Source organism: Puma concolor, chromosome B1 (genome assembly GCF_028749965.1).
Source record: "Puma concolor isolate L17-30 chromosome B1, mPumCon1.1.hap2, whole genome shotgun sequence".
NCBI lineage: Eukaryota > Metazoa > Chordata > Mammalia > Carnivora > Felidae > Puma > Puma concolor.
The window spans coordinates 5838701-5910789 of record NC_141670.1 but is presented as its reverse complement, the minus strand read 5'-3'; positions in this window follow the sequence as shown (position 1 = coordinate 5910789).

Sequence of the window (72089 nt, the reverse complement as noted above, 5' to 3'; positions counted from 1 at the left end):
ATCCTGGAAGCATTAGGAGTTTTTCATCTCCCAAGGGGTGCTGTCCCCATGATTGCTACATCTTTGGTGAAGTCTTCCCTGGTCTCTGTAATCCGTCACCTTTTCCTTTATGACATCAATTTATTTATCGAATGAATGTTTACTGACATAATGCCACATAGGAGGTAGTGGGGAGCAGGCAAATAATCGGGGTGCCCGGGAGGGACCCTAGAGTGAGTCCCTGGGGGTGGAGGGACCCAAACGACATAGCCCTGGGAGTGAGACTAGAGATTCCATGGGGGCTAAAATGCCTTTATTAGGCCTTCTTTGACGCTGCCTCAAAGTAAAGTGTTGTGTAAACTAAACCAAGTTTACAAAACTTTGGTGCCCCTCCCAGTGGAACAGATGCTTGTTTTAATTCATCGATCTTTTTGGCCTTGGCTCTGAGCCCTTCTTCCCTTGTCCCGTTGCCAGAGGATCTTAGATCAATGGTCCTGGTTTTCAAATGCAGCCACTGCCAGGATTTTACTTGTTTAATGACACTTTTTGTTTCTAGGGCAAAATTTACACTTGCCCTAATGATCTGACTTCTCACTTGCTCAAGTTCTGGTCCCTGAGGCCTCACTGCTGGGTGTCAGGAGAGCCCTAAACACAGCCCTGAACTAGGAGCTTTTGAGGCCCCCGACTATTGTCACCACACGCAGGTACTTCTGCACAGCTGTGCTAGTTCCCCCACTTACAACAGCCAAACACCCTTCAATGCGATCAAGAGAAAGATCACTTTGTTGCCAAAGCACAATGAGGAGTTATTACCTTGTTGACGCATCCCTTCCTGAGGACGGTAAGCCAGCTGCAGCACTGTGGTTCTTGCGTGCATCAAGGAGTGAAGCTCCTGTCCCCGGGCAAGGAGGGCTCAGACACAACGGCTGTAACACTGTGCAGGAGGACCCACGCCATGTTCTGCTTTTCCGCACTCTTTCTGCGCACCGGGGAGCCCATGCCCCTCGGCGCAGTGCCTGTCCTTGGATGGTGACACGTGGCTTTGCCTGGGCTGGCCACCAGTTCCTCTCTCCAGTCGTGTCTGAACCATGGCTTCATCAAATAATTGTTTGAAGCAGGAAGAAAACTCATATGAATTGGCTAGTCTGTCCTGGGTAGTTTATGTGCAAGCCCTGTCGGTGTTCCACAAAATCCTCCAAAGTGGGTAGCGTTTGGTCCATTTTTACAAGTGAGGAAACTGGATGCCACATGCGTTACCTAACTTGTTGGGGGTCGGGAAATGTCTTCTCCTCGATTGGCCGGAGTCACCAATTTATCAGCCCATTTGTTTTTGTCATGGGATAAATATTTGCTGAGGGTTCAGTAGGTGGCCTCCCAGTCTATGGGGGAGACCAATAGAAAGTCACCGCTCACAATTATAGGGAGTTTCAGGGAGGGAGCCCATGAGACGTAAAACTGGAATTGGCCTTGGGAGAGGGAGGTGGGGGGCGGGAGGGTGGGGACCCTACAGGCGGTAATGCTTGATCTTGACTGTAAAGGACAAGCTGTGGATTCCCAGGTGGGGTGTGGAGGGAGGGTGTTGGAAGTGGTGGGTGTCTCATGCTGCGTGTGCACACTGACCGGACGATGCAGCATGGTTTGCTTCAAGGATCAAGATGCAGAGAACTTAGGTGCTCAGAGCTGGGACCTTGAACAAGTCGCCAAGCAGTAACGTATCCTCTTATCCCACCGCGTCCCATTATAACTTAGTGTAATGCCTTCGGGGCCGTAAATGTCCTATGCTAGTGTGGGAAAGAAGAGAGCGATGGAGTCACCTGGGCCACATCAGAGGGAGCCCTGCAGAGAGGTTGCCTTTGCGCTGGCTCTGGAAGATGCAAGGGATTAGGCAGGCAGAACACAGAGGAGGGCAGTGCAGGAGAGCGGATGACAGCAGACAGCATGAGCTAAAAAAAAAAAAACCCAGACCCAAACCCAAAAAACCATGGTTTCTGTGTGTGGCAGTGGGCAGAAAGAGCTGGGACTTTTGTTTGACTTCATATTGCAATGCTTTCTGAGGTTATGAGCGGTTTTAAAAGCAGACTTTGATATTTAAAGCCATCTCAAAATGCCAAAGGAATCCTACTGTAATGGTAAAAATTTCTGGCCTCCTCCCGCCCCCCAAACAGGCAGGAGAAGTAGATGAGGGGTTTTTTGGTGCGCTTTCAATGACGCTGCATGAGCGGCTGCCCACTAGGCTCCGGTAGATAGCTCAGCCTGCTGGTTTCTGCAATAAACAAAGGGCAGAAATGTATTCGTGTTAATGTTAGCGTCGTGGGGGTGCGAAGCACAAGGCAATAATATGGATGAGCTAAATGGAGAAAAAACTGAAAAGGAATGAGGAATAGACAGTTTCCACGGAGCAACTCGTCTGTACGGAACAGCACTTTAGAAGGAGATTCGAAGCCATTATTTTAAATGTGGCTGCTTCATGTACTTGAGATGCGTTCGCATTTGGATGGCAGCTGCCGTCAGAGCGAGGGGTCTGTGTTCTTTGGTGAAGAACGACTTCAGGTTTTGCTTGTGATTCCATTGTTCTGTAGTGATGTGTTTGTATACACAGCAGGCCATTGTCTGTTAGCGTCAGGCTTTTTCACCAACAGGGAAAATGGCCTTGCTCCAGAGGCACATTCTTCTTAGCAGGTGACCGTCCAAACCATCTACTCTATCAGGAAATACGCGGGCGGTAAAACGAGTCCTTAGGGAGCTACGTGTTCATAGATGGTCCCTGCGCCCTGGGAGGAGAGGGGCCCACGTTCCCTGGCTTTGGAGAGCTGCTTCCGACAGAGGCGTCTCTTGAAATTCCAGAGGAATCAAATGCACAACTAAAGACATCCTTTGCAGAAGATTTGCAGGAACAGAAACACTAATAATTCAGTGAGCTTGAATCAAGCCAAGTGAAGCCAGTGAGGCTGCCTAAAAATTAGTGATTCTGGCCCAATCCAACAATCGATCAATCGATCAATCAAACTTTAGGTCCTCATCCAGGGCCCGCAGAGAATATGGCGCCATGAAGACCTACAGGTATAAATACTGTGAAAATAGTCTCCAAAGAGCAATGGGAACCCTGACTAACAAACTTTTTATTTTCCGATTTGTTAATTTTTTAGTATGATTAGTCACAAAGACGTAACAAATACATCACGTTGAGTTTCAAGTTTAGGGTTTATGTGTAACCAAAGCACATGACGCAAATACACCCGTGCTGAAAAAATTCAAGATTCAGGGCTTTTGCAAATGGGTGCCTCCTTTTCTTATCATTTCTGCATGAATGATCAGCTAGTAAGCATGTACTAGGTTATTGAAAAAAAATACTTGAATATTCCTACAAACCTGTGTGGCACTAGAGAGTGTAAATTCCAATGTAGTTGGAATCTTTGTAGCCCTGGGGAGGGGGCTGTGTAAAATTCCTCAATAATTTCTAGTATTCACCATTTCCTATGTGCCCTGTAGGGAGCCAGATACTGGTGTGTGTGTGTGTGTGTGTGTGTGTGTGTGTGTGTGTGTGGGTGTGTGTGTGTGTACACAGTCTGAGTCTCAGTGATTCCAAGTCAGCTCAATAATTAAACTATAATTATCCTGTCTTTCTCCATGAGCATTGTTACAGATGTCTGTGTCTTATGTTACGCTAGCATCTGGGACCGTCAGCACCTGTCATATTTTCGATTTGACGAGGATAATACAGAGGGTGAAAAGCTCATAAAAAACAACAACAAAGTACAGACAGTTGCAATAAAATGTGTAAAAGGGAAAGAAGAGAATGAGAAAAGCAGGAGTTAGGAGTACTTAGCTGGGGATGGTGCAGTGATGCAAAATATATGGCAAGATGAAGACTTTCACCAATGTCCTAGCTTTTATTTTGTATTTTATGAACAATCGATATATTAAAAATAGCTACTCAATTACACACACACACACACACACACACACACACACACACATATATACAAATACACATAGGCACAGTACAGAAGCAGGGCACACGTAGACTAGCGATGAGAGTAGGTCAAGGATTGTGATGAAGTCAATTCTGTATGCCCAAGGTCCAAAAGACAAATAACACAAGAAAAGGACAGCCTCCTGTGGACTCAGAAGCTTTGAGATTTTCCCCAAAAGCCAAAACAGCAGCAACAACAACAACAAAAATAGACCAAGAGAATGAAAACTTACACTATGGGCCAACAGGTTAATCCAATTTATGGATTATTGGTGTCTATAAAAAGAGAATCAATATGACTTTTCATATACCACACAGGCACAAACCACGGAAGAAATAACTGATAAAACAGCTTGTGAAAATGAAAAATCTGTTCTGCAAAAGGCAGCGTCAAGAGAGTAGAAAAACAAACCACTGAGTGGTAGAAAATTTCTGCAAAAGACCCATCTGATGGAGGACTGTCTCCAAAACATACAAAGAACTCTTAAAACTCAACAGCAAGAAAATGAATAACCAGGTTAAAAATAATGGGACGGGGGCGCCTGGGTGGCTCAGTCAGTTGAGTGTCTCGCTTCGGCTCAGGTCACGATCTCACAGTTTGTGAGTTTGAGCCCCACGTCGGGCTCGCTCCTGTCAGCCTGTCAGCGCAGAGCCTGCTTTGGATCCTCTGTTCCCCTCTGTCTGCCCCTCCCCTGCTTGTGCTCTCCCCCAGATAAGTATTTTTTTAAAAAAAATGGGACAATGACTTGAACACACACGTCATCAAAAAAGACAGATGACAAACATACGAAAAGAGGCTCCACATCATGTGTCTGTCATCAGGGAAATAGATGCAAACTGGAACAGCAGTGAGATCCCACTAGACACATATTCAAATGGCCCAAATCCAAACGCAGGTGATGGCCGAGAGCAACAGGAACTCTCACTCACTGATGTTGAGAATCTAGAATGGCACGGACGCTCTGAAACAATTCAACAGTTTCTTACAAAACCAAACACATTCTTACCGTATACTCCAGTGATCACACTCCTTGGTATTGACCCAAATGAGTTGAAAACGTTGGTCCCTACGAAGACCAGCGTACAGATGTTTATAGCAGCTTTATTTAGAGTTGGCAGAACTTGAAACCGACGAAGATTCAGTAGGGGAAGGCATGAATAAACTATGGCATGCCCAGACGATGGAACATCACTCAGTGCTGAAAAAACGAAAAGCTCTCCAGCCACGAAAAGAGGAAACTCGAATGCGTATTACTAAGTGAAAGAAACCAACCTGAAAAGACTACATACTGTGCAATTCCAACTATAGGACATTCCGGAAAAGGCAAAACCATGGCAACCGTAACACATCCCGTGGTTGGGGGGAAGGAGGGACCAACGGGGGAGCACAGAGGATGTTTAGGGCAGGGAGACTCTGCTATGTGGTACTGCATGGTGAGTGCTTGTCATTACACTTTTGTCCAAACACACAGACCATACAACATGAGGAGTGACCCTAATGTAAACGGGGCTCTGGGTGCTGATAACGTGTAAGTGTAGTTTCGTCAGTCGTAAGACTGTTCCTTCTGGATGTGTTGAGTCGGGGAGGATGTATGTGTGTGGGAGTTGGGCCTATATGGTTCCTCTCTGTACTTTTCACTCAGTTTCGATAGGAACCTAAAACAGCTCCAAGAAATAAAGTTTATTAATTAAAAAACAGAGGAAGAGCCAAGAAAAAGAATATAAGCGCTAAAGACGTAATTGAAGACGAAACCCCTGGGGCGACTGGGTGGTTAAGCGATCGAGGGGTGGTTAAGCCCGCACCCCTGGGGCTCAGTCTGTTAAGCGATCGACTTCAGCTCAGGTCGTGATCTCACGGTCTGTGAGTTCAAGGTCTGTGAGTTCAAGCCCCGTGTTGGGCTCTGTGCTGACAGCTCGGAGGCTGGAGCCTGCTTCGATTCTGCGTCTCCCTCTCTCTCTGCCCCTCCCCTGCTTATGCTCTGTTCTCTGTCTCAAAAACCAAAAAAACAAACAAAAAACCCCCAAAAACCCACACCTCTCGTTGAAAAGAACTGGGTTGCAGTGTGACAATGGAAAACAAATATTTATCTGCGAAAATAAATCGCAGTAACTCGGAATAATAGGCAGCTATGGAGAATATATTTGCATTATTTTCTAGAGAGTTCTGAGAATAGCTTGCAAGGCAAGGCTTCGGTACATCTGAAGTGTTCCATCTCTCCCGCCAGCTTGTTGTGCACTCCAGGAAACCTGGCATGTCTGGGCATCAGGAATTAAACTAGATGCTTTCTAATCACAGTTTGAATTCTAGCATTCCTATTTAAAACTTTTTCCAGTAGAGAAGGCATTGCTGAATACATAAGTACGTCCAAGGGCTCAGCCGTATTGTGTTTTTGGACAGCCAAGGAGAGAAATGTGGCCATAAAATACAGTCTAAGTAAAAACGCTTTCAAAACCGTAGCATCATTATAAAGGCACTGGAAATCAATATTAAAATTATCCATTTTCTCCTGATGTATTAACTTATGCATCTAGTTTTTTTTTCTTTTGGGAAGGAAAAAAAAAACCGAGGAGCAATGATATTTTAATCATCTAAATTGGCTCTTCCCTACAATTAAAATCTGTCGAAAAGAACTCTCAGAAGATTTTTTTTTTATTTCCTGCAAAGAAATGAAAAGCGAAAGCAATGTTGACAAATATCATTGTATATATCTTCAAGTGAATTACGGGTTTGAAGCACAATCATGCCAAGTTGTTTTAAATGCCATCAGTTGAATAAATGCACTCCAACGAAAATTATAATGGTTGTACTTAATGAGGTCCAGCCAAAGATTTTTTTTTTTCCAAATTTTTCGTGGTGAGTTAGGGTTGTTTGCTTTTTCTTTTTTCTCTAAAACCTAAGATGTGGAACATGGTAATGATTTTTCTGAGATTCAGATTTCAGTCAACAGCACGGCACGTGATTGACATCATGAAGTCTCAGACTTTTCAGGAGCAGAGTCAACCATCAATCAGTGCAACACTGATTCCTTTCTGTATTGCATCTGATAAAGCAATAAAAAATGCCTCTTTGTGGGAAATTGTAGTAGGATTTATACCCCTTTTGGATGTCGGAGGTCTAATGTGTAATGCTAATTGATGATGTGTGACTCTCCTGGCTTAGCAGCATACCTATGAACACTCCCAGGCAACATATCCAGCTAATCTGGTATCTTTGCTTCCAGTAATGGTCTTTTATCTGCACATTCAAAAATTCCTGAGGTCCCTGAAGAACTTTTATTTTTTCATTTTATCTTTGGTACTGTGTGTGTAGTGAAGAGCGTCTCAAACTTTTTCATCTCAGGACTCCCCAGCCCTTCTCTTAAGGATAATCATATTTTCCACATTTTATTTATTTATTTTTAACATTCATTTATTTTTGAGAGACAGAGAGGGGCAGAGCATGAGCAGGGGAGGGAGAGAGAGAGAGAGAGAGAGAGAGAGAGATACAGAATCCGAAGCAGGCTCCAGGCTCCGAGCTGCCAGCACAGAGCCGGATGCGGGGCTCGAACTCACGAACTGCGAGACCATGACCTGAGCTGAAGTCGGACACTCAACCGACTGAGCCACCCAGGCGCCTCTATTTTCCACATTTTAAACTAGGACACATATTTAGAGTAGTATTTATTTTTAATTCATTGAATGGTAACAAATGACAAACCCTTTATTTGTTCATATAAATATGCATTTTTGCAAATCTCTTCAAGGTGATATTGCACCAAACCTCGGCAGCTGTTGGTTGTTTAAGTGTGAGTTGCAGTGTAGAAACCACGTCCATGAAGGGTTCATCGTCTTGTGACGGTAACACCCATTGGCTGTTATTGCCCTCTGAGTGGATCTTTTACCCCGGGATGATTGTGTAACATTGTGTGTTGGCCATTTAAAAACTAAATATGGCTTTGCTGAGTCCTACGTGTCTTCACATGTTGACACCTTCAATCACACGGTTTCAAAAAGCACGTTTGTTCGTATCATCACCCACCTTAGCAGCACAGTATCGTAAAGCCAGCAAGTTCCTGGTGGTGGATACGAGTTTCCCAATATTCCAGTTTCCACTTAAAACTCAACTTTTGTCCTTCTTTTCTGCGTTGTTTGAGAGTGTGCCTTCTAAGTGGCAAAGGCCGAATCGCTGTAGCCTGTTGGTCATTCTTTTAAGTGAAAGCGATGTCCCACGAGGAGGCAGCTCACAGCTCAACCACCGGGGAAAGTGAGTGTTTCCCAGACGCGGTTGTTATGCCCCTGTGTGTGACCAGAGTAGTCTACACACGCTTCCCGTTGTGTCGTGCTGAACAGTAAAAAGACGTGTCCTCACAGTTCAGGTTTAGCCACACGATTATCTATGGAATATCTATTGCTGTCCATAGTATAACTGCTTCGTCAGGGATCTTACGTGAAGCTTTTCTCCCTGCAAGTGTATGGAGTTGGGGAATCAGATGACCCACAGCACACAGGATGCCGCTGCCTTGATGGCTGGGAAGGCTCCCCGCGGTTTGACTCCGCAGCGCGGGTATCAATCAACCCAGGAAAAAGGCAAATGATGTTCTAGCATCGGTCCGAAAACAGCTGGACCCGGCAGAGCCCTTGAGGGAGTCTCTGGGTGCCCTCGGGGGGCCTGCCCACGGTGCTTTGAGACCCCCCGGGCTGTGGGATTGAACACACACTCTGCAGCATGACTTCTATATCGGCCTTGGTACCCCTTTCCGGGTCCTCTCCCGCCACGGGTGGATGCTGGCCGGTCCAGGAAGGAGCTCCACGCCACGCCGTCCATCGCGGCTGGAGTTTCCTACACACGGGATGCCTTCGGTCTGCAGGGCCGCTGTGCCAGCTTAGGGGCTGGATGTGCCGCAGCGAGTGCCCCCTGGGGGGACAGGAGTGGGGGCTTGGGTCCCGCCCACTCTCCTCCTACCACACCCTGCAAACTAGAGGAAAGGGTGTCTTTTTCCTTTGCACGTTTACATCACCTACTGATGTCCTGTGGGGTTGTAGTCATGCGCAGGAGGGACATTTGTCATCTGCTCGCCCTGAGAGGCCTTTTTCTTTTTTTTTAATTAATTTTTATTTAGAAATTTTTAATGTTTATTTATTTTGTGAGAGAGAGGGAGGGCGGGAGGGGCAGAGACAGAGGGAGACAGAATGCCAAGCAGGCTCTGCTCTGTCAGCACAGAGCCCGACGCGGGCTCGAACTCACCAACCTGAGACGGTGACCTGAGCCGAAGTCAAGGTGCCCTTTTCTAATGGGCAGCTCACCATCTGGTCTTCAGCGATCACTTTCCCTTTTCCGATTTCAATACTACTTTTGACGACCTGTATAACTTCTACCTGTCCTTCCACAGCCACTTTCTGGCAACTTTTCTTCTGATGCCACGTTATCCCTACCCCACCCCCAGTCTAGCCTAGGTGCCTCAGTATTTCTGCCCGTGACCCCAGACTTTCTCTGTCAGACCAGGGATCGCATTGTATCAGCACTGTTTATTCATCCGTCCTCCTGACTAGATTGTAACTGCTCTGAGGGCAGGCTCATTGTAATACAATGCCAGGAGTACAGCTGACTTTGAATAATGTGTACGGAATAAAAATTATACACGGAATAAAAGGAACAAGATCTCAAGCTGTGTGAGGTCTTACGATAGCATTGAAAAAAAGCAAATGACAAAAATGTCTTCCTACATGAGACAGGATCTTCTGTTGGGTCTAAAATTTGGTGATTCTGGTCACTGCTTGGATTGGCGTCTCGGGGCTCCTGTTTTGTTTTGTTTTGTTTTTTAATATGGACAAATATTTATTAGGAAACTAAAAAATAATCAAAGCCTGGGGATCAGCAGGAGAGGGGTGAGGTGGTGTGGAGTGAGAGGGGTGCGGAAGAAATGTTAATTGCAGAAGAGATTAAATCACGGGAAAAGGAGTTAATAAGGTAAATTTTCCAAAATTTTATAATTTCATGTTGATAAAAGGAACTGTCCCCAATGAAGTTATATTATGCTCTTTTATGTGTCAATTAAAACATCACTCACGTTTATGAAGCAGGAGCTCTCAGACATAAGGGAGAGATTGATAGAAACACAAACGTTGTGATGGCCTTTCATGCAGAAATTATCAGCATTTGAAAGTCATGTCGATTTGTCAAATAGGCAAATGGAAAAGCAGAATTCTTGAATATTGTATATGATTTTAATTCTCAGTCTATACTTCTCAACATTGAACTTTGTGAATTTAAAAGAGCATTAAAGAAATTTTCACTGAAGTGTAACTCGCATAAAGAAAAGCATATGTGTGCTCATCAGTGGAGACCATTTGTATAACCAGCGCTCAGAAATCCCCCTCATGTTGCCTCCCTGCAGGGTCATCCCTCTCCCCCTCCCCCCACTTTTTATTCTGCCACTGTTGTCTAGGGACAGAGCAGAAGTCCCTCCAAAACAGCCACTCAGCTGATTTCACTTGCCTTGCTTTCCTTCACTCATGCTTAATCTAGATACGTGCTCTCACCTCCCCAGTTAAGAAAAGGATTATGTCTTTTAAGTGTCTTGTAATCTATTGGTTTTCCATCATGCCCTCCTTTTTCTTACAGTTTATTTGTTGTAGGACTTGAATCTTTTGGCTGGTAGATTTTCCCACAGCTTGCATCTTGCTGATTTCAGACTCATGGATGATTCATGTACCTCTGTTACATGAATTTCCTGAAACTTGGTGGTAGAATCCAGAAGTTTGATCTGACTTTGTGCCATCTCTGTGGCTAGACTACAGGTGGTATTCATCCGTTTTTTGGGAAGTACATCATGTCTGTTTTTTACTCTTTTTCTTTTTTCAATGTTAGCTCAATGCCTTGATTCATAAATTAACCGAAGCTGCAAAAGAGTTGTGTGCTAATTCTATCCCTTAGCTTTGTTCATTAGCTGGGGGTCTACTTGTAAGGAAATAACACCTTTCATCTGCCCTTTGGACACCAAATGGTATATCTTTATAGGTTACAATTCAGTATAGGAAAGGAAATAGATATTTGAGTAATTCAGCCATTATTCCTGCCATGAAAATTTCCTAAGGAGTCTACTAGAAAACAAGCTTCAGACAAAGAAAATGACTAGACAGATATGGACATAAACACTGGTGGTTAAATACACAGTCACTTGAAGTAAGAAGATTAAATGAGAATCAAAAGGGAGAAATTACAATATATAATGGCTTATTTATCTAGTTTTCACAATGATGAATTGGCTTCTTGTCATCCTTAGGTGATCATTTATTATTTTTAAATATTACCATAAATTCATGGTTTTATATACATTTGATAGGTTTTAATCCATGGCAGTTGTTATGTGTATGGAAACAAATTGTCCCTACTTTGGCCAACGGGAGCCTTCTCTGGGTAACTCCTGAGTCCTTTTGACATGATCCTGATTTATCTCTGTTAGCTCTCGATATTTCCAGACACACCAGGCACGTCTTGTATATTTCCTGCTCCAGATGTGGAATCAGCCATGTCTTTTAAGAAGCCTATGTTTTATTTTGTTTACTTTTGTTTCAATTGGGAAATGGACATTTTAAGGCCATGATCTGGGTATTAGGATACTCCCGGCCACTGGTTGGATCATTGGTTTTAGGCCTTTTAAGAGGACAGAGCTAGAATTCAGTGAAAAGATACAGCACCTCAGAAGTTTCTACTGATATTTACAATCCAAATTTGGGACAACAGTGTTTCTATTTGACCACTTGCCTTATATCTATATCTCCTTTCATTTTCTACATGGAGAAGGTTGGTTTTCAAGGATATAGGGTAGACATCAGAAAACTTTTTATTTAATTTTAAAGACTAGATTGTAAATAAGCTAGCAGACCATGCAGTCTCTGTTAAAACTGCTCAACTCCATCATGGGAAAACAGCCCTATACAAAATGTAAATGAATGGGCAGGGCTGTGTTCCATTGAAACTTTTTTGTAAGAACAGGCAGCTGGCCCATGTGCCATAGTTTGCCAACCTCTGATATAGGAGAAAAATAATTCAAATACTGCATAATGATTTGCTTTTTCCCACTTTACAGATATGTCTCAGATTGTGAATATGAATACAACTATTATGAATCATGATTTCCTAAAAATAAAGATTCTTAAATATACTATCTTCATCCCTCCATTTTTTACATGCTTGTCCCATTTCTCTTTTGTTAGATCACATAGCAATTATACACCTTTAATTCTCATTTAATCTTCTTAAAAAAATTTTTTTTTTTAACGTTTATTTATTTTTTTGGGACAGAGAGAGACAGAGCATGAACGGGGGAGGGGCAGAGAGAGAGGGAGACACAGAATCAGAAACAGGCTCCAGGCTCTGAGCCGTCAGCCCAGAGCCCGACGCGGGGCTCGAACTCACGGACCGCGAGATCGTGACCTGGCTGAAGTCGGACGCCTAACCGACTGCGCCACCCAGGCGCCCCTCATTTAATCTTCTTACTTCACGTGACTGTGTATTTAACCACCAGTGTTTATGTCCACATATGTCTAATATGCTTTGTCTGAAACTTGTTTTCTACTAGATTCCTTAGGACATTTTCATGGTAGACATAATGGCTGAATTACTCAAGTGTATGTTATATGTTGTACTTGAAGGTCAGGTTTGCTGGGTATAAAATTCTGGGCTCGGGGCGCCTGGGTGGCGCAGTCGGTTGAGCGTCCGACTTCAGCCAGGTCACGATCTCGCGTTCTGTGGGTTCGAGCCCCGTGTCGGGCTCTGGGCTGATGGCTCGGAGCCTGGAGCCTGTTTCCGATTCTGTGTCTCCCTCTCTCTCTGCCCCTCCCCCGTTCATGCTCTGTCTCTCTCTGTCCCAAAAATAAATAAACGTTGAAAAAAAAATTAAAAAAAAATAAATAAAAATAAAATTCTGGGCTCATATTTTCTTTCTTGACAATCTGAGCTATTTTCTTCCTCTCTTCAAGCATAATTTTATTTTATTTTCCTAATAAGTTAAGTGCCCTCTTTGCTTAGATACCCAGTGGATTTTCTTCTTCTTCTTTTTTTTATTAGAGTACTTTTTTTAATTACAGTACTTTTTATTAGAGTACTTTTTTATTTTTTTAATAGAGTACGTTTACTAGTAAATGTCTGGGTGTTATTCTGGGTTGGTATTTATAGATACTCTGTACTCTTTCAATGTATGGTTTCAAGTATTTTTTCAAAAAGTGCTTTACAAATTTTTTTTAATTAAACATTTTTTATTTATTCAGAGAGAGTGGGAAAGGGGAAAAGAGAGAGAGGGAGGAGAGAGAGAGAATCCCAAGCAGGTTCCATGCTGTCGGCACAGAGCCCAACACTGCTCTTGAACTCATGAACTGTGAGATCGTGACCTGAGACCGAAGCAAGAGTCAGATGCTTAACTGACTGGGCCACCCAGATGCTCCCAGAAAAGTGCTTTTAAATGGTAGTTTGTGTTGTTATGCTTCATTTCTTTGATTTTCTTCTTTAGGGGCCCCTTTTAAACTTATGTTGGATCTTGACTGCCTGTCTTCAGTGCTTTTCACTTTTTCTTAAAATATCTTTTTAATATTTTTTCATTTTGTGTTAAAATCAAAAGCTTTTTCTGGCCGTCCATTTTTCTGAAGTCTCTGCTTGTTGTCTTGTTTTTTTTTCTTGTGGTCTTGCTAGTTTTATCTTCATTTCTTTTTTTTTTTTCAACATTTATTTATTTTTGGGACAGAGAGAGACAGAGCATGAACGGGGGAGGGGCAGAGAGAGAGGGAGACACAGAATTGGAAACAGGCTCCAGGCTCCGAGCCATCAGCCCAGAGCCTGACGCGGGGCTCGAACTCACAGACCGCGAGATCGTGACCTGGCTGAAGTCGAACGCTTAACCGACTGCGCCACCCAGGCGCCCCAATCTTCATTTCTAAAATGCTTTACTCTTTTCCTCTATTTTTTTTTTCTTGAGTTCTATCATTGTCTCATTTCTGAGTGTTTCTACTTCTGATTCATGTTGTTTCTTTCATGTCTTTTATCTTTCTATTAATTTTTGAATGGTTTTGAAGTAGTATGCCACGGTTTTATTTATTTTTAGTGTGACTTCTGGTGTATTTTCCCTGCAAAGATATTCTGTTCCTTATTCTCTTTTTTTCCTCATTGTCACTTTTATGCCACTTTGATACATTTCTGTTAGCTATGTTTCTATTCTCAGTGTGTGTGTGTGTGTGTGTGTGTGTGTGTGTGTGTGTGTGTGTGTGTGTGTGAAATTCCTTTCTTAACTTTTAGGAAAAAGCTTTGTTCAGATCGTTTTTGTAACTTTGACCAGGTCCTCCTCCTCCTGCCTCTTTTTTCTCCCCTCCTCCTTATAGTGTCGAAAAAAACATGGCAGTGTGTCTTCTGAGATTTCCCAGCTCTCTTCCTCTCCCTTATTTGTCTGACCTTGTGTTTCCTTTGTCTATGTTTTCCCTGTCTTCCTCAATCCGGATTCTATGTTCAGCAGCTTCTCCCCAGTGTGGGGGCAATGTCCGTTTCAGGAGTGTACTGGGGTTACACTTGTCCAGGTTCTTTAGTTCTTGCCATTGGCCCTGTGCTTATCCATCACACCTGGACAGGACCCTTCCTGCTTCCACCAGCCACTCTCCATCTGGAACCTCCTGCTTTCCCGTGAGAACCTGTTGACTATTTGTGTGTGGGGTATGTGTTCCTATTCTCAGGGCTTTACCTTATTGGTTTCCTCTCCCATGCACATGCTGATAACATGCACATTTTGTGGCTAGAGGTGATTTCCCCCCCCCCCCCCCCCAGTTGTCTTTTAGGATTTGTAGAGTGACCTTATCATCTGGTTTGGTTGTAAACATTGATCATAGGGCTGTGGCTTTGATAGCTAATTGTTGTGTCAGTTTTTGTGTGAATTTGGGAATTATCCAAACACCAGGCTGTCATCACCACCTTCATCTTTTAATTAAATTTTTTCTTCTTAAGGAAGTATAAATGATCATTTGCTAAAATTGAAAGCAGGGATTGACCTGGAGCCCTGGGACAAAACTGCCTCTCTAAAAAGTCTCAGGACTAGATCATTTTAATATTAAATTTTGTTTAAAATTCTTAGGGCAGGGCGTCTGGGTGGCTTAATCGGTTGAGCGTCCAACTTGGGCTCAGGTCATGATCTTGCGGTCTGTGAGTTAGAGCCCTGTGTTGGGCTCTGTGCTGACAGCTCAGAGCCTGGAGCCTGCTTCGAGTTCTGCATCTCCCTCCCTCTCAACCCCTGAGAGGGGGCTGAGATTTTTTAAATTTTTTTAATTAAAAAAAATTAAACTTTTTAGGTCATTCAATTCTTTGAAATGTGGACTTACAGAAAAAAAAAAAACTTAGACATTGCCTCATTCATCTTATTTAGAAAACACATATTGTTTATTTTGCTTATAAAGGATATAGTCTTTTTAAAATAGTCAAGCCATACAGAAATTTGTAAAAGAAAAGCAATTATCTCCAGTGTCTGCATTTGCTAGGGCTGCCCTAACTAAGTACTACAAGCTGAGTGGCTTAACCAACACAAATCCATTTCCTCACAATTGCGAAAGCCCAGAGTCCAAGGTCAAGATGTCAGCTGGGTTGGTTACTTCTGAGGCTGTGAGGAGGAGTGTGTTCCGTGCTTCCTCCCTAGCTTTTGTTGGTTTCCTGGCCATCTTTGACATTCCTTGGCTGGAAGAAGCATCACCCCATCCCCGCCTTCATCTTCCCTTGGTATCTTGTATGTATGTCTGTGTCCAAATTTCCCATTTTTAGAGAGTTGTCTTTGTTTTTCTCTTTTATTCACTTGGTCAATGCACAGTCATTGTGTAAGTTCTTATGCTTCCTTCTAAGGCAGGGACTGTCCGTTGTCTACTTGGTATCCATAATCGTTTCCTCCTATGAACAGACCCCTCTTTCTATTGAGGGATGATAATACGCTTGGCCTAGAGACTATATTTTTTCATCTTCCCCTAAATTTATGTGTGGGCCACATCAGACCACTTGGATGAACATTTCCTCCCTTTTCCCTTTCTCTGTCTGGGAGAAGACAGAATGGCTACGCACCGGGGCCCATCTTATGAACAGGAGGCAGTCTTGGAATGGAAACCACACGTCGAGGGTGAAAAGGCAGCAAGTAACCATACTAGCCCTGGACTCTGTCTATCTCCAGCTTTATTTTATTTGAAAGAAAAATAACCCTTTAAATTTGTTAAGCCACTGTGATTTCGGTTTTCTTGTACGTTCAGCCAAACCTAATTCTGACACAGACATATTAAGTAATACTCTTAAACTCGTATTTCTCCATTCATCAATTTCGTAAGTGAAACTGAATATATTGATTTCTCCCATGACAGAGGAACAAATCAGCACATTTTCCTTATCCTTTTCTCGTTTCTAACCCTCATTCATTTATTTGCTACATCCATTTGCTGACGCAGTCTGGATTTTATCCCAATCCGCAATCAGCAGATTATTTCTACATTAGTTATCTTTGATTTCAAGAATTTCAACGGCACGCAGTGACATTTTAACTCTATTTGCCCCAACTGTTGTGACTTAGTCTGTGTTTAATTGAATTTACTGTTCACTGCAATTCCTTTCACAAATGATTTCCTTAATTTGGGATTTAATCTATTATTTGGCTTTAGCATCTATCGGTGTCATTTAGAGTCAGATTTGTGGCAGGTGTTTGAAATCAGAAACCAACAGAGGATCAACTAAGATAGGAGTTATTTCTCTCTCCCAGAAGGAGTCTGGAAGTGGTCAGGCCAGGGCTGAGACTGTGGCTTCATGAGGTCCTCAAGACTACAGGCTGCAGGCACGCTGTCCTTTCTGGAAGAGGGAGGGGAAGAGATGGGACGCCCCGTCCCCTCCCCAACCGTCTCCTGGAGCCCCGCACACAGCACCTCTTCTACTCGTTTATCTAAAACCTGGCCAACATGGCCACAGCTGGAGGGAAGGGAAGTTGGAAAAGTATAAGTTTCAATCTCGACACAGAAGTCCTGCTGAAATAAGGGATCCCATCACAAAGAAAGAGGGGAGAAATGGGTTGGGGCAAAACCAAGCAGACTCTGGTGCAGTCTTCAAATATACATTCCCCCGTGAATAAAAGTTGTAGGTTCTCAGTCTTCGAAAATATGACCATGGTTTTTTTTCTTTTACAAACAAATTACAAAGCACAAACTTGACACAACATACCATGTGTTTAAATTAACACAGCCATCAGTGTAACTTCATTCATTTGTGGAATTCAGTCCTGTTGAAACGCCTGAGGCTGGGATTCTCCTCGAATTGCTGCTGGTTTCTTATTATGTCAGGATGCTTACGGATTCTTCTTTCTCCCTGAATTAGGCAATGGATTGATTGTCTGTTACATTTACCGGGAATATGGGATGCCCGTTTTGTCTACAGCTCCATGCGTTATTGCTGGAAAATTTTTCGTATGCGATTCCCGAATTTTTTTTGGTGACCTTCGTTTTATTTTCTTCTTCGGAAACAATTTTGACCCGATTGTGTCTCCTGGGTAGTTCTGGTGATCATTACCATAGACTGTGTTTTCACATGCCTTCTGTCCTTCTGTCTGTCTCTGGAATATATATTATATGTCTGTCTATGTTGTACATGTATGAAGTTATAGATATGCCCGTAATCTACCATACAGCTATATGGATGAATTTTTATATGCACAGCCATGTAGTGTCACTTAGGAATTAAAATTAAAATGACCCCCAGACGCCAGCACCACCGTCCCCGTCTCCCAGCTGAGAAAGTGGAGGCCCGGAGTAGGTAAGCGGCCTGGGAATGAATGAATACTCGCCTATCGAACCCAATCGGGACGCAAACCTGAATTCTCCCGACTCTTAAACCCCTGCTTTCCCCCGCGGTTGCGGGGTCTTGGGGGCTCCCTCTGGTATTCTAAGTGGAGAAGTGGCAGGAAGTGTGGGGCTGAAGGAGGCACGGAGAATTCCAGGCGCCAGGTGAGCGCACACCTGTCCTGACTCGGGGAAAACCGTGTGGGACTGGCGCCCAGCGTCTCAGCAGGTAGTTGCAGGAAGGGGAGGGTGCGGAGGGCTGCGACGCTGGAGCCTCTCCCCGAGACCGGCAGGTGCGCGGCCGCAGAACTGCCGCCAGGGGGCTCAGTCAGGCCGCGGTTCGGAGCCGCGCTCTCCCGGGCTGGCAGGCAGGATGGTCGGAGGCTTTCAGAGGAGCACAGGGGCCCCCGGAGAGGAAGGCGCTGGAAATCCTAACGGGGCTGCGGGGAGGAGCGGCGTGCACCTGCTCGCCGCCTCCACAGTGACGCCCGCTGGGTCCGGTCTGCCGCGTAAGTGATGGCATCCCGGGAAAGGTCTGCTCTCAAAAGTACAACTCTCTGGAAGAAGAGAACACTTCTTTATGTTTGAGTCGTCCCCACCGTGGATGGTCTTCTTGCATCGAGGACAGCGACCCCGAGTCCAACCCGACCCTTGAGAGGGACGTATGGACGGCCCAGCAGAGGTTGCCTACACCTGGGATCCCACATCCCACCGTCCCCGCAGCTCCGGCACTCTGTTCAACCCGAACTGTGAGCCCAGCACTTCGCGGATTAGCAAATGTGGTCTCACTTATTGAGCATGAAAACTCATTCTTCCAGGCACTTCACACGTTGCCTCCGCGGCTTTCGCCCCAAACGCACGAAGTGGTGTCGTTCCCATTTTACAGACGCGGAGGGAACGCTCGGGGGGGGGGGGGGGGGGGGGGGGGGGATAGCGGACCGAGGGGTGGAACGGGAGCCTTAACCTGCTCTTCGCAGCGCTGATGCTGCGGGTCGGGCAGCACACACCGAGGAGCAGTCCCCTGGCCCGGAGGGGGACGCCAGGGCTGCAGAGGTAGGGACTTGTTCTTCAGGTCACCCGGCTTGGCCCGTGTATCCAGGGTGCTGGCCGAATTTGACCTTGGCCAGAGCTGACAGTAAGCGCTGGGGCTTTGGTTCTGGCTCGGTTCCGGCCGCCTTCTGACGACCGAATGGCTTTCTGTGCAGTGGGACCAACCGCCTGACCGTGGAGCCCTCCCCTTTCCGCTGGGGACGCACTGGAGGTTCACTTTCAGAATCACACTGATGTTTACTGAGAGATCGTTTCACAAAGTACCAAAAAAAAAGGTGCTTCTGGTAAAACAACAACAACAACAACAACAACAACAACAACAACAACAACAACAGCAAAACAAGTCAGGTAGAGCAGAGTCCAGGATTCAGACTTTGCTAAAGACCACAAGGCCAGGGCATAATCCCAGGGAAGAGAGAAGTGGCCACCATGCAGGCGGCTGTGCGTCTGTCGTTTTACGTCAACTAAACCACTGCAGTGGAGTGAGTGACAGGCCCTCTGGGCAGTGAACTCATTGCAGAAGGAGGTTCCAATCGTGGGTTTGTTGGAAGCAGACGGTGGTGCTGGCTCTTGAGTGACCGGTGGCTGAGGAAGCCCGCTTGACTGACAGCGCCCGGTAGGGATGGCGTGCCCCCAGCCCTGTCCCGTAGTGCCTCAGAACAGGGTAAAGAAATTCTGCTCACCCAATAACGGTGTGGGGCAGGCCAGGCTGAGCTTCCCTCTCGCTCCTCAGCACCCCTCACCGCCACCGATGGAAAGGAGTCACGGAGAGTTGAGCCATGAAGTAGGGCCACTGCCGAATGTCACCAGCGAGGACTCGAAGCCAAGAGACCGCCTCTAATGAGATGGCATGTCAGGATCTGGGCTTTTGGCGGACTGCAGCTCAGAGATCACCTCTCTCACCTCTTCCCCGGGGAGGGAGAGCTTCAGGCTCCCTCATTAAGTGGTGTGAATGCCGCAGCTGTGACGTCCTTGAGCCTGTCATCCTCGATGGTTAGCGGTCCACCTGCCCTGTGGCAGCGAGAAAAAAAATTCCGACATAGTCATTAAGCGAAAGGAGAACTTTAAAAACACGACTGCTATTACCGCGCATGAGAAAGATCTCAAATATCTGGTGAGGACTTACCACCCATGTGAGATGGCTCCGCTTCTTGCCTGTCTTTTCAGAAATTCTCTGCAGCTTGGCACGCTTTTACCTCTTACTTTTCTGAAACGCGTGTTGAAATGCACTGTAGGGTGAATTCAGTTCCCCTGTCAGCTAATTAACTCTTAAAATAGACCCACTAGCTTTCATTTTCAGGAAAATAATTACCTGTTGAAGGAACACACCTATTTTTAACTCTATCGCTTATTCGAACTGTGAAAGAAAAGAAAAAAAAAAAAAGAAAGAAAAGAAAAAAAAAGAAGAAAAGAAGAGCCATGTCTGGGACCGTTGTAGACGGGGGTGTGGGAAGGTCAGGCCAATGGCACATGCCCCTGATTTGTTCTCCTGTCCCCTGTTGCCCGTCTGGCCTCGTGCTGCAGAACGCAGGGAGGAGGAAGAGAGGCAATGAATGAACTGAGAGCTTTCTACTGATATGTTAGTAGTTTAGGATAATTCTACCACCTCTGAATGCTCACCCATTTATTTTAATATTTATTTATTTTTGAGAGAGAGACAGAGTGTGAGCAGGAGAGGGGCAGAGAGAAAGAGAGAGAGAGAGAGAGAGAGAGAGAGAGAGAGAGAGAATCTGAAGCACGCTCTAGGCTCTGAACTGTCAGCACAGTGAATGCTCAACTAATTTAAGTCACTCCTGGCTAGCAGTCTCAAACTCAGGGTCAAGTTTTCCAAATAGGACACGACTCAGTCATACAAATGAAGCGAAACATACTTTAACATTCTGGCAATCAATAGATTTTTTTTTTTTCTGGGCAGAAGTGGGCTTTCCCACTAGGAACTGCAACTCTGGAGTAGCTCATGGTGCATGAATTTAGGTGACAATTCTTGTTAACGGAGCACTTATTATGGGCCGATCATGGCGTGAGCAATTTACACTCATGGTTTGATTTAGTTCACAACAAAAATGGGGTCCACACTGTGTTATTAATCTCCATTTCTCAGACAGGAGAGTTATCCGCTCACGTTAACACAACTGCCTAGTAGGGCAGTTGGGGATTTGAATCCCGATGTGTCTGCTGTTGGCGTTCAAGTTTGTAAGCCCGGTCTGCTAAAGCAAACCCAGCCATCGTCCCCTCCCTCGTCAGGTGACTTCCCCGAGTGCAGGCTGGGCATCACACCCTCAGTTCAGTGCTGGGCATCTTAAGAGGGGTCCTTCTGGGCATCCTGACTGTACATGCACATTCGTGCCAGCTGAGATCGGCCGGCCGCCTTTCGTCAAGAATTATGTGAAATGGAATCCCCCTTTTCAGCTGTCTTTGGGGAGTCACCACTCAAAGGTGGTCACAACTCAGACCCTTCAAGAAAAGCCCTTCCTGCCCCCCCCAAACAACAAACACACTGAAGAGCGAGTGTGGGAAGTTACAAGCTTGAAGAAATAGATTGTTTCCAGAAGGCTCCCTCTGAAATACTTGAAAGGCAAGATAGCCCAATGAGCAGCTGCATTCAGAAGATGCTGTGCGTCTGGGAATGTGCCACATGGTCTTTCTTTTAAAATCTGTGTAGTTTTCAGGGCACCCGGGTGGCTCAGTTGGTTAAGCGGTCGACTTTGGCCTAGGTCATGATCTTCTGGTTTGTGAGTTGTAGCCCCACATCCGGCTCTGTGCTGACAGCTCAGAGCCTGGAGCCTGCTTTGGATTCTGTGTCTCCCTCTCTCTGTCTGTCAAAAATAAATAAGCACTAAAAAAATAAAAAAAATAAAATCTGTGTAGTTTCAGAAAGTAGGCTGCACCCCTGGAGGAACCCTGGTACCTGAGACAGCCAGCCAAAGGAACAGGTAGAGAAAGAAATGCCTCCGGAGCATAGATTTCCAAAGCAGCCTTTTGCCACTGGCCTCCCCATTCTGCCTTGTCCAGACGCTGGTTTGCAGAGGGAGATCACAGATACTGTCCTCACGTCGGAGAAGTTTCCTCCTCTCGTGGAACACTTCTCCCACCTGTCAGAGGGGACCCTGCTTTCGTCCAGTGTGGTGCCATCTGTTTACTCTTATGCTTAATTTAATTTAAAAAGTGATTTATAGCCTCATCCTTCTGAGGATTTAAGCCAGAATTCCATTAAAGCAAAGAAAGTTGAATCCAACTCGTTACTGCCCCCACAAATGCCCTCCACTGTGTTCTTTTCCTTATTGAATCACAGTGCCACGGACCCATGTGCCCACATCAAACATGTGACCTCTTCCCTCTCCCACACACCGTGTACCCAATCACGCATTTTCCTCATCTTGGAGGTTCTACCCTTTTGAGACCCTGTGAACCCACCCGCTCTTCTCTTTCCATCTACCTCCATCTGCTTTCTCACCCTTGCTATTTCCCTCAAAATCTCTGGGTACGGTACTGCCTTTGTCAAGGAGATGGCCACTTGTGTGAACCTTGTGAATAACTGGAGAGACCAATTAATTCAAATTCAAATTTTAGATGTATACAGCACGAGCTCTTTGACAATCTCCCAGTAGCTAACACCCCAGCCTAATTTGAGCTCTGACTCCCATTTTTGGGATTCCTGATTTAGGCGGCCCTTAGCAGCGTAAAGGGGATGCTGGGAAAGCTGCGTGCGCAGGTGGTATGAGGGCAGAATCCTAACATATGGGTACGTATGAAGTCCCTGGGGAGAGACGAGAGCATGGCTAATCGAGAGCACCTCTGCTAAATTTACCGCTACCAGTGGTGGACACACGGGACCAAAGGAGGCAAAGAAGGGAGAGAAGAGAAAGAAGGACACGAAGAAGACATCAGAGAACTATACGCCGTCGGGTTGTGGAGGACCCTTTTGATCCAAACGCATGTTTCCTGAGCTATAACTCACCTGCAAAGAATACCAGTAGAATTTTAAAATGAGTGTGGAGTAACTCAGGGCAACTTGATGTGCTTTATGGAGATCTTAACTCCAAAGAAATGCTCTCCCCAAGAAACCCAGTGTCTGGCTGAGCAGAGCATTGCCTGGATGACTCCTTCCACCCCCTTGTTTATTATGCACCTTATTGGGTTGAGCAACTCCATTTGGGACTATCCAGCCTTGCATTAAAGCCACTCTTGATTTAAAGCCAAACAGTTTCATTGAACAAGCTGTTATTCAACAAAGACATACTGGTTCTGTGTCCTGAATCTTTCTAGGAACAGTGGCATCATACTGGGACTCTTCTGAGAAATTGCACTTACCCCGCCTATTTTAGTGAAGGTCATGTCTCTAAGAGAGGTCTTCCACACAGCATCCCCTCCTGTCAGACAATCCATTTGCATTTTAGAGCTATTCCCCCTCTGATCACCAGCATGGACCCGTGACAGAAAGCAGGGGTGAAAGCATTCGGTTGATCACTCTTCGAAACGCAAGTTAGCAAAACCCCGCTCTTGCCTCCTCATTTGACCACAAATCTGGGCTGCAGGATGGAGATTTATGTTCTGGGAAGGAAGCATGGGGGTTTCCTAAGCGCTTGCCAGAATGCTGAAACCAAATGCTTTTCAGTGAAAAGTGCATTGTTGCTTTTGTTTAAGTGCCATTCATGGGCGATAAGCAAATTACCCCGGGATGAATATATTTGGTTCCTGATTCCCACTTTGTAGAGAGACTATTAAAATATAAAACAATAAACACCAGTAACGGATCTGCTGGGAAATTCTGTAGCTCAGTAAAACACATAAAAACACTGTGGGTCTTTCAGTAGGACGGTGTTTGCAGGCTGAGTCACTACCGAACTGGGCAGGCAACGGTCATACCTTGCCATTAGCTGCGCGCACTGAGAGATTTGAATCGGCATGGGTGCCTGGTGTCGGTCTCATGGGGCCATGTGAAATCTCTTCCACATCTGAATTTGTTCTGCAGAGGAAGTGACGATTGGGTGCCTTCACCGGACTCCCGGGACCCTTGAGTAGTGTTGTCATGTCAAGATTTGGGGATGTAATGCCATAGGAGCTTATTACAACAAAGCCAAAAGTTTCTTTCGGGCAAGTCAAGGAGCAGTTCAGGCAAGTTTGGTCTTTGTTGGACGTTGAAGGCCTTTGTTACCCTTGGCACGGTTCCCTGGCCCAGAAGGAGCTGGGAAACAAAGCGGTGTGATTCAGGGAACACTGTGGCTGTGTCGAGTTATGCACATGGTTTCAAAATAGGTTTACATCAGTTAAAATGTGAGCGGATTTAGGTGGCATCTCCAAAGAGATCACACACAAAGAACCTTGGGAAACACAGACAAAAGCATGCTGTGGGTGTCTGATTTATATCTGGTAGTGGGCTTATGGATTAAGATAAAAAAAATCCTCCTAAGTGCTTTTTTATTAGCATTTCTGTTTTTCCTTTATTGTGTTCCCATGGCCTGGACTCTCCGGGGTCAATGATTGCTGAGTCCTAGGCTCCAATGTCAGAGAAGGATGGTGTAGAAGTGGTACCTCTCAGGAGGCTTGCAGAGTTTACAAGTTGGAAGGTAGGAAGGTTTGGAAAAGAAGGGAGAAGACCCAAGACAGAAGACTAAGTATTGATGAGATACACTTTTGGGATGTGGGTGATGTAATATTCTCTCTTCCCCCCACACTTTGTCCTTTCTTTCTTTCTTTCTTTCTTTCTTTCTTTCTTTCTTTCTTTCTTTCTTTCTTTCTTTCTTTCCTTCCTTCCTTCCTTCCTTCCTTCCTTCCTTCCTTCCTTCCCTCCCTCCCTCCCTCCCTCCCTCCCTCCCTCCCTCCTTCCTTCCTTCTTCCTTCTTCCTTCCTTCCTTCCTTCCTTCCTTCCTTCCTTCCTTCCTTCCTTCCAAAGATTTTATTTTTTTCAAGTAATCTCGACACTCCATGTGGGGCTCAAACTTAAAACCCTGAGATCAAGAGTTGCATGCTCTACTGACTGAGCTGGTCAGGCGCCCATAATGTCATTTCTTTTTACTCCATTTCTTAAAGCTGGGGTTCATTCCAGATTATATTTTTTGAAACACATTTCCTGGATTTGATCCTACTTGTGAGCAACATTCCTATTAGCTTTCTATTCTTTTAAAAGCACTTTTTTATTGTGAAATATAAAACATATACAGAGAAGTGCATATATATATATTAAGTAATGTATATATTATAAATCATTGTGAACAGCTATGTAATCACCACCCAAGAAAATAAAGAAAATACTGTCAATACCCAGAATCCTAAGTATTCTTTCCTATATAAACACCTTATTCCCTACCCAAGAGATATTTCAACTTTTATATTTAATTTTTTTAATTATTTATTTTAAGAGAGACAGAGAGAGTACAGACGAGGGAGGGGCAGAGAGAGAGAGAGAATCCAAAGTAGCCTCTACACAGTGAGTGCACAGAGCCTGACTCAGGGCTCAAACTCACAAAACTATCAGATCACGACCTGAGCTGAAGTTGGAAGCTTAACCAACTGAGCCACCCAGGTGCCTTTCAACTTTTATGTTAATCATGACCTTCCCTTCATTATAGTTTTGCTCTCAACTTAGTATCCCTAAACAGTTTAGTTGAATTACATCTCTCACTCTCTCACTCTCTCTCTCTTTTAAGCATTGTGTAAGTGGAATATACAGTTTGAGTTTTATGAGTCAGTCTTGTTTCTTTCAAGTTTCTTTCAACTCTATGCTTTGAGTATTCAGTCATGTTGTTACATGAATTTGTAGTTTGTGCTCAGACTTGTTAGATCACACATTGCTGATCCACACCTCCAGGGTTTCTGATTTAGTAAATTCTGGGATGGGGTGTGAGAGTTTGTATTTCTAATAAGTTCCCCAGTGACACTGACACTGGCATAACACTTTGAGAACCCAGGTGACACTGTTGTAGGCATAACACTTTGAGAACCACAGTACTTTGTTATATGCATATACTATGCTTTATTCATTCTATTGTTCTTAAATATTTTGGTTGTTTTGGTTTTAGACTCTTGAACAATGCAGGTGTGAACATAATTGTATCTTCTACTGGCTTTCTTTTGGCTGCGTTGTTGAAGTCTAGTTTTGTTGGGTATAGAATTCTAGGGTGGCAGGTACTGGTACTCCTTAGAACCTTGAAGATAATATTCCATTGTCTTCTTCTGATTTCCATTGCTCCTGTTAAAAAGGCAGGTGTCCGTCTGAGAGCTGTTGCTCACTTGAAATTTGTCTCGTCACTTTTGAGATTTTTCTTTTGTGTTTATAACATGTCCAAAATTTGTCATTTTTCTCTCTGTAAACGTATTCTTCCTCTTTTGGCCATATGACAGTAAATGACATAGACAATCTGGTTAATCAAACAAGGTCTGTGAAAGACATCTTACATTTCTCCTTTGCTCTCATCTTGCCACCCTGCCTCCTCACACAATTATCCAGACCTATTATTATTATTAACAGTGGCTTCTAGTGTTTAGTGAGAACTTATTTTGTACCAGACACTGCTAGGCACTTGACTTTTATTAGCTTATTGATCTCCCTCCCGAATAGCTCTTGATTCCAACTTGACTGTATTATTCTTACAATCATGGACCTAGTCCATCTCTTATCTTTTTTTTACTGAATCTTTTCATCACACTCTTGCCTTCAGTAGCAGTTTATCTAGGGAGATGTCACTGTGATCTCAGTAAAATGTCAATTTGATTATATCGTTTTGGCTTAAAAGCTTTCAGTTGGCTTTCATGTAGCAAAAAGCTACACAGGAAATAGAGCTCATTAAAACACACAATGCCCTTTACTGGTCCCTGTCTACTTCCCCATTATCATCTCCTTGTTGACTTTATTAACCCTGCTGGTGAAACTGTTTTGCTCATGTGTTTCCTTTTATTCTGGAATTAACAGTCTTCTGAATTTCTACCTCTTTTGAAAACGAAACTTAAATATGAATCCTCAAATCTGTCTTTGTTAGATTAGACTCTTTTCAACAAATTCACTATTTTCCACTGCTGACCCCCAATTCTGTGGGAGGAGTATACTTCCTCATCCAACTGATGTTGAGCTTTGTCCATAGAACGTGGGCAGAAGTGACTGTGTGTGAGTTTGGAGCATAGGCGGGGCATGGGGCTTGGTGGTTTCTACTCACTACTCTGGGAGGCTCAGATCTCTGGCATGAGAAAGACATGTAGCTGCTGGTATCATCAAAAGGAGAGACACGTGGAACAGACCTAAAAGTTCTGAAGCCCAGAATCAGGCTCAGTCAAACCTAAGCACATTGAGCTGAAGCCAGCCCATCTATATGTGTGTGAGAGAAATAAACGATCCTGGTTTTAGGCTACTGCAATGATTGGTATATGCTGACTGCTTGTCCTCTCCTGTGCCCTTTTTCCAACCCAGTGAGTGTGGTGGCCCTCTTTTGTACCCTCCTAGTCCCCCGTGCTCAGTTATATGATATTGTATTATTCCTTACTATGTTAATGATCTATTTTTATGCCACTCATTCTTCTCTAAGTTCCTTGGGGGTAAATAATATATTGTATATATTTTTTTTATGTCAGTGATTATAATTACCTTCTATATAATAGGTGTTTTCAAAATGCTTATTGAAAAATGAAGGAATGAAAACTTATATTTCTAGCAACACTGATGATTAGATAACTTGACCAACCTAGGCTGGACAAAATATAAAATAGGATATATCTATCTTCTCTCAGGAAATAATCCTAGAAGTTAAAAAGAATGGAAAAAATAAAGAACTCAGAGAGTTCTTCAGAAGAGTGAAGTCAAATTTTGTCCTGGGAGCAACTGGAAAACTCACATGACTGAGCTGTTCCTTTTAGGGACAGGGTGACAAGGCCCCTGGAACAGGTGCCAAAGCTTAAGCCCACCCAAGGCAAAGAGTCTGAATAACGGCCACTGGCTAACTAAGACATCACACAGGGCTCCATCGACTGTGCAAGGGTGAGCAAGAACTTTGCATGTTTCAGCAAGAACTGGCTGAAATCTTGCTGTTCAGAAGTGAAAGGTTCTTCCCTGATGAAAGTGTAACTACAGTCTGGGTTTCTATGGCCCCCAATCACTCTATACCAGTGGTCTATTATTCTACATTTTGCCCTTGGATTTGTCTTAGGTTGATGGTCCTCAAGGTGCCTGGCAGAAGCAAATTTAAAATGTCTACAGGGAGCCCATCTCCAACTCTGGCCTCAATGAATTCCCAAGGATAGATTTCCAAGGCCTATGAGCTTACTGTAAAAAAAAAAAGTAAAAGGAAACAAGAAAAAGAAAGCGGTTACCCTCAGTGTGAGCATAGACAACAGATAGCAGAATCCGACCCATGAGACTTCAGATAATGCAATTACTAAAAACAATATAAATGATGGTATTTCATCCATTTAAGGGGACAAAAGACAGGTTTGATGTCAAATGAAGGCAAGAGGGGTAGGTGATGTGGGCAGAAGGATTGGTTGGTGCCTCTGACGATCCAGATGACCACGCGAATGGTGAGTAGTTATTTGAGTTAATTCAGTTGTATTTATTGAGGTTGTACTATATGCCTGACAGTACGATGGGGCAGGATGCAAGTGGGATTGAGAGGTCATATTAGTGCAATGGGCCTCTCACATCGGGTGGCTTTATTCCTTTTGAAAAGATCAGTAGGTCAACTATCTCGAGAAATGCAGGCTGGAAAGGTACCGGAAGCATCGGAGGAACTGAAAGCAATGAAGACTCCAAGAAAAGTTCCCAGTGGATTGTTGGAGACCAAAGTCCCCCTGGAAGGTTAGCCTCTTTGGGTGCCGTGTGGACAGATGCCAGCGCCACCCAGGAGCACGGAGGGGGTTACTCTGTGTCCCGAAGCTGGCGCTGTGTTTCTCGCTGCTTCCTTCCCTGCTTAACTGGAGGTTAGCACGGGTCACATGAGATTTTACATGAGATCTGGAGGGTGAAGTGAAGCCTTGGTCTCAAGTTTTATGTGAGGAAGGTCAGTGAGGTGCATGTGGTGCTGCCGCGTTGCAAGCACGTCGTGGATCTCTGGCCCCTCTAGCTGGGGTGCATCAGTCCTGCAGACCTCCTCCCTTGGTTCCTTAGACTCCTGGCCTGCTGGGTGTTTAGCTTCATGATGAAGGATGCCAGCTTCTCCAGCAGGGCATGAGCATCACCATGCTGGAGGCCTGAAGCAGGTGAGAGACTGAAGCAGGTGGCAGTCCGTTCTTGGGGGCTACAGCTTGTCCTTGACCCCACACTTCATGGCCATCCTTCCTTGCCATCACCTGCCCTGGTGATGTCAGGTTCCAGCACCAGACCAAAAAAGCATCATCCTTGCGTAGCCGGTTTACAGCTCTCATAGCTGCTTGTGTTCCAGACTCTGTAACAAACCCTTTATTACGTATCGCTCCCCATGGTTCTGCTTCTTCAGTCAAACCCTGAATGATAGAAGGAGCAGGAATCAGCCCAGCACCAGACCCCATTGCAGCTGTTCGGTGTTTTGGGCACAGAAGTCATTAGATTTTCTGTGGCTACGTGATGAGCAGGGGCCTCCTTTTTCTGTTGCTGAAGCCGAGGATGTTCTGGTGCAGCCGGGGCAGGTATTGACTGTGGTGTGGTGGAGGGGGGCTGTGCTATGCTCCATGCATTACTCCATACCTGCTTTGTGTCAGAAACCGCAGCAGCTCTTGAGGACCCCACAAGCTTATATCTACTGATATTTAGCATATTCAGATGAAGACAGGTATTTAAAAACATGTACTTATTAATTCATTTACCAAGACCAATAGTAAGCCCATTACATGTTAATGTGAAAACAGACAGCAGTAAGTTGTGCAAAGAGCAGTTTGCTTCCCACTCTTTCCTTTTGCAAATCCCTTTAAGTTTGGCTTACCAGAAATCACCCAGAGTCTCCTATCCACTTCTGGGTTCAAGCGTTTGTACTATCAGATGCCAGGGAGCCTCTGGAAAACTCCACGGCATACCCGTGAGAGATTAAAAGTGGAAGAGACAAAGAGCATCTTAGTATTTCTATGCGAATGGGTTTGTCATGGAAAAGTTTTGGGGATCCTCCCATGTTCCCAGACCACACTTGAGGACCCGCTGGTCTAGGGTGGTGGCTCGTTTTAGGTTGAAATGTGGTGGCCCAAGAGTTCTTCCGGTCAAGGTTTGAAGGCAGAAAGTCATGGTGAGTCAGTGGCTAGCAGCATTGCTCTATGGCTGTTACAGGGGTTGGGACAGAAGGGGGTTGGTGAGAGCTTGAGAACACTGGTTTTGATACCTTTGCTCCCAGAGGCATGGACTATGTTACTTTTTTTTTTTTTTTTAATTTTTTTTTTCCACGTTTTTATTTATTTTTGGGACAGAGAGAGACAGAGCATGAACGGGGGAGGGGCAGAGAGAGAGGGAGACACAGAATCGGAAACAGGCTCCAGGCTCTGAGCCATCAGCCCAGAGCCTGATGCGGGGCTCGAACTCACGGACCGCGAGATCGTGACCTGGCTGAAGTCGGACGCTTAACCGACTGCGCCACCCAGGCGCCCCAACTTTTTCTTAGTACCTGTCAGGTGTCTGTGGAAGAGGGTATGTTGTTCTCTCTAAGGGAGAAGGTGAAGAAATGAAGGCAAGAAACGTTAAGAGATGACTGTGAACTTTGGTAGGACAATTGTAAGATCCTGTAGACGATAGTGGGCACAGACATGAGTTATGTAGGATGATAGGCTGGTCAGTGAAGACCACAGTGTGACAGGACCAGAATGTAAGTACCCACAGACTTGGTTTGTGTGCTGTAAAGTGGTTCCTGCCTCTGTGGGTCATGAGATATGTAGAAGGGAGTAACACCTTCTAGGTCATTCCCGCACAGAGGTTCTGCGTGTCCTCATTCCCGCCCACACACCCGCAGAGCAGACTGGGAAACACATTTGGCCAGAATACTTTCTGTATTCTCAAGAGCCTGTAAGCACTCACAGGAGTGCACACACAGAACTTTCTTTCCTGCTCCTGAATGTCTTCATTGTCCCCTAAGCACAAATCCATCCATTGCCCAGCAGGAGGGGCAGGACTTCCAGGCAATTCTTTTATTATAAAGCATGGTCCTTTGTCCCAGTCGTGACAGGCAATGAGTTTAATTAAATAAGTGCTGAGCCTCTTTCTTCTGTGCGGAGTGCAGAATGGAATCAAGATTCTGTGCTCATTCATCTGCTCCCCCTGGGGGAACTTTCTCTTCCCTGACTCCCTCAGCTCAGATGGACCACGGTGGTGACGAACCTGCCCCAGAGTGAGTGCTGGCCTCACAACTCCAGCAACTGCTGGGTCTGACTTCCCTGAGGGGTCAAACTCTGTAAGTGGTGAGGACAGCAGTCCTGGCATGCCACTCCGACGTCGTTTCTGAAACCGTACGTTCACTGGCATATCCACACTCAAGCAAATGAACCTAACATTGTTTCCATTTTAAGAAAGGTGTCTACCCAAAACATAAGAGACTCATAAAAACGGAGAACAAACTGAGGGTTACTGGAGGGGTTGTGGGAGGGGGGATGGGCTAAATGGCTAAGGGGGCATTAGGGAATCTACTCCTGAATTCATTGTGGCACTATATGCTAATGAATTTGGATATAAACTAAAAAAAAGAAAACTAAAAATTAAAAAATTAAAAAAAGAAAGGTGTCTATCACGTATCAAACACTTCCACAACTCCTGGAATTTGTTTTGTTTCGGAGTGGAAATATAAAGAGGAAGGTATATAGCAAACAGTCATGTGTTCCATAAGGAGGCTGGCCAGTGGACCGGATAACCTCTAGAAAATTCTTTTCTTAATTAACGTGCACATTTTAAACTTTGTGTTGTTGGGGACACAGTGTGAATGGCAATAGTGTCTCTTTTTCTTGATTTATTTATATGCCTTCAATAGCTATGAGAGCTTGCAAATGCAGCCATTCATTTGTCTCTGTGTATGCGGGGTGTGGTATGTATGTGAGAGTGTGTGTGCATGTGTGTCTGGGAAAATTCCTGTGTTTTCCATCTATTTGCAGAGTATTCTGTATTCAAAACGCGGGGGGTTTTCCATACACCAAGCAATTCTGTAACACCAGCTGGGTGTCTGTCTTACAATTTGATTCCATTTTGACATTATCTCTTTGGAGATAGCGTCAGATCCCACAAGACTGCCCCATCCAATTTCAGGGGCCAGTTGAAAGTTCAGATTGCCACCTGTGCTGCTGACCAACTAGCTGTCAGTTGAAGGCTCCTGTGACCCTCTCCCCCCACCTCCCTCAGGTTCCATGTAATTTATTAGGGCAACTCACAGAACTTACGAGAACGGTTTATTTACTAGGTCACCAATTTATTACGATTATCCAACCTGGTAATAGTCTGATGGGGGAGATGCATAGGGCCAGGTGAGTGAGAAGGGGTGTGATCTTCCAGGCCCTCTCCTGGTGCCCCACCTTCTGAGCACCTGCTCCTGTTCACCAACTGGGAAGCTCTCCCAGTTGCTGGAGTCTTCATTTTGTAGGCATGATTGAATTAAATCATTGGCCCTTGTAGACTAAGGCAACTCCAGCCCTTCTCTCCTCCCCGAAGTTAAGAGTAAGGGTGGGGCTAGAAGTTCCAACTCTCTAATCCTGAGGTTGGTTCCCAGCAACCAGTCCTCATCCCATAATTCACCTGGGGGCTTTCACGAAATCACCCCATTAACATAAACTCAGGCACGGTTGAAAGGGGCTTGCCATGAATAATGAGTCTCCTCTCACATTTATGGCTCTTACCACTTAGGAAGTTCCAAGGGTTTTTGGTAGCTCTGTGCCAGGAATGGGGTAAAGACCAACTCTACATTTCTTATCATAAATCACAATCTCACAGTAGGTGTCTATGTGTTCAGGTTTGTACCATGGTCAATCAATATTAGGAGGGGAAAAATCCCTGCTTTCACCAGCCTCTGAAACTGCCCTGTGGATAATAGTCTATTCATGCCAACTCGACCTGAATTATTTTGTACCTTCTCAGCTTACTTTGTGGTCTGACTTGAGTTTTAAGAAAGCACTCTTTCCTATTTGGGGTACATTGCAAGTGTGATAATGTACGTCTTACATTCCTAGTGGAGTTATTTATTTATTTTTTTCCAGGGATCTCCTCTGACTCATTATTAAAAGCCAGGAAGTATGAGTCCAGAAGACACGTTTGAGCAGAAAATGTAACATTATTTAATTTACATGATTTAGGCAATTTACTAAGGCAATGAGAGAGATTATATGAAGAGTCATTTGCTCTCCAGAGACTGAAAAATCTTTCTTTCCTGCCAAAACATTGTTATGAGAATTTTGTCGAATGTCAGAACAAATTTGGACATGAGTTCATGAGCTTTCCTTAACTCTATATATTAACATTCTAGGCTCTTAGTTTCTAGTCAGTAGAATTGTCTTTTGTAGTTTAAAAAGTCAATGCTGTTAAAAATTCTATAGCATTCAGAAACCTCAACTGAAATTAAAAATCACATTTATGGGGCGCCTGGGTGGCTCGGTCGGTTGAGCGTCCGACTTCAGCTCAGGTCATGATCTCACGGTCCGTGGGTTCGAGCCCTGCGTCAGGCTCTGTGCTGATAGCTCAGAGCCTGGAGCCTGTTTCAGATTCTGTGTCTCCCTCTCTCTGTGACCCTCCCCGGTTCATGCTCTGTCTCTCTCTGTCTCAAAAATAAATAAACGTTAAAAAATTTTTTTAAATAAAATAAAAAAAAATCACATTTATATTAACTACTCATTTCAGTAGTCTTTATTACAAATTCTCCAATGTTTACAAAATATTAAAATTAGCTTAGTGAAGAAGCTTCAAAAATAGACTTAGGTTGAAACCAGGGTGGCAGTCTCTCTTAACTTCATATTTTCTACCTAATTTCTGTCTAAGTATATGTTTCAAAGTATGAGGGGTTGAAAGCAAGATTTTTTTTAAAAAGGTTAATCTATTAATATTGCATTTTAGAAGGAAAATGCGGCTTCCCTGTCATCTGCATCTGTTACCATATTTGGTTATAGGCAACACACTCAACTCTGGCTTTTAAAAAAAGATTTATTTAGGAGCACCTGGTGGCTCAGTGGGTTAAGTGTCTGACTTGACCTCAGTTCGTGATCTCATGGTTTGTGAGTTTGAGCCCCACGTCTGACTCTGTGCTGACCGTGCGAAGCCTGCTTCGAATTCTGTGTCTCCCTCCTCTCTCTGCCCCTCCGCAGCTCATGCTCTGTGTCTCTCTCTTTTCCAAAAAATAATTAAACATTAAAAAATAAATAAATAAAAATTTAATCTCTACACCCAGCTTGGGGCTCAAAATCACGACCCCGAGATCAAGAGTCGCACGCTCCTCTGGCTAAGCCAGCCAGGTACCCCTCAACTCTGGCATTTGTTAGGGGAAAAAAAGGGCAGTAATTTTCATAAGAATATTGGGTAGGTTACATGAGTGCCAGGAAGGTTGAAGAATCAGGCTAAAGAACACATGCCCCACATGAAGCCATAGAACTGCTCAGAAGGATGTGTCATTACAGCTCACACTAAGCTTCAAATACTAGCCTTTTTTAACCAGCACCGTGACCCATGCATGAGGCTTGAGTTACCACTGGTGCTTCGGGATCCTGCTGGATCCCTCTTGCTGCAGCCCTACTGTGCCTCCTGAGACAGGCCACCATTCTGCAGCATCTGTTCTTGTGTCCCTTGCTCCTGACTCAAAGTCTGGACCAGATGCATCTGAATGGCATAGCCTAGGTCAACACCTGCGTCCTAGCTGCAAGGGAAGCAGTGGAAGCAAGTGGATGTCATTTTCTGTATCAGGAGACAGGAAGATTTCCTCCTCCTGCCAGGATTCATTAGAAAGAGAATTCTCCAAACCTAGGAGAAGGGCTCAAAATCTGGGTGGCCAAAAAGAATGAAAAGTGGAACATTCTGGGACCCCTGGGTGTCTCAGTCGGTTAAACATCTGACTTCAGCTCAGGGCATGATCTCATGGTTTGTGAGTTCTAGCCCTGCATCAGGCTCTGCGCTGACAGCTCGAGCCTGGAACCTGATTCAGATTCTCTGTCTCCCTCTCTCTCTGCCCCTCCCTCCCTTGCATTCTCTCTCTCTCTCAAAAATAAACATTAAAAAAATTAAAAAAAAAAAGCTGAACATTCTAAGATGACTTCCTTATCATCAGCGGATGAGTAAATCCTGCAAATAATGTGATAAGGTGGAGCGTGCACCTAAAAATAAGAGGATACAGCCACCGAAAGAGCAAATCCTACTGGCAGGTGGGTCACTTAGGGTTGTAGCAAGAGCTGGTCTCCTAACTCTTGCCTCGATTATTGTTCGACAGATGCAACATGTCACCTGCTAGGAAGTTTTCACACTGACCTTAAGTGGTGGAGTGTGCTTATGATAACTTCCTATGTAACTGGAATCCATAAGAGTCTTTATTAGTGGATATATCATGACTCATTTCAGGGCTACAGTGATCATACTGATCTCTGGTCCTTCCTGACTCTCTCATCTTAAGACTTAAGGATACCTTCCTTTTTTGAAAGGAACTATGGCTGTACTGTTTAACTTTTACTTACATTTTTCTTCTCGATTCTTCTTCCAGAAGCAGGGCTTCCTGTTTTATATATCTAGTATTTTCTTGGCCATTTTATATTGAAGGATAAGAAGAGAAAGGAGATGCGTTGGCAGAAATTCTGTAGTCTTGTTTTGCAGGACAATTAAAAGTGATTGTTAAATTTGAAAATAAAGGCAAGTAAAAAGGCAGGAAAATTATGTCATGATTTCACTGCAAAAACAAGACCACTGTTAATATCTTGGAATATTAATTTTCAGTTTCTATGTAAATGCAAACCTTTTTATGGTAACTGTCAAACTGTGCACACAAGTTCCTTCTCAGGTTTGACATAAGTAGGAATTTTCCAGTTATTTCCATCATGTTCACGAATGCTATTTTAATGGCTCTTGTCAAAGAAAAATAACACATGTGACACTTGTTAAAATGGCCGGGCAGACTTTATTCAGGATTATTGTGATAGGTCTAGGGATTACTGAAATGGGGTTTTTGCAGTAATGGGGAGAGATTGGGCTTGACTGTGAGTACAACCAGGAAAAGTGGGAATTTGTTGCCAAGGAGCAGAGTAGGGAGATCGGTGGATGGGATGTTACTGAGAGGTTAGGGTTATTCTGGTTAAACCAGCCTGAATAAACTAGTTTTTCCTGCAGGCAGGCCAGGTGGCCAGACATCAGCTGGGGGATGGAGGGCATTGAGGGATGATCAGATATTGAGGGTATGGAGGTTCTGGCTAAACTGACTGAGCAGGATTCTTGCTAACATTGGGCTCTTGAGGACATGTCCAAGGATGAAGCCAAGTTGACAAAGTGCTAGAAGGAGCCTGACTCGGACAGGTCAGGGAGAGTGAACTGTATACAGTTGACTCATGGGGATGTAGTCAAGTTTATTTAACCATTACTGTTTTTTTTTTTATTTTAATGTTTTATTTATTTTTGAGAGAGAGAGGGAGACAGAGTATGAGTAGGGAAGTGGCAGAGAAGGAGGGAGACACAGAATCCGAAACAGGCTCCAGGCTCTGAACTGTCAGCACAGAGCCCGACATGGGGCTTGAACCCACGAACCGTGACATCATGACCTGAGCCAAAGTCAGATGCTTAACCAACTCAGCCACCCAGGCACCCCAACGATTACTGTTGAACATTCATTTTTTTCCCAGTAGTCCATGATTAAAAGCAATGTTTCTAGACACATATTTGTGCATAGCACATTTCTATTATTTGAACATTTGTTGTTCTTTTAGTCCTGGTGAGGCTGACGTTTCTCAATGTCATTTGTTACTCACTTGTACGATCTGTAGAGTGTAAGGGTCTGGTGGGCGGAACCTGTGTCTTATTCATCTTTTTGCCTGCAGACTTTGGCTCAATGCCCAGCAGCTGTGGGACACTCAATCATATCGGAGTGATGAATGACATATATTTATTGTCTCTTTATGAATTTTCCCCACTTACCTACTAAGGGCTTAGTGCTTTCAATAAATATAGATCTAATTGTAAAGATTAAGATTTTAAGCCCTTCTGTTGGTTGCAATACTTTGAGAAGAATAGGGATCCGAAAAGGAAAGCTTTCTAATAACCACGCACTATCCCATAGGCTGTTTCCATGGAAACTGAAGCCTTGAATGAGCTAGCCGAGCACCTAGAAACAGAGTTGGTAATAAATGTAATTTCCCTCTCTCACTAACCTATTATCTTAAACTTTAAAGTTTCACAACATCACGTTGATAGACATTGTCTTGCAATAGAAGAGGTCTTAAAAATTTAAATTTTTCAGTATGGATGGATAGCACTGTGAAGCCAAAAGGGACCGCTAATGATTGGTGCACAGACCCCTTTAGAACTCACCAACAACCCAGCTTGTAGAGAACTCGAGAGAGAATCTTCTCCCCTCTGGCTTTCCCAGCCAGAAAGAAGCTCTCCTCAGTGGCAATTAGTGGCACGATGAAAAAAATTTACAACCTGTCAACAATCAAGTTCTCCAGTAACTCTGGGATAATTGGGATGTAATGTCTGCAGAGGCAGTTGCTTTCTTTCCTTTTTAACCCTTCCACCTTTAGAGGCATTTATCCACTCAAATGGCAGTCTTGGGTTTTCAGTGACTGCTAACCATCCACTTTTTGTTTGTTTTGCAGATGTTTTAAGAAGACCCTTAAGACTCCACCAAAATCTATACTTAGGTAAACTCTCTCACTCTCCAGGTAAAACCTACAAACAGCCCCTTTGCTGTAGGGGCCTCGATAAAAGTTGAGTCAGCAAAGGATAAGGGGGCTTTGCCCTTTGTTGGACATCGAGGAAACCCATGCAGTTGTCAGGAAGCTTTGGCTCTGGGCTGTCCAGGACCTTTATCCGCAAGCTAGTTGGAGCGTTCAGTCTTGCCTCAGTTTGACATGCCCCTTTTCTGATCCAGTGGGCATGCGCTTTTCAGATGCCATCGGGACATAAAAACCACTTGAGCACAACTGAAGGAGCTGTGGGTACAAACGGTTCAGACCCGGCAGACTATTATTCTGATACGTAAACCAGCCTGGTGGAGCTTGATAGGGCTGCCTTTACGTTTCACACCAAGTTCTGTCCTGTTCTGGATTTAATCCCAAAGTGTCCAGCTGGGACAGTTCATCTACTCAGTCACCTGACAGTCCTGTGAACTAGTCAGTGGTGAGGTTGGCCCAGGAGTCTCCAGAGTGTACTCCTCGTGGGCTGCCAGTGGGGCAAAAGGTAAAGGCGGGAGCTGGCAAAGGCCAAACAGTTATCAGTATTGAGTCCTTCATTCTTTAACCATGGCACTTCAGGTAATGTCCTTCACTAATAGAATTCCTCACTGCTGGACTGTCAGGAAAATGAAATATAATTAATCGCCGCATATAACGCTGGGACAAAGTAAGTGCTCAAAAGATAAAACTTGGCGTGGCTTTCCCTTCTCGATGACTTACGGATCTTTAGGCTACTCCTCTGCTAGACAGAAAAGGCTTTTGTGGTGGGATTTCAGGCCAAAAAACGGGAAGGAAGCAACATTTGGGGAAACAAAATCGAGGCTCCTCAAACCCTATCTGACAGACAGCTGCCCACTCACCTAACCAGAAAGCAGGCTGTGGTAGCAAGCTCCCCGTGCAAATTCAAGGTCCCAGCTGGTCTTGTATTCCTGGATATAAAGAAGACTTGGTACTGACTGTATTATCATAATCACTGAGCTATTTTAGAAGTTTTAAGAAAATCATTTTACAAATCATTTCAGTGTCTCTTACTGGGTGAGCATCATATTTCTCCCCTGACATTGGCTGCTAGGAGCTGTGTTACTGTTCTGTTTATAACTTCTGCATGTAGAATGCCGGCTGGCCCCAATATCAATGCCCTTTACAGTGGAGAAAATTGAGATGTTAAGAAGAATTAGAATCTGGACGTGCCATGGAGGCTTGTAAACACTTGGGTCTTGTGAGAAATAAGCCCCCCAGCCCAATCAAAGGAAGGTCGTGGGGACTCGCGGAGCACAGCGAAGCCAGGCTTTAACCAATGTTCTTGCAAGAATAGGTGACTGATGGACAGGTACACGCGGGAGGGGGTTTCAGCAGACAATTTATCTCCTAGTGTGTAAGTCCCTCCCCTGGTTTCTCATTGGCTGAGTGCTACAGAGGCAAGTTCCTCCCCTGGTTCCTCATTGGCTGAGCACTACCGAGGTTACAGCCTTAGGCAGAAGTCACCCATGACCATGTAAGGCAGAAAGTAGTCCCACCGGAACAAATGTACATTCCTTGAGGTGACACAGAGACTTCAGTTCTTTGGTGCATGCTCATTGCAAAGCCCATGAAAAATAAGCCTGTGAAATAGGAGAAGAAGAACCAGGAAGTGAAGTGTCTAAGGGTTTGGGACTCCATTGTTGGGGGGGTGGTTGGTACATACTTCCAGTAGGTTGTAGATCTATTGTTGACTAGACAGCACAACTTTTATTTGGTATTTCTTTTTTTCAATTTTTTAAAAATTTTTACATTTATTTATTTATTTTTGAGAGACAGAGACAGAACACAAGTGGGGGATGGGCAGAGAGAGGAGACACAGGATCCGAAGCAGGCTCCAGGCTCCAAGCTGTCAGCACAGAGCCAGACGCAGGGCTCGAACTCATAAACCACGAGATGATGACCTGAGCCGAAGTCGGATGCTCAACCGACTGAGCCACCCAGGTGCCCGATATTTCTAAAAATGAATCATCTCTCTTCTCACAGGCTTCTCTTGTTTTTTGGTAAACCTTGGCTTTTCCATGCAAAGTTGTGTCTAGTTGAAGCTGAACATCTAAGATTCCATGTTAGACCAGGTCTTGGGTGAAACCCATTGGGGGAATTTAATGCTCAAATAAAGTTTAAAGAGAACACTAAAAGAACAAAAATTATTTTATTGCTTGTTTTGATTAAAGACATCTCTCTGAGGAGCAGGTAGTTTTTCTTTGCTTCTCTTTCTCTTTTTCTTTTGGCCATTCGTCATCTTGTATGCTTTAATGTTATCATGTTAAATATTTATCATTTAATACAGGAAAGTAATAATAGAAATGATCTCACTTTCCCAAGCCGTGTTCCCTCTCTGGGGTAATTACTTCGATGAGTGCTGGAGGGCACGATCTTCCCAGGGTGAGCTTCGCTGGCTGGAGAGAGGATGTTCAGGACAGCTCTTGCTTTCTGGTTTTGTATTCCCAGAGCTCTTGTGGAAATAGTGGATTGTGGGCAAAGGCAAAATGAAATTTTAAATCACAAATCCTTTCATTAGGAGATGAGTCTGTTTATGGACACAAGGAGGGGAGGGGCTATTTGTCACCTCCAGGAGGAGTTCAATCTAGTGCTTACTGACTTAACCGGGTAAATTTAACTACACGCCATACTTAAAATTTCCAATAAGGTAAAATGTATAGTGTCACTCCTTAGGCTTGTCATTAGCTGGGCAGGAGTATGTAGGAACATCCACGTGCATGGTATGCATATTTAAGGGCATGGGCACAACCAAAAAGTACAACGCCATCCGGCATGTGCTACAACTCTGAAAACATGAGTGTTCTGGGGTTAACCACCCTCCAGACATAGGCGTGCAATAGAGATTTTTAAAATATCTCTATTGTGATATCATTTACGTATACAATCATATAGATTTAATGTGTACAACTTGATGTTTACATTGTACAAAGATCATCACAATGAAGCCGAATAACTTCTCCATTACCTCCGCACAGTTAGTGTGTGCGTGTGTGTGTGTCCGTGTGTGTGTGTTGAGAAAATTTAAGATCTAGCCCCTTAGTGAGTTTCAAGTATACAATCCAGTCTTGCCAGCCATCACCACCATGCTGTAAGTTCTCCAGCACTCATTCCTCTTTCGTTGCTGAAGCCTTGTGCCCTTTGGCCAACATCCCCCCATTTTCCCTCGCCCTGGGCTCTGGCGACCACCAATCTACTCTCTGCTTCTGAGTCTCGCTCTTAGACTCCACGTGTCAGCGCAACCGTGCAGTATTTCTCCTTTTTGTGTCTGGCTTATTTCACTCAGCCCAGTGCTCTCCAGGTTCACCTGTGTCGTTGCAAATGGTAGGATGGCCTTCTTTTCTTTTTTAAGGCTGAATAATATTCCATTGTGTGTGTTTGTGTGTGTGTGTGTGCGTGTGCACACACACGCACACACAAAACTTGGACTGGAATCCAGTTTTCTGTAAATAAGTTTCGGTCCTCCAATTTTGTTTTCTCACCAGAAAATGGAAGTAAGGATGGCAACTCCTCCGTATGACTGCTGGAAAGATCGGCAGACATAATTGCCCGTGTCGTGGAGGAGTGTCCACCCTGTAGGGAACCCCCTGCCGTCTTAGAACTTGCTTTATTTATGAAGACTTGCAGGGTACATCTTACTATCCCTCCATCACTTTTTATTTGAGTTTTTAGTTTTTAATTTATTTTCTTCGTAACATTTTTTTAATGTTTGTTTCTTTTTGAGAGCAAGAGAGACAGAGAGTGGGCAGGGGAGAAGCAGAGAGGGAGGGAGACACAGAATCCGAAGCGGGCTCCAGGCTCTGAGCTGTCAGCACAAAGCCTGACGCGGGGCTCGAACCTGTGAACTGTGACATCATGATCTGAGCTGGTCAGATACTTAACCGGCTGAGCCACCCAGGCACCCACTTATTTTTTTTTTTTTTATTTTTAAATTTTTTTTTAACGTTTATTTATTTTTGAGACAGAGAGAGACAGCACATGAACGGTGGAGGGGCAGAGAGAGAGAGGGAGACACAGAATCAGAAGCAGGCTCCAGGCTCTGAGCCATCAGCTCAGAGCCCGACGTGGGGCTCGAACTCACGGATGGCGAGATCGTGACCTGAGCCGAAGTCGGACGCTTAACCGACTGAGCCACCCAGGCGCCCCTATTTTTAACTAATCTCTACACCCAATGAGGAGCTTGACCTTACGACCCTGAGATCAAGAGTTACATGCTGTACTGACTGAGCCAGCCAGGCGCCCCTCATTTTGATACTGTGATAAATTTACGTGTTTGCCGCAGGCAAGCTGACGCCGTGTTTTGCCTTGAGTAACTACAAGGTTCCATTTTCATCCACCGTTGTGCAGCCTTCCCGGAAGGTGTAGTCGCTGCCTCACTCACCTGGTGAACTCTGTGGTCCTCACTGTGCTTGGGACCAGCCCCCACTCCCGCTGAGACAGACTTGCTCTCTGACTTAGTACACAGGACACCGAGCAAGTGGGCGATCCCTTTCTCCCTCACAGGGGACTCCGAAACTGTGGGCACAGAGCTAAGGGGTTACACGTCTCCAAGGGGGTCTTTACCCCGGCGCCCCGTGGAAATAGCACCACGTACAGTTGATGAGGCATCCTGTGCAATAGTTATGAGCAGGTTATATAGTTCCTGCTCTACGCCTAGGGTCTAGTGTGCAAGAGATCGTGTTGTGAAATGCTTTGATTTCGGGAATCTTGACCCAACTCCCTTGTGCACTTGAATTTGAAAATGTTTTCTAGTTCTGACCTCACAGCCCGCAAACGACCTTTGGAGCCCCAGGGAACAAGCCCAGCTCTTTCATGGCTCTGTCACTGCACCTTCTAGTCCCCCTGTGGAGGCGGCGTGCACCTGTTTTTATACCTGGTAAGCTCCCCCTTCTCCCTCAGGGTCTAGATTAAAAAGCCACTTTATCTGTAAAGTCTTTCCTGATTTTCCCTGCCTGAGTTACTGTCTCCTCTTCCCTTCCGCAGACGGACAGGGCTCGATGGCAGGCACCATGTCCTTTTGACAGAGTGTGTCTGAGGACTTACGCACATCATCCGGGGGACTTGTCGAAGTGCAGCTTCTGATTCAGCAGCTCTGAGAGAGGGGCTGAGATTCCACAGTTTTTAACAAGTGTCCAAGATGCTGCCGACGCGGCTTGTTTGAGAGCCATACCTCAAGGAACGTGGCTTTCTTATCGATGAGCCCCAGCGTTTGGCACGCAGCTTGCCGTCTGTCCGGTTCCGCTGACTGTTGAAGGAGTGGTATCGGATGTCCTTCCCCTGCGACTTTCTCAGTGGGGAAGTGAGTCTCTGAAAAGCACGCACGCGCAAGTGCAGTGCGTGAGATCGTGTTTTGCGGCTTGTTCGAATCAATTATGTTCATCTGTTTGGACTGAGACCCCTCCATATCTTTTTAAAAATAGTAAAAATAGGGGCGCCTGGGTGGCGCAGTCGGTTAAGCGTCCGACTTCAGCCAGGTCACGATCTCGCGGTCCGTGAGTTCGAGCCCCACGTCGGGCTCTGGGCTGATGGCTCGGAGCCTGGAGCCTGTTTCCGATTCTGTGTCTCCCTCTCTCTCTGCCCCTCCCCCGTTCATGCTCTGTCTCTCCCTGTCCCAAAAATAAATAAACGTTGAAAAAAAAAATTTAAAAATAGTAAAAATAGCCACGATTTCCTGGGTGTTTCCATACTATTTGCTAAGCTCTCCTCCAGGCCTCGGTTAACTCATTTCATTTGTAATTACAATGATTAGCTCAGAGCAGCCTGAGGAGAGAATGTACCGGTTAAAATAATGCCCTGGCACCGCCCCCTCCCCAATAAATACAGGACAGCTCCAGCCCCCTAGCGAATTCACTGTGTGTTCCCTTACAACCCTTCGTGGGGTTCCCCTGGGTGATGGCTCTTCTCCAAGCACTGACTTGGGGACCCGGTCTGCTTCCATCTTGGGGCCCTACCTTCTTCAAAATGTGCTTGGCTGCATCACATTGATGAACACACTAGCCTGTGGGGCCGTGGGAGTGCCACGATCGCTCCTTCTCTTCTGCCTTTGGCCATTACTCAAGCCCATGGCCATACTTAACTAAGAAGGAGGCTGGGGCGGATGGGCTAGCTGGCAGCCCAAGAAAAAGAGGAATTTGGGGTGACTACAGTCTGAGTGTGACTTACCTAAATATCTGGATTTGTTTATTCCTTTCCCACTGATGTCCAAGGATTCAGTAGCAAGTCCTGTATGTTGTCAGGCGGACAGGAAACCCAGGGAGCGATGCAGGTGGATGGGGAGGGAAAGCGCGGGATATACTTATGCTGGGAAATGGCCGTGGCCGTGGGGCTGTGCGACTTTCCTGTGGGGTGTGTTGAGTGCCGCAGGAGGAGAGCAGGGATCTGTGGGGACCAGGTCAGGTCTTGGGTCAGAAATCTTAGTGGGGACAACACTTACAGTGAGAGAGCACCGCCTTGTTTTGGGGAGATTTATCCCGGGGTCCCGGGACAGACGGTGAGGGTGGCTGGGGGTGCACATCCCTTCTCTGCTGAACTGCAACTTGGCTCCTCGTGTTCCATGGGATGTTTGCCTCCCGAAGACGCTGGATGAACCTTTCTGAGATCTGAATCCGCTAGCGTCACATCTGGCTGGTCTCTGTGGGCTCCGCCTGCAGCCCACTCATGCCGCTGCCCTGAAGTCACGGTGTGCCGCCTGTGGTTCCTGCGTGCACGGTGCGGCATGGCCTCTGAGCCTTTGCTTTGCGTGCTCCTCTGGCTGCCACGCACCCGTCAGCCCCCTCCGTGGTCTTTCACCCACTGCTGTTGCCACCGGCCTTGCCTCAACACGGTTTGCTGATTCCCGTTGGCCCCGAACAGTAGCAGGTGCAGTGTCTGACCTGGGCGTAGATGCCGCTTTACATCTTACTTCCCGTGGGGTGCATGTCGCTGGCGTCGGACTTCCTCTTCTGTGAACCCACGCTACCGTGGGCGCGGCCTTCCTGGGACCCGATCATGCCGCAGTGGGCTTCTGCTCGCTCAGTGTCTCCCTCCAGTCTACTGTGATCTCGTCCAAAGCAGACCCTGTGTCCTGCCCCCTGTCGAATTCTTACACCTAGAGTACTGTGTGGCATAGAGCAAGTGGCAAAAATTGCCGGGGATTCTTGCGAATCTGCAGTTCGTAAGCACCCAGGTCTTAGCCCTCGTGGCAGCCGTGGGGATGGAGTGTGAGGGCCCCGGAGAGAGGGTGCTGGGTCTCACTGGGGACTTAGACCGAGCTCTGCTTGACAAGGAGCCTGGAGCCACAGGTTTGCAGTGTAGCAGGGACTCAACAGGTTCATCCTGCAGGGTAAGCCAGGTAGGGCTTAGGGAGACTGACAAACCTTGAGCAAGTGTGTCCTGTGAGGGAAGAACTGCTACCCACCGCTGCGATTTGTTATTGAAATCAAGCACCTTTTCCTTAAGTGGAACTTGGCTCCTTTATGAGACTTGGTATTATATTAAATATGAACTCGGTGCGGATCCCGGAGTTAGGAAGCAGGTGCCAAAGGATGGTCACCAAAACATTTACAGGAAAAAAAAAAGACTATAAAATCGAAACATATTTTGTTTCATAGCCAGAAAAAAAAAAGATTTATAATTGATAAAATATCTCTTGCATTTTCCAGTTCCAGGAAGAGTTCTAGCCTGTCCTTTTTACTTCAGAGTAGCAAGAATTTATGGGGCTAAAGCACCGTCTTTCAAGGGCCCTGGTAACTGCTGCTCTCGTTCAGCCGGTGATTTGATTTTAGAAATTCAGAATCCAGCACTAAAATCCCCATAGTATCAGCGGGAGCTCTTGATAAGAAATCTTGCCCAAGAATCCACTAAAGCATGAGCTAAATGCCAGTGAGGGAGTAGAACTGAGAACACAGGAGACACAGGGCTTCACAAGAAGGAGACGCGTGCCCTCCCTGCCTCCCTGCTGTGGAATGTGACACCACGTATCTGTATGTGCGCGTAAACACGTCACACGCATCCCGTCTCCAAGACGCCATGGTCGCATGTGGTGCGGGGCAGGACTCTGGAGCCACACCCCCCAGGGTTGGCATCCTGGCTCTGCTACTTACCAACGTATGACTTGGGTGAGTTATTTGAGCTTTTCTGTGCCTCAGTTTTTTATCCTACAAAATGGGAATGATAGTATACTTCCCTGTGGCAAATATTGGCAACGTGTTCCCCTAAACAGTTAACCCTTTTCCTGAGACAGGCAACAAGACAGCATTTCTGGCTTCCCTTTTAGGTAGCCGTGGCCTTGTGATGTGAGTAATAGCCAAGTACAAACAAACAAACAAACAAACAAAAAACGAAGAATAGAAAGGATCGGCTCCACTAGAGTGGTCACACATGCTAATTGCTTTGCTATTCATGGGATGCCTGGAAGTCACGTTTTGAAGAACGCAGGGCACTTAGACGTTAGGAGCCTGGGTCCCCGACTCAGTGCTTTCAGGAGAGCCCCCCCCCCCCACATCTGGGGGAACCCCTGATAAGGGTTACGGGAGCATGCAGCGACTTCGCTGTGGTGTTTGGGTTGTTTTATCTTCATGGGTTGGTTTGTTACAGGATTAGTTTAAGCAGAACACTCCCTCTTGGGGCTATGCTGTGGATGGAATGAGTTAATCTCTGCTCATTGCTTACAGGAGGGCCTAGCAAATAGGATACCAGCACCTAGGAAATGTTGGGTATTAGTATTTTTATAATATATATTTTTATCATTAGAGACGTAGGGTTTCTTTTTTTTTTTTTACATTTTTTTAATCTTTATTTTTGAGAGAGACAGACAGAGTGTGAGAGGAGGAGGGGCAGAGAGAGAGGGAGACACAGAATCCGAAGCAGACTCCAGGCTCCGGGCTGTCAGCACAGAGCCCCACGCTGGGGCTCGAACCCACAAACTGCAAGATCGAGACCTGAGCCGAAGTCGGACGCTTCACGGACTGAGCCCCCCAGGAGCCCCCGAGATGTAGGGCTTTCTCGTGCCACAGCAGCTGGAGAAACCTAAAACAAGGGCAAAACACAATACAGGAGCTGTGCTGTGCGTGGCCTCGACACTGTCTGTATTCACAGCCTGCTGCTTGGAAATGCCCCAGAAGTGCCCGGTGTCTGAAACACTGGAATGTCCCTCTCCAGGGCTGGCTTATATTTGTATAATTTTATTATTTTTTTTAAGTTTTATTTATTTATTTATTTATTTATTTATTTATTTATTTTTAAATGGTTTTTTTTTTTTCTAATTTATTTTTGAGAACGGGCAGGGGCAGAGAGAGGGGGGACTGGAGGATCTAACAGAAGAATGCAGTTGATGAAACCAAGTGTTCCGCACACCCCCAGTGAACCTCATTGTGTGTGTGCGTGTGTGCGTGTGTGTGTGTGTGTGATATTGCTTCCAGTTCCCACCAGGATCGATGCCTTTCCTTAGGCAGCTCTGAATAAGGAAGCCACAGCCATGAGGATTAGCCCATAAATTGGGTCGGGGCATTGCTACCCTTCCGGCGTGGGGAGGCGAGCCTAACGCGTGTAGTCAAGGCAGAGTCTGGAGCCAGGCGGCCTTGCCTTCCGCCGGTGACCCCGCCTGCTGGCTGTGCGGGCTGGGCACGTCAGCGTCCCCTGAGCCCCCCTCTGCTTCTGAGCTCTGAGAGGGACGAAAGCCACTTCGTCGGGTGGACAGGTGAGAAGACGTTCAAGGAGCACCTGCAGCAGTGGCCGACGCAGCGCAGAGGTCAGAGGTCGTTCGGTCAGTGCGGACACGGGGCCCCTCGCCTTCCCTCGGCCTTCGCTGTCCACATGGCGGCGCCCTCTCCTTCCCTAAGCTCCCCCCTCTCCTGCTCCCACCTCGACCTCAGACACCCTCAGCGGCCACGGATTGCACACGTGAAGGACGTGACTCCACACTCCGTCTTCAAAGTCAATGTGCAAGTCCTGCCGCGCAGCGAAGGCTTAACGTGGCTTTTCCCGACCGCACAGGCGTGGAAGTTCGAACTTCCCCATGCGAAGCGCACAAGAAAAAGATCGCCGTGAGCCGAAGGAAGCTTCCCGTTCCAGGCCCCCTTGGCTTGGTTTCCCAGAACGCCTCCACCGTCCTTTCCGTTTCATTTCGTTTTTGCCCCGCGTGAGCTCGCTCGCTGCCTTGAAGCCCCGGGTCTCAGGCTGCTTTCTCACCGGCAGGGCGCTTGAACCTTGACCAGGCGCGCGTTCAACAGCATCGTGTCGAGGAAGGATTGTTTTCAAGTACAGCTTCGCCTGCCAGCGGATTTTCCTTGTACCTGGAAGACAAACAGGGCAGTGTGGCAGGGGATTAACTGAGCCCCTGGGGTCTGGAGAGGGACTTTCCAGTGTTTCAGACACCTGGGCACTTCTGGGGCATTTCCAAGCAGCAGGCTGTGAATACAGACAATGTCGAGGCCACGCGCAGCACAGCTCCCGGGCCTGTGTTTTGCCCTTGTTTTAGGTTTCTCCAGCTGCTGTGGCAGAAACGTGGGGCTGGCTTATATTTGTACAATTTTTTAAAATTTGTATTTATTTTTAAATGTTTTTTTTTTTTTTAATTTATTTTTGAGAGTGGGGAGGGGCGGGGCGGGGGAGAATAGAGGATCCAAAGCAGGCCCTGCACTGTCAGCAGTGAGCCACCCGAGGCGGGGCTCCAGCTCACAAACCGTGAGATCCTGACCTGAGCTCAAGTCAGATGTTCACCCTACTGAGCCACCCAGGTGGCCCTGGGACCGGTTTATATTTGTAAAAACTGCACTTGCCAAGAAAGTGAAGACAGCATTCCCGAAATGCCTGTGGTGGAGGCAGGTGATAGTTGACGGCCCCTGTCACCTTATAGTTGCCGACTCTCCCGCCTCTTAGTGAGTGGCACGGAATGAGCACTGTCCCTCTGTGTGCCCAGGGTGCACCCCAATGCCAGGCACAGAGGGGGCCCACAGAAGATTATGAACAGATGGCAAGTTAGGGGATAATGCAGGAGCTTGTACTCAACTGAGGCTCAGGGACAAAACAGAGCATCAGGCCAGACAGAAACATCTGATAGTGAGAAGTCACAGCAAGGTGCCTGGGCTGCTCACTCGGTTTAGCGTCCATCTCTTGACTTTGGCTCCGGTCATGATCTTACAGTTCGTGGGTTCGAGCCCCATGTCGGGCTCTGCGCTGACAGCGTGGAGCCCGCTTGGGATTCTGTCTCTCCTTCTCTCTGCCCGTCCCCTCCCCTTGTACTCTCTCAAAATAAATAAGTAAACATTAAAAAAGTAAGATGTCACAAAATAAAACCAATGATGCAAGTTCATTGGCAAAAGTTGTAGTCAAAAACTAATTGCGATTTTTTTTCTCTTTTCCTGATGTTTCTGATGCCTTTTGACATTGTGACCGCTTACGAACCTGCAAGAATTTTCCTTTACTATAGTGTTAGTCTTGTGGTGTGCTTATAAATGACCAAAACTTAGAAATGTTATATTCTTTTAGTTGAACAAATGGTAACTATGTTTTTATAAAACCGTGCAATAGAACTACAATCAATAAGTTGTAATTATTGTCTGATTAAGCTTTTCTTTAAATCAACAAGGCAAGCATGCTCACGTTAGGTGCTCGGTAAATCACCCTTCTGATTACTGAAGTGGAAAAATAATGATTTCATGTCCCCTGTCCTGTTTTGTTTTTTTTTTTTTTCCTTAAGAGATGGGAGCAGAGGATGATGAGTGAGTTATAAATTTAAGATATGCATATGTTCTAAACATTTAGAAAATTTGAGAATTGAGTCTTGTATTATGACAATACATAATGGTAATATCTCGTGTTGAACACATATCCTGTATTTTACTGACATTGTGCACTGGTCCTGTGGGTTAGACACTATTGTCTTCATTTTACACATGAGATCACTAAGGTTTGGTCCCCATTTGCCCAAGACCACACAGAAATCGAGATGCAGAGCCGAAAGGCGTGATACAACCCCATTCGATTCCAAAGGCCGATTTCCTGACTATGATGGATGGAAAGTACAGGATGTAGAGATTGGCCTTCCAATGGCCTTTTTGCGGGGGGAGGGGGAGCTTTTGGAAAATGATTTACCTAATTATCTTTATCTGCAATGGTCATGCCAAGTTATCCTGCTGGACGAGCTTCTACTAATTTTTCCAGTTGGCGGCATTCCCAACTTTTAAGAAATGACTCAAAATCCCCCTCCTCCTCTGTGAGCCTTTCTGATCCCTGGGTGGATCAGACGGGCTGACCGTCTCTGCTCCCAGGCACACAGCCACATACACCGTCCATCTCCCCCGTGGTCCTTGTGGCCACGTGCTGAGTTCTAGCCTGCTTGTGAGTTTCAGGCCTGCACCGCGACAGCCCCCAGCCAGGGGACCCGGAGGGAAGCAGAGTGGCGAGGCGGCCGGCACCTGGGTCCTCACTGCCTGGAACACACACTTCCTTGCCCGCCCCCCCACTCCTGGCTGGATTTTGAGTGGGCAGTGAAAGCCTTCTATCATGTTGAGCTGTCAAGGTTGTTTGTTAAAGCACGTAGCAAATCTTGATGAGGAGGGTTAATTTTATTCTTATTTATTTCTTTATACCCTCTAATCATAATAGATTGCTGGCAGGGAGTACATGCTTAACATATTACGTTTATTTACTTATTTATTTTTAAGTTTATTTATTTTGAGAGAGAGAGAGAGAGAGAGAGAGAGAGAGAGAGAGAGAGAGAAGAGAGAGAGCAAGCTAGCAGAGGAGGCGCAGAGAGAGAAAGAGACAATCCCAAGCAGACTCCACACTGTCAGCATGGAGCCGGACGCAGGGCTCAGACTTATGCACCGTGAGATCGTGACTTGAGCCGAAATCAAGAGTCAGATGCTTGACCAGCTGAGCCACCCAGACTCCATATGTATATTTATTTTTAAAGTAATGTGTGGAGTGTTGAGAATATTTAGCAACTAATGAAAACTAGGAAGAAGAGAAATGAGTACAATTATTCTTCATATGTTGGTATATTTCCTTTTAGCTCTTTCTGTTGTTTTTTGAGGATTTTTTCCCTCCAACATGGTTGATATCTTACTGAATTGATGATTTTGTGTCTCTACTTTTTCTACTTTACCACATAGCATAATCCACATGTTTTCCACCGTGTTAACAATTCTTCATAACAACAGCTGCTCGCCATTCACGTTCTCTGGATGTGCCGTGATTTATTTAACCTTCCCATTATCACTGATGGTTTAGTTATTTCTCTGTATTCACAATTAAAAAAAATAATGCAGTGACGATATCTTCATCTGTAAATGCTCTTTCTGTAAAGAAATCACTGAAAAAAATTTTTATGCTTATTTTTGAGAGAGAGAGAGAGAAGTAGAGGATGAGTGGGGGAGGGGCAGAGAGCGAGGGAGACACAGAATCCGAAGCAGCTCCAGGCTCCGAGCTGTCAGCACAGAGTCCAACGTGGGGCTCGAACCCACGAACCATGAGGTCAGGACCTGAGCCGAAGTCTGATGCTTAACGGACTGAACCACCCAGTTGCCCCAATAAATCACTTTTCAATTAACCAGATTACTCGTTCTTAGAGACATACCTGTTTTTCTTTCAGCTCTGCTACGAACATTCTGGAAAGAGTTCCCTGTCTGAGCAGAGGGTCAAGCAGGGGCTACATGAGCACCTAGCATCCCATGCATGGAATCAAAGGTAGGACCAGCTGACTTCAAAGGTTCCCGACGATTTCCGTGATTGTAGCACAGACCAAATTTTCTGTGAATTAAACTATCTCTTAACATCCCGACGATTTCCGTGATTGTAGCACAGACCAAATTTTCTGTGAATTAAACTATCTCTTAACATCCTAAGTCCTCTCCAGGTAGAGGTAACTATGTTGGCAAAAGCCCAGATGTAGGCAAGTACAAATTTGGTTGGGCCACTTAAGAAAATTACTTTTCAAGTAGGTAAGATGTTAACCTGGCTCTGTGTTCAAAAGATAGAAAAAACAACAGTAAAAATTCTCTTTATAACTCGTGCTCTTAGTGTATTTTCCAAGAGACAAGCAACAATTTAAGTACCTTGTGTATCTTTTCAAATAATTTATTTTGTACATCTACTGAAAAAACACACAGATCCTTTTTCTCTTTACTACTTTACTCTTTACTGCTTTACTCTTTACTTCTCTTTACTATTTTACCATTTTACAAATGGTAGCATGTTGTAAACATTGCTCTGAAACTTGCCGTTTTATGCGCTGGTATATCTTGGTGGATGTTCTGCAGAAGTGCCCTGTTCTGTAGTTTCTCTGTGGTCTATTGTGTGGCCATACCACATTGTAACTAATAATCCTCTATGATGATTTCCGAACAATCTTTGTTTCCAAGGTACAAACAAACTGCGATAGCCATAGGTAATTTTTACAATAGTCATAGGCAAGTTTGCACATATGGGCAGGGTTTGATTGGGATCAACTGGGCTTGGTCCAGTACCTGCAGTCAGCTGATAGGTTGGCTTGGGTCTGGCTAGTCTAGGGTGCATCTAGGATGCCCTCACATCTCTGGTGCTTGGATGGCTGTTGACCAGAGAGACAATGGTCTATGTGCCTGTCCTCCTCTGGCGTGCTGGCTTGGGCTTATTATATGGCGATGGCAAGGTTCAGAGAGAGAAGAATCCTGCAATGCCTCTTGAGGTCTAATCTCAAAACTGCCATGCCACTGCCTTCTGTTAGCCAAAGACCATCACAAAAGCAGCCGAAATCCATCGCTACTGATAATCACGTGAGGGGAGTCACATCACATACCTGCAATATCACTTTAAATAGGTCATCCGTTTACCTGGTGTAATGTTAAGGGCATGGAGAAGCAGAGAGGAGACTGAAGTCTTGCAGGCCTTTTGTCTCAAGCTACCGCAGTGCGGAAGCACACGTAGAGTTTCGATAGCCTTTGCAAAATAGACTTAAAGGTTTACCAGTTGACCCGACTACGGGGACTGTCTGAGGGTCTCTCTTCACCGTAGCTTCACCCACAGAGCATGTTAGCAAGTCTTCGGATTTTTGCCAGTTTGGGAGTTGAGAATATAACCTTGGCTTGGATTTTAGTTTCTACTATTTTCAATGATGCTGATTTGTATTTCTTGCTCTCTGAATTATTTGCTCAGATTCATGTATTTAGTAGCTCTAAGTAGCATAGAGTTTGGGGGCTGAGGGAAGGAAAGAAGTGGGGGATGCAGTGGAAAGGGAAAAAAAAGCCAGAAAGACGGGGGTCACACCGTGGGCACTTGTCATCGCCGTGTTAAGAAATCTGGACTCTGTACTACAAAGTAAAGAAGAAACTGTGAGTTTGAAGTCACAGGAGTGATGCCATCCGAGCTGAGCTGTGTCCTGGGGAAATCCCTCCTTCCAGGGGGTGAAGGAGGTTGGGCAGTGGAAGGTAGCCAAGGGTGACCATGGCCGTGATCCCAGTGATGGGCGTGGCCAGGGGAGAGCTCATGCCACAGGCCATGAGATGCAGTGGAACAGGTGGCTTCGAGGGGAGGACGGGGAGCTCACTCTTGTCCATGCCAAGCTCAGTGGACCAGGTGCCTCTCCCTAGAGGTCTCCGCATGCCATTTCCTGTCAGAGACTGGTGCTCAAGAGCAAGGTCAGCACAAGAACTGAAACCTCGACAGTCATCCGTATAAAGTGGTAACATTACCGGAGAGGTGTCCCGTGACTCAAGAGCCAAGGACAGAGGCTGAGGGAAGACATTTTTTAAGGTGGGGGCGTACGAGAGGAAACACGAACGAAGGCTGCGAAGCAGCCGTCACGACGGCTCAGGCTCCTGGCCGCTGTAAAACTCAACGGTTGGTTGTCTGGACAATAACGATGCATCAGGCAGTCCCACATGTGGTCTGACTTGCACGGAGCTTTGCTGCGGAGCGAGCCGCTCCTTGCTTCCGGATTTTCCCAGTGGCCTGGCTGCAGCCTCTCTCGTTCCCGCCGGCAGCTCCGGTGGCATATGTTGTGGGTCAGCAGTTTCCCCCGCGTGCGCTCAATGTGACGACAGAGCAGCTCGCAGAGTTCAATTGCGGCGAGCACAGCCCCGCGGCCGCTGGGCCGATTGTCCTCCAGCACCGTATTGTGGGCGAATTTGTCTTTCTATTTGCTATTAAGTTGGGCTCACGGGGAACGCTGACAAAATGGGCTCCAAAGTGAATGTGACACCAGCAACGGGTCCGGAGTTTGCATCTACTCAGTACGGTTGGAGGCCCTGCTTGAGCTGATTGAGAACGCTGAGTCAGCCACCCCGTCCTTCCCAACCTCCCAGGGGATGCGATATCCCGTTTTGGTTTGGTCTGTGTTTGATGGGTAACAATAAGAGACCCAGTCGACAGGGATGGGCACGCTGCTCTCTGTCACTGGAGAATTTAGTTGCACCGACGTGCTTAGGTTTGGTAAATGGGTCTAAGGTGGTGAACGAATTGATTAACCATTGGAACTACTGGGTTTTCCACATACGAAACAACTTGAGTAAATCACAACTCAACTTTTAATCCATTGAAAACCGAATGGCTCTTAAGGAAAGGGAAGGGGGGCAGAGTGGAAAACCTGTCAAGCATGCCTGATGGAAAAGTTGAAGCATATTTGAAAATTCCCCATGCAGAGTTGATAGGGCAATTTAAATATGAGAGGGGACGGGTGGAGAAAAAGACATACCTGTGGGTAATTCTTGGGAAACCTGGAAGTAAACGCTGGGTAGCTACTTGGCACACTTTTCTGACCATTTGGACTCGAAAAGCAGAAGGCTGGCACATGGGGTGTTTGCGCTAAACTTAATAAGTTCCACTCAGTATGGTGACAATTTTATAAGGGTGAGTCTGCTGAGAAGCCATAAGATGTTGGGACCTTAAGAGCCCTCTCTACCTGGAAGAGGACAAACAAAACACAACACAACAAAACAAAACAAAAAAAACTCCACAAAAAACAAAAAAACCTAGCTGAGAAAGGCAAGCTTGAACAAGTTCCTAGGGAGTGACTTTCGGCTTTCTGAATCCTAATCCTGAGTCTGGGTAGGATCCAGTCCCCAGTGGTTCTCAAAATGTGGTCTCTGGACCAGCTGCAGGAGCGAGGAGGGACTTGGAGGCTGGAGGGGAGTTAGGTAGGGGGGTGGGCTGGATGGGTGATGGGCATTAAGGAGGGCACTTGGGATGAGCACTGGGTGTGTATGTAAGAGACGAGTCACTGAGTTCTACTCCTGAAACCAACACTACACTGTATGTTAACTGACTTGAATTTAAACAATAAATAAATAAATGAATGAATGAATGAATGAATGAATGAATGAAATACAAATTCTCAGGCTCCACCCCAGTTGCTACTGAATCAGAAACTTTGCCCCAGGGGTCCAGCTCTCTGTGTTTTAACGAGCCCTCCAGGGGATTCTGATGTCAATACAATTTGAGATCTACTGTTGATTGAGAAAATACTTCCTTCTCTTGGAACAAACCTTGGTTTCTTTCTTTCTTTCTTTTTTTAGGCTTTAGGTATATTTCAACATTGCAGAGAGCACATGTGCTCTCAGGCCAAATCTATATTAATTAAACCTGACACGCATCACTGCTAATCTCTGGGTTTCAACAAAGCTGGGTTTTTTCCCCCCCTTCATTGTTCAATAGGCGACGTTTCCAAATGAGAAAACGTATTCTTTGCAGCTAAAATACTGTCAGCCAAGAAATGGTAGCACAAAAGTTTCAAAACGCAGAAGTGCACTGGTTGAGTAGCATGTCAAGTTTTTCTTTCTCTGCCCCCTTACAGATAAGTGGTAGATAGTATTCACTGTAATTGCTACCTACTCTGTTACAAACGCCTAGAAGCGTCAGAGCCTTAGTAAGACTGGAAGGGTATGGCCCGTCTTAAACTCTGCTGTAGGTGAAGGTCATGTTCTGGGGATCTGAAGGAGAGGGCAATTTGGTGACATGTGCCTCTAAAACTCTTATCAGTGCCCAGCTGATGCATATATCCTGTTTCTCAGGAGGATGTTTTTAAAGTACCCTTCTGTAAATGTTTTAAAGTGGAATACATGTTTAGTGAAGACAACTTTATATGCATACTTATTGTGGTTTCTTATACCAACAAGTCACAGAGTATATTGTGGGGATCATTAAAAAAATCTCCTAGGTGGATTGCAGGTGGGTCTAAAATTCAGTTAGCACTAGTAATGAAATATTTCTTTTTCTTCTTTTAGGAATAGAAAATTTAATATGTAATCCATTATTCTAAATCAAGAAATTCTATAGAACTCTGCACCACGTTCTCATGCTTGAAGTTGGTCCAGTTTTCGGATGCTGGGCATTCATATATTGGATGTATGCATCCTTAACCTATGTAAGGACACTTGTCCTTTGTTTAAGGTTTAATAGGATTTCCCCAGTGGACTTTGTTTAGGCAAAATCTAAAGGGCCTAAGCCCTGGGAGGCTATGGGTAGATGTAATCAATAGCCTTAATCTCTGTCCTGGGAAAAGTACTGAAGGAGTCACTGGTGGAAACTTCTGGAAAGGTGCCTACACATTCCTTGCAGAGGCCACACTGGGATGGTGAAGACATTGAAACAAGCAGCTTCAACACAGGCAGAGGCCATTGGAGTTTTCCACCTTTGGGCACAGAGATGAAAGTATTTCTGATGATATATCTGAGTAATGTTTAAGTATAACATTAATAGGGAATAAAAGGCTGTGTGACACCTTCAGATGGTTTTTGCTTCTTGGTGATCTGAAAGGTTTACCTCATTTATTTAAAACATTCAATATGGTCTAGCCAGGGCTGGGAGTTACAAACTCTAAAAGCTAGAGGGAGCCTAGAAACAAGTGATTTTTTTTTTCTCTCTTGACATTTGGAGATGCAGAGGAGAAAGATCTTGCTCAGAATTGCCTGCCTTTCGGCTCATTAACACCAGATCCCACCTTAGATCCCATCTTAGCTTGTCTCTGACATGATGTTTCTATTTTAGTTTCTACCTTACCTCAAAATGATGGAACATATGCAGAGATATATATTCTCTATGAACTCGACTGTCTTTTATGTGGCCAGTCATCCAAGCCTTGCATACTGACCCTACCACTCCTGCATTGTTTCATTCTGTCTCAGTCACTTTGAGTTGTTATAAAAAAAAATGCCACAGACTGAGTGGCTTGAGCAACCAACATCTATTTTTCATAGATCTAGAGGCCAGAAGGCCAAGATCAGGTCAAGGGCTCTCTTTCTGTCTTATAGATGACCACCTTCCTGTTGTGAGTCCCCTCATGGTGGAGAGAGAGATCATTTGTTCTCTTAAGTGTGCTAATCCCATTCATTGGGGTTCCACTCTCATGACCTAATTACCTCCCAGAGTTCCTACCTCCTAACACCATCACACTGGGGATTAGGGCTTCAACACATGGATTCTGGGGGGGCACAATCATTCAGTCCATAGCATATCCACGGTGACATCACTCATATTTGCAGCAGAACCGAGCAGATCTATGCAACTCCAGCATTAGGTTTTATTTGAGATTCCTGCACAGACCACTTTTTTTTTTTTTATTTTAAATGTTTGAATTAGATTGAAGAAGATCCAGGTTATTTATGATAGATGTCAACAGGAGATTCAAGAAGATGCCAATGGCCGATGGAAGGAGGAGATCAGCAGTTATGGTGGGTGGTCACTAAGGTCGATCACCTGCTCTCTCCCCTCAGTCAGCACAAGCTCAAGGGCCGAGGAGCCTTCTTCTAGTCCAAACAAAAGCAAAACAAGGGCCATTAGCCTCCTGCATGGAAAACCTCAGGCTTTTTAGGAACTAGAAGTTGGAACATGCTTCATATAATTTCAATTTAACAAATATTAAGCATTCACTGTATGCCTGGCACTGTGTGAAGCCCCGTGGAACATAGAAATAAATATGGCCATGCCTCCAGCCCCAAGGAGCTTACAGTTTTGGGACCAAAACAGGAACAGACATTATTGAAATACAAAGGAAGAATAAGGTAATTTTCCTCATAGACTTTTTAAAAACATCAAAATATTATAGTGCGAAGAAAGTCAAAGTGCATTTCAGAATCATAGGGACTCCAGTTCAATTTCTGAATTTGCCAGTTACTATCTGTAAGAACTTGGGTGAGGTCATTTAACATTTCAGCTCCTTTTGGCTCCCTGTAAACACTGCCACAGGATTGTTGTAAAGAAAAAATGTCTCATATGTAGAGTCCCTGATATGTTAGCACACCTGAGAATTGGGAGACCGGAGATTTGATGGACACAGGGGTGAGGTCAGAGAGGGGCTTCCTTCATCACTTTGTCCTTGGGGATGAACAGAGTCTGTGAAGAATGATAGAGAAGGAGAGCAGAGAAGCCGTCAAAACATAAATGAGAAACGGTGGCTGGAGCACTGAATGTGGTAGGTGAGGGTATTTTAGAAACATCTGGAAAGCAGATAGAAAAGTTGGAGCTCTAGATTATTCGACAAAGGGAGGCTATGGAGTGGAGGTCAGAGAGATTCCAGAAAATGATGGAAGTTTCGTATGATAAGGGGGATGGGACGGGCACTCCATGGATTCCATCTCCGGGCTCCTTTGGATGGAGAAGGAGTGTTGTAGTAGAAGACACGTCTAGGTCCCATGTGGAGAACGTGCAAGCTTGCGAGAAGGACCCCAAGGGTGACTTCAAGGCACATCCCTTCTCCAGCCGTGGGCACTGATGGTCCTGGACTGTGTCGTTCCCAGGTTGGTGAACAGTGTGATCAGCCGACCCAATGTCCCTGGCCTAGAGGATGTGGTGCAGCGAGTATAACCACTTGTCATTGAACTTAATGCCTGTCATGCTTCCCGCGTACAACCAGATGGGTGCCGGGGGTGGATCGTGTGAGGGAGGAGTCACACGGACGGTGGCGTGGGAGGGAGTAGCGTCAGATTGGAGCACAGGGGTCATACGTTGTAGACGGGGGGGGGGGGGGTGCGCTTGACTGACCGTTCAGTCGAGAGAGAGATGTGAAATGCTGATGAGCTAGCATGGTAGAGGGCTGGAGCACAGGTCACCTGATTTCTCATCTGAGCTTCTCACTCCAAGTGGCCTCTTACTAGTAGAAACGCAGTACACGCACATATGCATTCATGTTCTGTGTCCATTTGATAACTGTATTCGTTTTATAAGATCCCATGAACACGCCTCTTCCTCTGAAGCATTATAAGGACTTTTCTGGATGGAGTAAATCACTTGGTCCTATGTGCCCCTATAGGACTTGGCCCCTAACTTGATGGTGCAGCTTAACTGCATGTTTTTCTTCCTGGCGAGACTGAGAATTTATTTCTTATGGATCCTGAATTCTTAACCTCTCATCTCCCCAGGACCTAGCTTGGGATAGTTGCTTGTTAAAGAGATGTTCGTTAAGTGAGGAATGAGTCCGTGAATAAATGAATGCATATAAGGCACATCATCACGAAACTCTTTATCTAAGGATCGCACAATAATCCTAAGCACGTCTATAGAAACAGTTTTCCTATGTAACATGAAATATATTAGTCTAAACTCTATATCATGGGGTTGAATTTTAACGTTGAATACCCTGTGATATTTATGGAGCTGAGACAGTTGTGACATTTTTATTGTTCCAGCATCATGTTCTATGCAGATTGAAGGGACTTTCTGACTTTGTAATAGTAATGCTAGAAAAGATATATCTGAACAGAGGTGGAATCGAATAGGAATTTTAGAATTAGTGAGATTTTTTGGAAATAACTTTATGGCAGAGCAACCTTCTTTACTATCAAATCAGGCCACCCTTGCCTTAGGGGCCGTAAAACACAAACCAGCAGCAAAGGCCATGCAGATTCAGTCTGGAACATGGGTTAGTTAAGTTAGTTACGGTTTTATGAGGTGACGCAAATGTAAAAGCAGAGAGGAAGCCCTGGGAATGAATGATCATGTTTTTGCCTTTAAAAAGATCATTGGTTCACATTTTGAAATTGGCTGCAGTCAGAAGTCATTTCACAATCAGAGCCAGAAGAAAGACGCTGATGTGCAGGCAGAGGAGAACATTCTGATGGAATTGTCACCATGTCTGCTTGTGGGAACATAACCAAGTGCGAAAGGAATCTGTTCATCTGATTGTCACCTCAGTTGATTTATTCCCGTTGGTCGCACCGCATGCAACTGAAGTTTAACTTAAATTAGGATTCCAGGTTGTTTCTTTAAAAGGCTTGAAAACGATACACTTTGATGCAGCACCGAACGAAAAGTTATTGTGCTTCAAAAGAGCAAAAACTATAGACTTTTGGGATATAACAAGCAAATATTTCTTGGTGGAAGAGTGACTCACTTTAAAAATTTATTGTAAAGTGACAATCAATTGATGTGCAGATCCTTTTCCCCAAAGTCAAGGCATTCACAATTTAATACGACTTTCTCATCTTGGACATATGTGGATAAGTTTTGTCTGTCACCCACCAGGCGATGCAAATTAAGGCATTCAGAAATGTCACATCTTTGAGTCTAGATAATAGGATGCCAGAACCAGGAGACGCTGATGGAACTATCTCAAGGGTAGTGGAGAGCCGTCACTCCGTTAGCAAATGTGTCAGAAATTCCAGCTCACTTTCAAAGGAAGCCATTTAGCATCGAGGGCTATGTAATTCACTCAGGGGGTGGGTGTGCCAGGCTGAATTATGGCCTCCAGGCTGCCCAGGTCTGAACCCCTGAGACCTGGGGCTGTTACTTTATATGGAAAAAGAGTCTTTGTGGATGTGATCAGAGTGAGGATCTCAAGGTGGGGTGACTTCACCAATGCAACCTGTGCTCCACTAAACATTTAGCTTACACGTGGGATGTTGGCCAGAGAGGAAGTGCCAGTGTGACATTTGCTTGGTGTCCTGTATGGCCCAGCTCATCCCTTAGCATGGACCCTCACGTTTCCAACCTTTCTCAGTTGTGGTCTTACCTTTTGGGGTCTGAGTTGAACTTCTCTTGGGTTACTCTAGTGCTGGCTTGAGGGTGTGGAGCACGCCCACTGGCCCAGCAGGGTGCCGGGCTTCCTTGGGAGCAGCCCAGAGGTGTCCTCAGGGCTTATCCAGAGCAGGAACAGGGCGGAGGTCATCAGTAGTGACCTGGATTTTGGTAGTCACATGGTCTCTCTGAACCTCGGTTTGCGTTATAAGCAAGTTTATGCTAAAAGAGAGCAGGGAACTGACTTAGGTACTCTTTGAATGTGCTTTTCTTTGTTTCTTTCTTTTCAAATATATTTTTAAAAATGCTTATTTATTTATTTTTGAGAGAGAGAGAGCACAAGTGGGAGATGGGCAGAGAGAGAGAGGGGGGACACAGAATCTGAAGCAGGCTCCAGGCTGTCAGGTGCAGAGCCCAACATGGGGCTTGAACCCACAAACTGCAATATCATGACCTGAGCCAAAGTTGGACACTCAATCCACCGAGCCACCCAGGTGCTCCTTAATGTGCTTTTCAATTCCAACAGCTAGCATTCCAAGATGAAGTTAGGTCGGGCTTATTTTCCTTAAAGTTTTATAAACAAGTCTTGCTTTTTTTGGACTTTCCACTATGACCAGAACATCCACAGAGTCCAGATTCATTGTTACCAACACATGCCTTTTGATAAAGGACCTTTTCAATTTATAATAGAGACCCAGTAACCCCGATGACCTTGGGGAGACACCAAACAGTCAACCAGCCTCCTACAGGGCTCGATCCTGGAAGCGTCTCTGTTGCTTTCACAATTGTTGAAAGCATCGCTGCTCACGTGTAATTCGATTATTTTATGTTGCCTTAATTTGATTCCCTACCATTTCTTCTTTCAGGAAATACTAGCCTCCTTTCCTGGTTCCCTGTAAATAGTATTATGTTAGGAAATGTTGATTGATGAGTGACCAGGTATGGGAATGAGGTGCGGGTTTTATGGTCAATAGTAATTCACACAGTAAAAGTGTGTCAGAATCCAGCCAGGAAGACAGAAACCACTGTACTTGAAACAAAGGAAATTGAATATAAAGGAACTGTTTATAGATGATGAAAGGCTGAGAAGCCAAATGGGGCCATGAAGTGACTTAGAGATTAGCGACAGCAGGAAGCCTGGGTCAGAGAGACAAAGCAAGGAGGTGTTGGCCCTGTGGCCCCTGGTGGGACTTGGGGTGGAAGCTGGAAACGGGCAGGTCTGTCGCAGGCTCAGTGGTGGCTGAGCCATGGAGCAAATGTTACTGCGGAACAGAACAGAGGACAGGTGCTTCTGCAAACCCAGCCAGACCCTGCTGAGGACTCAGCGAGGGAGACATGGCTTGCGGGGCGCAGAGTGGGGAGAGGACCAGGATCAGGCATGGAACACACACGTCTAGAACCCTCGACCACATGACCAAGTCACCCTGATCTGGAGGTCATGGTTTCTAATCTCAGTGACATGTGACAATTTTGGGAGCGGACAGCAAGGATGACTGTTCCCAACTATTTAGAAGAATTTTTACAGAGGGCAAAACTGGGACTTGAGGGGTCTGGCCCTACTCGAAAACCTAAGAGTGGCTTTTCAGGCCCAGTCACAGGCAGTTCCAGGGGTTTACCTGGCAGGCCTCTGGGTGGCCACCCTCCCAGCCAGGCTGGGTGCACAGTGTGTGCACTGAAGTTTCCAGGGAAGCAGCCAGCGAGGACTCAGGCTCTCGTGCGTGTCTGCACTCAGCCCAGGTGCCCTCATCCCTGGGTCTCTTTATTTGAGGACTTGATCTTCCCCAGGTTCTTGCTGGGTCATGGGGCAGAAGCTCACAGCTGTTTTGTCCACCCTGACCCCTTTCTGGGTACTGTTCTACTCTAGGTGCTGTACTTCCCTGAGCCCTTTGGTCCATGAAAGTGTCAGACCTTTTTGTTTGGGGCTCTGTCATCAGTGAGACAACCGCCATGTCTGCGAGGAGCCACCCGTCCCTCCACCGGTTCACCATTGCACACGGACATAGGTCTGGGGGAGGTGGCACTTTCTGCAGGGTTCGCCTCTTGCTTGTTACACCCTAAGAAGTGATTACAGGCTCGACTTTGCTCGTTTGCTTTCATCGGCTGCCCTGACACCCGGGGGCGCCACACTCTGTCCGGCTCCACTGAGGTCCAGACAAGAGTTCAATGACACATGCACGCGGAAAGTGACAGGGTTTCTGTCTAGAGCCCACACGCTTATGTGGGCACACAGTGTGGTTGAGTTACACGTGTCATGTCAAAGGTTGAACGGAGTCTGTCTGCCTCTCAAGCCCAGAGTCCCAAACTGTGCTTCTGAGCCCATCTCACCATTTCCTGGGTTTTTGTCATGTTCAGAGAAGGAACAGAATATATTTGGAATTCCAGGAGTATTGGGGGTTTACATGGTTGGTCACTAAGCGGGTAGCTCAGTGTCTTGAATAGGAACGTGAGAGTAATGTCACAAGATGCCCGTCGTGCTATTGGTTGTAAGGATTTAATCTACTATTGGGGTGGGAGGGTGATCTCGTATTTCCCCCTCAGCTGTTCCTGAGGTTGTAGGTCTAGGAAGGCTGATTTCATAGAAAGAATCCCGTTTTCTGCTTCAGGTCGTAGCAATCCCTCTTTTTTCCTTATGTTAGAATTAGAATGTCTAAATGTTTTCAATCTGTACGTATGTATGTATGTATTTATTACTTAAGTTTTTTTTTTTAACATTTATTCACCATTGGGAGACAGAGAGAGAGAGTGCAAGCAGGGGAAGGGCCGAGAGAGAGGGAGACATAGAATCTGAAGCAGGCTCCAGGCTCCGAGCTGTCAGCACAGAGCCCGACGTGGGGCTTGAACCCCCGAACCGTGAGATCATGACCTGAGCCGAAGTCAGACACTCAACTCACTGAGCCACCCAGGCACCCCTTCAATCGGTCTTTAAAGAAGTAATTACAGTGGATTTTCTTGGCTCGTTACTTTCACATAGTAGTTGCTCACTAAAAAGAGCTAGAGACGGTCATCGAATGAATGGATCATACGTCCCAGTGTTATAAAGACACTACGTACCTATTGAAGATGGGTGAATCCCCAGAGGACTTGAAATACCTTGTGAATTCAGCTTTCTTGGCTTTTATTGCACTTTCAGTGACTTTGATGTTATGAGACGGCACACAGTCTTGAAAAAAATAGTGAAGCTACATTATGCAAATCTGACTTAAAAGAAGACGATCGTTATCTAATTTATTCACCATTTTAAACACTCCCTGGCTTCTACGATCTAGGAAATAGCATCAGCCTTGAGATGGAGGCAAGACTCAGGCTCTGAAGAGTACTCTTCCTCTACTCCTTCCCCCTTTTCCATTTCCCCCGGATTTCTAGAACGTACATCTCCAGGTTTGGCGGACACGGGGTGGGTAATAAGCATTTGGGTTTCAAAGATCCCTCGTCGGCCTGAAGTGTAAGCACATTGGAAATGCAGCCACAAGGTCACGGGTGGCTCAACAGAAGCCTTCTTTTCTATTCTGCTTAATTTGATTTGTAAATGTAGAAAGCAAGATTTTCTGCAGATAAACTGTGGAGCAAATGAGTGCCTTAGGAAAATTGATAATTGGCTCTGCTTGATAATTGGCTCAGCCAAGCATGACATGGGGTCTTTTGTCATGAGGTTTGGTCAGTTATTTCTTTACCTGTAGAGCTTTTAAGCTATGCAGTCAAGAGATAGTGTGGGGGTCCTTAACTAATTTCCCTGGAACCTGTGTTGCCACCAGAGCCTTAGCAATTGTCTTAGTCATTTGTTCCTGCATTCGTTCATTCTTCATTCATTCATTTGATTCATTTGTATCAAGTACCCGTGAACTACCAGAATCTCCTCTGTGCTGGAGAGCAGTCTCCAGCTATAATTAAACCTGACCGCTCTAGAGGAGTATGTATGCTTCTATAGCCATCGTTTTTCTTTTCAAGAATGGGTCTCTTGGTTATATCCGCTCAACGTAAACATCAACTGGCAGAAGAGACCACCTAAGTGCACGTTTTAAGAGAGATCTTCGTGGCGGTTCCCTCTGGTAACTTGATGGTGGGTGCCTGTTAATGATCAGAGTTAACCAAGCCCTAATCTTGGAGATGACTTTTCAATTCTGCCCTTGTGACAGAGCATCCAAGTAGGGCGGTTTCCCTCAGCCGTGGCAGCTTCTGTGTTATTTCTTGGGAGTGGCTGTTGCAGGGACGGCTACCTGGGCCTCATCTTTGAAAAGAAACTGATTCGTTAGGTTAAAGTTGAGTCACCTGAATGAGCATGACGAATCCTTGAGTACTTCCTTCTGGGACTCCATCCGAGGAAGCAGAGCAAGGTCCACTCTGAAAGGGGGATCACACATTACTTCTGCCTTCCTGGAGGCTCTGCAGTCTTAGGAGATACCTCTTTTCTTCTCTTTTTTTTCCTTTAAGTTTATTTATTTATTTTGAGAGAGACAGAGACAACACCAGAGTGGGAGGGGCAGAGAGAGAGGGAGAGAGAGAATCGCAAGCAGGCTCTGGACCATCAGTGTGGAGCCCGACATGGGGCTTGAACTCAGGAACCAAGAGATCAAGACCTGAGCTGAAACCAAGTGTCAGACACTTAACTGACTGAGCCACCCAGGTGCCCAGGAGATACTTCTTTTCTTTTTTTTTTTTTTTTTTTAAATTCTTTTTTTTCAACGTTTATTTATTTTTGGGACAGAGAGAGACAGAGCATGAACGGGGGAGGGGCAGAGAGAGAGGGAGACACAGAATCGGAAACAGGCTCCAGGCTCTGAGCCATCAGCCCAGAGCCTGACGCGGGGCTGGAACTCACGGACCGCGAGATCGTGACCTGGCTGAAGTCGGACGCTTAACCGACTGCGCCACCCAGGCGCCCCGAGATACTTCTTTTCAATGACCATTAAAAAAACCTAACAAACACAGGGGCACCTGGGTGGCTCGGTTGATTAAGCGTCCAACGTCAGCTCTGGTCATGATATCACAGTACGTGAGTTCAAGCCCTGAGTTGGGCTCTGTGCTAACAGCTCAGAGCCTGGAGCATATTTTGGATCGATTCTGTGTGTTTCTCTGTCTCTGTCCTTCTCCCACTTGTGTGTTCTCTCTCTCTCAATCTCTCTCTCTCTCTCTCAAAAATCAATACGTAAACATTAATAAGTAAACCTTAAAAAATTAACAAATACAAAAAGCTCAAATAAATACACTTTGCTCCAAGCCCCTGTACCTTTTTTGGATGCTATCGGCCTTTCCCACTCTGTCTCTGCAGATTCTCCGAATAACTCTCTAAGGATTGCATGGGACAATCCTTTTGAAGAACCTTTGTCCAGGGAGTTTCACCAGAATAAAAAAGAGACAGGCATCTGTGACGTGGGGCATGTGGCTGAGGTGAAACAGGGAACATCTTACGTTGGTATTTTGGATTCCAACTCAATTCGTCACCTACTTAGAGTGCCAGTTGCTGATTTAAAGGAGAAAAGGTTGTGTTCTCATGGAGCTCACAGTCTCATAGACTGATGGGTGACCAAAATACACAATGCAGAAAGCACTTGGATCAATAGCGCTCTGGGAGGGGGAGCGGTGATAACTAACTGTGTCTGGAAGTGGGAGGGATGTCGGACGACTGCGTGTCAGAGCTGGGGTTTGAAAGATGTGCGTTTTCGGGAGGGAAGGAGCAGGTCCTGCCAAATGTCCTCTTCTTTCTTGACCTCTTCTCCTCTTGCTCTTTGCATGGCTGACTTCTCCTCATCTGTCAGGTCTCCACGGGCATCATCTCTGTAAGTTGTTAGCCCATGAGTTAGCCCATGCCTCCCCTAGTCCTGCCCACACCAGCTGGCCGGGTGTCCTCCTCCCAGCCCACATCAGGACACAGAATGAACCCTTTAGGGGGTGGTTTTTGAGTGTCTCCCTTACTAAACAGTAAGCTTCTTCAGAGTCAAAATCCTGTCTGTCTTGGCTGTAGCACCGAGAGCCTGGAGGAGCTCCTGGCAGGAAATCGGTGTCCATATTTGCTTCAGGATTGGATGTATGTAGTCTTTATTGTGGGAATAAAGAAAGGTTAGAACTCTGCTTCGACCTCTTCAGGTGCATAGAGGTGACATCAGCTGATTTGTCTGGTACAGCTGACCACTGAGCGATGAAGTTTCGTACACGATACATTAAAATACATCCTTGGAACTGTACCTGTGGTCCTGGTGAGACTCTATCCTGACAGCGTAAGGTTGTAGGAGATCTTCACGTTCCTCTTGAATAGGAGAGCATTCAGAAAGCTCTGCTTCAGGGGCGCCTGTGTGGCTCAGTGGGTTAAGCGTCCAACTCCGGCTCAGGTCATGATCTCGCGGTTTGTGAGTTCGAGCCCCGCATCGGGCTCTGTGCTGACGGCTCAGAGCCTGGAGCCTGCCTTGGATTCTGTGTCTCCCTCTGTCTCTCTCTCTCTGCCCCTCTCATTCTCATGCTATGTCTCTCAATAATAAATAAACTTCAACAAAAATTAAAAAAAAAAAAGAAAGAAAAGAAGGCTTTGCTTCGTTTCACAAACTGGTAAATAACCTTCAGTAGCTCTCCATTCCCTACCCGGTCTCGTCTGAATTTTCCCCAACATTATTTGAGAGTCTATAAAAATCTGACCTCTCCTTCTGTATCAAATTATTTCCTGGTGTTCCTGGTACACAGCTTCCACTTTAAACCGTTCTTTTTGGGCCACTCGCACGCTGAATCCACACCTGTTCCCCCTCTTTCACGGATGTCTCCCCCCCCCATTCTTCACTTTCACTAACATTTGCCGAAATCCTTCTCAGCTCAGCCTCTGTCTGCCAGCATCCTGGCTGCCGGGGTCTGCGGCGATCTCTCTCTCTGCATGCTTAACACGCCTCCTGTATTTGCTCTCAGTCCTACCCTGTCCTAGGGTTTCAGTGTGGGTTCATGTGTCCTGGGCTTACCCTTCCGGCTGCATGTATCCCTATTTCCCTACCTGCAGACTAGAGCTAATGCATCTATCAGAGATGAAGGAAAAGTGCAATGCTTGAAGTGGCTGGCAATACAGATTGTCGGTTCCCTCTTGCTCTGTTTTGTAGTAAAGCCTGGGTTTCGGCACAACTAGTTGCTTATAAATGGAATCTGCTTGTCTGATTCCTAGGGAGGCGATTCAGACATTTGCAGAGGCGACTGAGTAAAAATCAGAGCACGTATCATCCCAGAACTTAAAGGAAAAAGTTTTGTTTCCCCTCTTTAATAGCTTGAGTTGGCCTACAGAAGATCCTTTCGGCACTGTAATCAAGGAAAAAAGTTATCGTGGTTTTTTTGTTTCTTAAATACGAGCTGGGGGCGGGGGCGGGGGGGCAGATGAGTAGGTGGGGGCACAGATGATCTGCGGGGCAGTATTCCTAAAAATGGAGTTCAATCAATGGGCACATGTCATTAGACGTTTACGCACACCCACAGAATGTACATCACCAAGTGTGAACCCTCGTGTGGACGCTGGGTGATGGCGATGTGGTCAGCGTGGCTTCATCAGTTGTGACAAACGCACCATCGGGTGTAGGATTTGCCCTGTGGGAGGCCGCGTGTGTGGGGGCAGGGAGTCTGTAGGAAATCTCTGCACCTTCCCCTCAGTTTTGTGGCCAACTCAATACGGCTCCCCCCCAAAATAATAAGGTTCTGATTTTAAAAAGTCGGAACTATTCTACGTTTGTGGAAGGTATTTTGGCCAAACGTTGCCATCAGTAAGGATGGTATTTCACAAATTCTGTTGGAGTGGCTCTTTGTAAGCATAAACCGGGGAAGGGGAAACGAGTCTGTTAGCCAGTCGCGTGTGCTGATCACCAAAGTCCCAGTTTGAAGGCCCCTGGGAAAAGAAGGCAATGGATCTTGAGAACCAAGCCGATTACATGGCCAGAGATTGTTTTCAGGATTTTCACTGGCTGTGAGCCTCCCGTGGGGCCCTTCGTCTCCCGTCTCCCTTTCCTGCACACGTATATGCACACACACACCCGTACGCACACTTTTCACTCGCCTCTCCTGTGCGGGGACACATCCTAGCCACCAGGTGTCACTGTATGAACCCCGGGAAAGAGATGAGCAGGGTGCGGCCAGGAGCTGTCCCTGTGCCACTTTCTGGATGACCTTTAATGGAAACAGAACGGCCAAAGTAGCTCGACAGCAAATTTTATTAGTAACAGAAAATCCATCCTAAGACTCACTATAGAATTGCGTCGATTAGTTTCTCTTATCTAAGGCAGTCACAGTAAAAACAGCCAAAGAAAAGAATCAGGAATTGCCCACTTCACTGGGCCCCTATGAACTGGCGGGAAGGACAATTTAAAATGGCCTCAAGTCTCGCTATGCCTGGGTCTCAGTAAGAAGAGGGCGATTTAACTATGGACTAATAAAGATTTTCTTTCGAGATCAGGTGGAGATGGAAACGAATTCCTCAGGTCTTGTGCTGAATGCCAGAAATCAAACAGATTCCTCTGGAGTATTGTATTCAAATTCACCTCTACGCTCCATGTACAGCTAGAACAATTACATCATTCCCTCCTGGATAACTAGCATACTTAATAAGCCTTAAATATGCATCTGCATGCCAACAGGTCCTTCAGCAAAGGCAATCTGCACATCTCAAAAATCAAAAGCAATTTGGCTTAAATGACCTATGGTATGACGTGGTTCATTCCCGTGGAAACCGCTAAGTCTAGAGCGCAGGCGTTTTGTAAAGGGGCACAGTTTTGCAAAAGAAATGGCTTCCCATTTTTTTTTTCCTGATACAACTCACACTGGGGTGTCTTATGGATTATCAATCCTCCCCTCCGGGGGAGGGAGCATCCGCGTGGCCGTGGCAAGGAGAGCCTCGGTCCGGATTCCGGTGTCCGTGGTGAAAAGCAGACAAGACTCTGCAATGGGAGGTTCCCCCGAGCTGGGAGAGGGGTTCCGATGGAGGTCAGCTACAAAGCCACTCACCCAGGACTCCCCGTGACCACACCTGAAACTGGGCGGCGTTTGTGGGTAGGCTCAGAAAGGTGTGGGGTGGGTTTGAACCGGAGGGGCACGCACCGTGCCAGCAGACTGATGGCCCAGGCATCTTTCCCAAGGGCTCACTTTTACGCACATCATCCAAGTGTTCGCTCCCATGGGCACCCTCACTGCAGCTACTCTGTTCCTACTACCCTCAGGAATCCAACCTGGAAAATAAAGTTCTCTGTCTCTCCTGGACGGCTGTGTGCTCGCATCCACTGCCAGCCTCTGTCTGCCCCTTTTCCTGTGCCCGTATGCGTCACAGTAGCTCACGGATGCTGTCGTATGCAGGGTTCCTGGAGTGCCAGCCGCCCCGTCTCCCCACCTCTCTCATCCTCAAGCTGCCACCTGGTAACAGGGCTTCATCAGGATTGCCCAGGGGTCTCTGCTCAATGAAACCAGAATCTCTCGGTTGGGCTTGGGCACCAGACTTCTTGCAAAGCTCCCTGGGTGATATTTTTTAAGTAAGCTTATGCCCAGCGTGATGCCCAGTGTGGGGCTCAAACTCATGAGTCTGAGATCAAGACCTGAGCCAAGATCAAGAGTCAGACACTTAACCCACTGAGCCACCCAAGCACTCTTCTCCCAGTGATTTTTAAGGAGGCAGACTTCATGGTGAAAAAAATTCATCATTTATGTAGCTGAGAGGCAGGACAGGGGCCTCTGGTGACGTGCTGGTGACATGAAGTGGCCCGGGCCATCGCTGCACCTCCTCACATTCTAACAAATCATTCTCGTTCCTGCCTGTGGGGACGAGTGCCCATCTCCTTGTCTGTCGCACCTGCCCACAGCTCTCACTCTGGTGGGGGTCTTACCCATCTTTTGGCTTGGCCTCCTTTCTGAGTCCCCCTCAGCTATCTGGTTATGCCGTTCTCTCCTCAGAACTGCTGCCATACCCACCTTCTGCATTTCTGACACCAGTTCCTATGTGGGCTTTCTTGCCACCTAGGAATTCCCTGACACCAGCCGGAGTCCCACGGTTCACCTCAATTTCTGACACTGCTTCTCCTGTTACTGGCTTATTTATAAAAGGACGTAATTCAGGAGCTGCCAGATGGGAGACATGCGTGTGCCAAGGTATGGGGACAGGGTGTGGACCTTCCATGCCACTCTCCCAGTGGGTCATTCTCCCAGCACCTCTGTGTGTGCACCAACCCAGAAGTTCTCCGAGCCCCACCCTTCTAGGTTTTTATGGAAGTGTTATTCCATAGCCATGGTTGATGAAATCGTTGGCCATTGGTGATTGAAACCAGTCTTCAGCCCCGCTCCTGTGCCTGAGCTCTGGCGTGAGACTGAAAGTTCCAACCTTCTAATCACATGCTTGGTTCCATTGTGGACCAGTCTCCTTCTCTGGGTGATCTGAGGCGGTCCAAGAGTCATCTCATTAACATAACAGAAGGCACATCAATTGCTCTCTTAGGAAATTCCAAGGGTTTTAGGAGCCCTGTGCCAGGAATGGGGTACAGACCAAATATACATTTCTTATTATGAATCATAATCTCATGCCTTCGTTTTATTACCTAATTATGCACTTTCACTTATGCCCAATTATTCACTATGCATCTGTGCCCATAATACCTTGGTTAAATGTGTGTGTTTGTGCCTAGAGATACACAGTGTAGCTCTTGTGTTCTTTCTTTCATGTCTTAGCATTGGGCCGTGAGGGGTTTGATGTCAGGGCCTGTGGTTCATACTCTGCAGTAGGCTCAATGCCCTATCACTCAGCTCAATAAATTCTTCATGAATGTTCTTAACCATTTTCGGTTGTGATCTGCCTTACAGTTGAAGACCTGCTCCTCCATAACAGAATACCTTTCATTAGATACCTAGGGAATATGACACTATACACAACTTTTGTGATTCTTAGTCAATAGCAGCACAGGTGATGAAAAATGTATGTGATGAAAGGAACACGTATGGGGTAGAAAGTCAAGGAGACTTTTGTTGCTATTTATAAAAATGGTAGCTGCAATTCCACGAGTCCTCCTAAGTGTTAACACCAGTACCCGGGAAATCCTCATGAAAACCTGCAGAGCTAAATTTAAAATTTATCATTCCCGTTTTAGAGATGGAAATAATGAGTGCAAAAAATAGAAATGATGGGCACGCGCGATTACAGACTTTGACAGAACTAAGCTTTAATTCCCAGTGGTACCTTCTTCCTCACGTTGCCTTTTTTTTGGGGATTTGAAATCGATGACCTTAGGTGGAGGTGGAAGAGAACCACAGTTCTAGTGCTGTCTTGGAGATGCTATAGGAGGAAGGGTGAGGACAGTCACAGGTGGATCGAGCCAGGATATAGGGGTGGAAAACTTGCCCCAAACCAGCCCCTGGTTAGTAGAGGAGATTGTTTACGTGCAGGTGGGTGAAAGTATTTGCTGTTCATTGTTGCCCCTGTTCCCTCTAGACCAGGCACCTGCTCTCTTACTGACGTATGTGTGTAGCTTTTTCACACTCATCAATGGACTCACCCCGGGGAGAGGACAAATTGGCTTCCCAACCAGACCTCGGTGAGGCCACATCTCCAGGTAGCTGGTGGGAAGCTGCCTAGAAGCAAATGCGTTTTCCAACTCGCTCAGTCCCCAGATTT